The 70,533-nt window shown below is 42.2% G+C and overlaps 1 long non-coding RNA gene across 5 annotated transcripts; it reads left to right on the forward strand.

Moving 5' to 3' along the window:
- The first annotated feature begins 2,831 nt into the window (after window positions 1–2,831).
- Window positions 2,832–42,255, forward strand: LOC125782258 (uncharacterized). Of its 5 annotated transcripts, XR_007424873.1 has the most exons (6): window positions 2,832–4,068; window positions 28,698–28,892; window positions 29,219–29,327; window positions 40,351–40,773; window positions 41,845–41,898; window positions 42,008–42,255. It is a non-coding gene; the product is annotated as an uncharacterized LOC125782258 (long non-coding RNA). The 5 variants fall into 5 exon arrangements; XR_007424874.1 differs by lacking the exons at window positions 2,832–4,068; window positions 28,698–28,892; window positions 29,219–29,327; window positions 40,351–40,773 and adding exons at window positions 16,923–17,172; window positions 28,045–28,633 and having other exon boundaries at window positions 41,683–41,898; XR_007424876.1 differs by lacking the exons at window positions 2,832–4,068; window positions 28,698–28,892; window positions 29,219–29,327; window positions 40,351–40,773 and adding exons at window positions 25,530–25,586; window positions 40,048–40,146 and having other exon boundaries at window positions 41,683–41,898.
- The last annotated feature ends 28,278 nt before the right edge of the window (window positions 42,256–70,533 follow it).

Genomic DNA, 70,533 nt, shown 5'->3' on the forward strand with positions numbered 1-70,533 from the left:
GCTAGGCAGTTGCTAACGTTTTCCAGGTGGTTGCTAAGGTGTTGCTAAGTGGTTGCTAGGCAGTTGCTAACGTTTTCCAGGTGGTAGCTAAGGTGGTTGCTAAGCAGTTATTAGGTGGTTGCTAAGCCCTGGCTGGGGTGCCGGGGTGTCCAAACTTTTGACTGATAGCTGCTCCATACAGCAGCTCCTCCATACACTCACAGTACTGGAGGAGCAGGGGAGAGAAGGGGTTCCGTGCGCAGAGCTGCTCGTGTGTGAGATGGAACTCTGGGCCCCCCATTCATTTCTATGGGAAAACTTCGTACGACATTTGTACGAAAACCGTACGACGTATCGTCGAAACGTTAAAATTTTCGGAAAGAACGCGGTAAGTTCTATAGACCGTCCGATTTTTGTCTTTGTATGTCAAAAATTGTTACCTACACAAACGTTCAAAGTTGTCCCCCATTCATTTCCTATGGGAAAAAAAAGTGTACGTTTACGAAGTTTTTACGAAAACCGTACGATGTATCGCTTAAAAAAGCACAAGCAACCTAATCGGGTATAGGTCCTACGATACTGCAAAATTTCGTGATTCTACGTCAAAAGCCCTAGGAGGAGATGCGTATAGAAATTTGAGCGCGGAATAATAATAATAACTAGAAAAGGCAAAGTTCGTGAACAAACTTTAAGTTGGCTTGGAAAAGAACGCTAATAATGTTAAAAAGTTAAAATGGTTGCTAAGCTGTTTCTGTCTGAAGAGTGTGAAGAGTCGTTGATATGCTGTTAACTTTTGGCTAAACTCTAAATGCCAAAAACGCTGAAATCTAAAAACGTTTGGTTAAACGCTGAAATCTAAAAACGTTTGGTTAAACGCTGAAATCTAAAAACGTTTGGTTAAACGCTGAAATTTAAAAACGTTTGGTTAAACGCTGAAATCTAAAAACGTTTAGTTAAACGCTGAAATCTAAAAACGTTTGTTTAAATGCTGAAATCGTAAAACTTTTGGTTAATCTTTTGATTGCCAATTTGTTGGTAGGCAGTTGCTATCATTTCTGAAGTGGTTGCTAAGCTGTTGCTAGGCAGTTGCTAATGTTTTCCAGGTGGTTGCTAAGCTGATGCTAACTGGTTGCTAGGCAGTTGCTAACATATTCCAGGTGGTTGCTAAGGTGTTGCTAGGTGGTTGCTAGGTTGTTGCTAGGGTGTTGCTATGGTATGCGGGGTGGTTGCTAAGATGTTGCTATGTGGTTGCTAGGTGGTTCATAACTTGTTGCTAGGTGGTTGCTAAGGTGTTGCTATGGTATCCGGGGTGGTTGCTAAGGTGTTGCTAGGTGGTTGATAGGTGGTTGCTAGTGTGTTGCTAGGTGGTTGCTAAGGTGTTGCTATGGTATCCGGGGTGGTTGCTAAGGTGTTGCTAGGTGGTTGCTAGGCAGTTGCTATCATTTCTAAAGTGGTTGCTAAGTGGTTGCTAGGCGGTTGCTAACGTTTTCCTAGTGGTTGTTAAGGTGTTGCTAAGTGGTTGCTAGGCAGTTGCTATTGTTTCTAAAGTGGTGGCTAAGTGGTTGCTAGGCAGTTGCTAACGTTTTCCAGGTGGTTGCTAAGTGGTTGCTAGGCAGTTGCTATAATTTCTAAAGTGGTTGCTAAGTGGTTGCTAGGCAGTTGCTAACGTTTTCCTAGTGGTTGCTATGGTATTGTTAAGTGGTTGCTAGGCAGTTGCTATCATTTCTAAAGTGGTTGCTAAGTGGTTGCTATGCAGTTGCTAACGTTTTAATAGTGGTTGCTAAGGTGTTGCTAGGCAGTTGCTATCATTTCTAAAGTGGTCCCTAAGTGGTTGCTAGGCAGTTGCTATCGTTTTCCTAGTGGTTGTTAAGGTGTTGCTAAGTGGTTGCTAGGCAGTTGCTATCATTTCTAAAGTGGTTGCTAAGTGGTTGCTAGGCAGTTGCTAACGTATTCCAGGTGGTTGCTAGGCAGTTTCTAAGTGGTTGCTAGGCAGTTGCTAACGTTTTCCAGGTGGTTGCTAAGTGGTTGGTAGGCAGTTGCTAACGTTTTCCAGGTGGTTGCTAAGTGGTTGCTAGGCAGTTGCTAACGTTTTCCAGGTGGTTGCTAGGCAGTTGCTAAGTGGTTGCTAGGCAGTTGCTAACGTTTTCCAAGTGGTTGCTAGGCAGTTGCTAAGTGGTTGCTAGGCAGTTGCTAACATTTTCCAGGTGGTTGCTAAGTGGTTGCTAGGTAGTTGCTAACATATTCCAGGTGGTTGCTAGGCAGTTGCTAAGTGGTTGCTAGGCAGTTGCTAACGTTTTCCAGGTGGTTGCTAAGTGGTTGCTAGGCAGTTGCTAACGTTTTCCAGGTGGTTGCTAGGCAGTTGCTAAGTGGTTGCTAGGCAGTTGCTAACGTTTTCCAAGTGGTTGCTAGGCAGTTGCTAAGTGGTTGCTAGGCAGTTGCTAACGTTTTCCAGGTGGTTGCTAAGTGGTTGCTAGGCAGTTGCTAACGTTTTCCAGGTGGTTGCTAGGCAGTTGCTAAGTTGTTGCTAGGCAGTTGCTAACGTTTTCCAGGTGGTTGCTAAGTGGTTGCTATGCAGTTGCTAACGTATTCCATGTGGTTGCTAGGCAGTTGCTAAGTGGTTGCTAGGCAGTTGCTAACGTTTTCCAGGTGGTTGCTCAGTGGTTGCTAGGCAGTTGCTAACGTTTTCCAGGTGGTTGCTAAGTGGTTGCTAGGCAGTTGCTAACGTATTCCAGGTGGTTGCTAGGCAGTTGCTAAGTGGTTGCTAGGCAGTTGCTAACGTTTTCCAAGTGGTTGCTAGGCAGTTGCTAAGTGGTTGCTAGGCAGTTGCTAACGTTTTCCAGGTGGTTGCTAAGGTGGTTGCTAAGGTGTTGATAAGTGGTTGCTAAGCCCTGGCTGGGGTGCTGGGGTGTCCAAACTTTTGACTGATAGCTGCTTTATACAGCAGTTCCTCCATAAACACACAGTACTGGAGGAGCAGGGGAGAGAAAGGGTTCCGTGCGCAGAGCTGCTGGTGAGCGAGATCCAGCACTGGGCCCCCCATTCATTCCTATGGGGAAACTTCGTACGACAATTGTACGAAAACCGTACGTCGAATCGTTAAAACGTTGAAATTTTCTGAAAGAACTCCATAAGTTCTATAGACCGTCCAATTTTCGTCTTCATATCTCAAAAATTGTGACCCACGTGGACGTTCAAAGTTGTCCCCTATTCATTTCCTATGGGAAAAAAAAGCGCACGTTTACGAAGTTTTTACGAAAACCGTACGATAAATCGCTTAAAAAAGCACAAGCAACCTAATCGGGTATAGGTCCTACGATACTGCAAAATTTCGTGATTCTACGTCAAAAGCCCTAGGAGGAGATGCGTATAGAAATTTGAGCGCGGAATAATAATAATAACTAGAAAAGGTAAAGTTCGTGAACGAACTTTAAGTTGGCTTGGAAAAGAACACTAATAACATTAAAAAGTTAAAATGGTTGCTAAGCTTTTTCCGTCTGAAGAGTGTGAAGAGTCATTGATATGCTGTTAACGTTTGGCTAAATGCTAAATGCCAAAAACGCTAAAATCTAAAAACGTTTGGTTAAACGCTAAAATCTAAAAACATTTGGTTAAACGCTGAAATCTAAAAACGTTTGATTAAACGCTGAAATCTAAAAACATTTGATTAAACGTTGAAATCTAAAAACGTTTGGTTAAACGCTGAAATCTAAAAACATTTGGTTAAACGCTGAAATCTATAAACGTTTGATTAAACGCTGAAATCTAAAAATGTTTGGTTAAACGCTGAAATCTAAAAACGCTTGTTTAAATGCTGAAATCGTAAAACGTTTGGTTAAACGTTTGATTGCTAATGTGTTGCTAGGCGGTTGCTATCATTTCTGAAGTGGTTGCTAAGCTGTTGCTAGGCAGTTGCTAATGTTTTCCAGGTGGTTGCTAAGCTGTTGCTAACTGGTTGCTAGGCAATTGCTAACATATACCAGGTGGATGCTAGGTGGTTGCTATGGTGTTGCTAGGTTGTTGCTAAGATGTTGCTATGGTATCCGGGGTGGTTGCTAAGATGTTGCTAGGTGGTTGCTAATGTGTTGCTAGGTGGTTGCTAAGGTGTTGCTATGGTATCCAGGGTGGTTGCTAATGTATTGCTAGGTGGTTGCTAGGGTCTTGCTAGGTGGTTGCTAAGGTGTTGCTATGGTATCTGGGGTGGTTGCTAAGGTGTTGCTAGTTGGTTGCTAGGTGATTGCTAAGGTGTTGCTATGCGGTTGCTAAGGTGTTGCTATGGTATCCGGGGTGGTTGCTAAGGTGTTGCTAGGTGGTTGCTAGGTGGTTGCTAAGGTGTTGCTATGCGGTTGCTAAGGTGTTGCTATGGTATCCAGGGTGGTTGCTAAGGTGTTGCTAGGTGGTTGCTAGGGTGTTGCTATGGTATCCAGGGTGGTTGCTAAGGTGTTGCTAGGTGGTTGCTAGGTGGTTGCTAAGGTGTTGCTATTGTATCTGGGGTGGTTGCTAAGGTGTTGATAGGTGGTTGCTATGCGGTTGCTAAGGTGTTTCTAAAGTGGTTGCTAGGCAGTTGCTAACGTTTTCCATGTGGTTGCTAAGTGGTTGCTTAGTGGTTGCTAGGCAGTTTCTATAATTTCTAAAGTGGTTGCTAGGCAGTTGCTAACATATTCCACGTGGTTACTAAGTGGTTGCTAGGCAGTTGCTGTCATTTCTAAAGTGGTTGCTAAGCTGTTGCTAGGCAGTTGCTAACGTTTTCCAGTTGGTTGCTAAGGTGTTGCTAAGTGGTTGCTACGCACTTACTATCATTTCTAAATTGGTTGCTAAGTGGTTGCTAGGCAGTTGCTAACATATTCCACATGATTGCTAAGTGGTTGCTAGGCAGTTGCTAACTTTTTTCAGGTGGTTGCTAAGCTGTTGCTATTTGGTTGCTAGGCAGTTGCTATCATTTCTAGAGTGGTTGCTAAGTGGTTGCTATGCAGTTGATAACGTTTTCCAGGTGGTTGCTAAGGTGTAGCAAACTGGTTGCTAGGCAGTTGCTAACGTATTCCAGGTGGTTGCTAAGTGGTTGCTAGGCAGTTGCTATAAGTTCTAAAGTGGTTGCTAAGCAGTTGCTAATGTTTTCCTAGTGGTTGTTAAGGTGTTGCTAAGTGGTTGCTAGGCAGTTGCTATCGTTTTTAACGTGGTTGCTAAGTGGTTGCTAAGTGGTTGCTAGGCAGTTGCTTTCATTTCTAAAGTGGTTGCTAAGCTGTTGCTAGGCAGTTTCTAACGTTTTCCTAGTGGTTGCTAAGGTGTTGCTAACTGGTTGCTAGGCAGTTGCTAACGTTTTCCAGGTGGTTGCTAAGTTGTTGCTAAGTGGTTGCTAGGCAGTTGCTAACGTTTTCCAGGTGGTTGCTAAGGTGGTTGCTAAGCAGTTAATAGGTGGTTGCAAAGCCCTGGCTGGGGTGCCGGGGTGTCCAAACTTTTGACTGATAGCTGCTCCATACAGCAGCTCCTCCATACACTCACAGTACTGGAGGAGCAGGGGAGAGAAGGGGTTCCGTGCGCAGAGCTGCTCGTGTGCGAGATGGAACTCTGGGCCCCCCATTCATTTCTATGGGGAAACTTCGTACGATAATTGTACGAAAACCGTACGACATATCGTTTCGTAAAGCATATTTTCGGAAAGAACTCACTAAGTTCTATAGACCATCCGAATTTCGTCTTCGTACCTCAAAAATTGTGACGTTCACAGCCATTCAAAATTCTTCTAGTTCATTGTCTATGGAAAAAAGGGCGTACGTTTACGAAGTTTTTACGAAAACCGTACGATATATCGCTCCAAAAAGCACAAGCAACGTAATTCACTATAGGTCCCACGATCCCTGAAAGTTTCGTGATTCTACGTTAAAAGCCCTAGGAGGAGTAGCGTTTAACAAAAGTGAGGAAGAATAATAATAATAATAAGAAGATTACGAAGAACAGTAAGTTGGCTTTTCCAAGCCAACTTAACTAGAAAAGGTAAAGTTCGTGAACGAACTTTAAGTTGGCTTGGAAAAGAACGCTAATAACGTTAAAAAGTTAAAATGGTTGCTAAACGCTAAATGCCAAAAACACGGAAATCTAAAAATGTTTGGTTAAACGTTGAAATCTAAAAATGTTTGGTTAAACGCTGAAAACTAAAAATGTTTGGTTAAACCCTGAAATCTAAAAACATTTGGATAAATGCTAAAATCTTGAAAGTGGTTGCTAGGCAGTTGCTAACGTCTTACAGGTGGTTGCTAAGCTGTTGCTAAGCGGTTGCTAGTTATTTGCTAATGTATTACACATGGTTGCTAAGTGGTTGCAAGGCGGTTGCTAAACAGTTGCTTACGTTTTCCAGGTTGTGGCTAAAATGTAGCTAACTGGTTGCTAGGCAGTTGCTAAGTGGTTGCTAGGCAGTTGATAACGTTTTCCAGGTGGTTGCTAAGTGGTTCCTAGGCAGTTGCTAATGTTTTCCAAGTGGTTGCTAAGTGGTTGCTAGGCAGTTGCTAACATATTCCAGGTGGTTGCTAGGCAGTTGCTAAGTGGTTGCTAGGCAGTTGCTAACGTTTTCCAAGTGGTTGCTAGGCAGTTGCTAAGTGGTTGCTAGGCAGTTGCTAACGTTTTCCAGGTGGTTGCTAAGTGGTTGCTAGGCAGTTGCTAACATATTCCAGGTGGTTGCTAGGCAGTTGCTAAGTGGTTGCTAGGCAGTTGCTAACGTTTTCCAGGTGGTTGCTAAGTGGTTGCTAGGCAGTTGCTAACGTATTCCAGGTGGTTGCTAGGCAGTTGCTAAGTGGTTGCTAGGCAGTTGCTAACGTTTTCCAGGTGGTTGCTAAGTGGTTGGTAGGCAGTTGCTAACGTTTTCCAGGTGGTTGCTAAGTGGTTGCTAGGCAGTTGCTAACGTATTCCAGGTGGTTGCTAGGCAGTTGCTAAGTGGTTGCTAGGCAGTTGCTAACGTTTTCCAGGTGGTTGCTAGGCAGTTGCTAAGTGGTTGCTAGGCAGTTGCTAACATTTTCCAGGTGGTTGCTAGGCAGTTGCTAAGTGGTTGCTAGGCAGTTGCTAACATTTTCCAAGTGGTTGCTAGGCAGTTGCTAACGTTTTCCAGGTGGTTGCTAAGGTGTTGCTAAGTGGTTGCTAGGCAGTTGCTAACGTTTTCCAGGTGGTTGCTAAGCAGTTAATAGGTGGTTGCTAAAACCTGGCTGGGGTGCCGGGGTGTCCAAACTTTTGACTGATAGCTGCTCCATACAGCAGCTCCTCCATACACTCACAGTACTGGAGGAGCAGGGGAGAGAAGGGGTTCCGTGCGCAGAGCTGCTCGTGTGTGAGATGGAACTCTGGGCCCCCCATTCATTTCTATGGGAAAACTTCGTACGACAATTGTACGAAAACCGTACGACGTATCGTCGAAACGTTAAAATTTTCGGAAAGAACTCGGTAAGTTCTATAGACCGTCCGATTTTTGTCTTTGTATGTCAAAAATTGTTACCTACACAAACGTTCAAAGTTGTCCCCCATTCATTTCCTATGGGAAAAAAAAGCGTACGTTTACGAAGTTTTTACGAAAACCGTACGATGTATCGCTTAAAAAAGCACAAGCAACCTATTCGGGTATAGGTCCTACGATACTGCAAAGTTTCGTGGTTCTACGTCAAAAGCCCTAGGAGGAGATAGTGATTAAATTTTGAGCGCGGAATAATAATAATAATAACTAGAAAAGGTAAAGTTCGTGAACGAACTTTAAGTTGGCTTGGAAAAGAACGCTAATAACGTTAAAAAGTTAAAATGGTTGCTAAGCTTTTTCTGTCTGAAGAGTGTGAAGAGTCATTGATATGCTGTTAACGCTAAATGCTAAAAACGCTGACATCTAAAAACATTTGGTTAAACGCTGAAATCTAAAAACATTTGGTTAAACGCTGAAATCTAAAAATGTTTGATTAAACGCTGAAATCTAAAAACGTTTGGTTTAACGATGAAATCTAAAAACATTTGGTTAAACGCTGAAATCTAAAAACGTTTGATTAAACGCTGACATCTAAAAACGTTTGGTTAAACGCTGAAATCTAAAAACATTTGGTTAAACGCTGACATCTAAAAACGTTTGGTTAAACGCTGAAATCTAAAAACGCTTGTTTAAATGCTGAAATCGTAAAACTTTTGGTTAAACTTTTGATTGCTAATGTGTTGCTAGGCGGTTGCTATCATTTCTGAAAAGGTTGCTAAGCTGTTGCTAGGCAATTGCTAATGTTTTCCAGGTGGTTGCTAAGCCGTTGCTAACTGGTTGCTAGGCAATTGCTAACATATAACAGGTGGTTGCTAAGGTGTTGCTAGGTGGTTGCTAGGGTGTTGCTAGGTTGTTGCTATCATTTCTAAAGTGGTTGCTAAGTGGTTGCTAGGCAGTTGCTATCGTTTTCCTAGTGGTTGTTAAGGTGTTGCTAAGTGGTTGCTAGGCAGTTGCTATCATTTCTAAAGTGGTTGCTAAGTGGTTGCTAGGCAGTTGCTATCGTTTTCCTAGTGGTTGTTAAGGTGTTGCTAAGTGGTTGCTAGGCAGTTGCTATCATTTCTAAAGTGGTTGCTAGGCAGTTGCTAACGTTTTCCCAATGGTTGTTAAGGTGTTGCTAAGTGGTTGCTAGGCAGTTGCTTTCGTTTCTAAAGTGGTTGCTAAGTGGTTGCTAGGCAGTTGCTAACGTTTTCCAGGTGGTTGCTAAGTGGTTGCTAGGCAGTTGCTAACGTTTTCCAGGTGGTTGCTAGGCAGTTGCTAAGTGGTTGCTAGGCAGTTGCTAACGTTTTCCAAGTGGTTGCTAGGCAGTTGCTAAGTGGTTGCTAGGCAGTTGCTAACATTTTCCAGGTGGTTGCTAAGTGGTTGCTAGGTAGTTGCTAACATATTCCAGGTGGTTGCTAGGCAGCTGCTAAGTGGTTGCTAGGCAGTTGCTAACGTTTTCCAGGTGGTTACTAAGTGGTTGCTAGGCAGTTGCTAACGTTTTCCAGGTGGTTGCTAGGCAGTTGCTAAGTGGTTGCTAGGCAGTTGCTAACGTTTTCCAAGTGGTTGCTAGGCAGTTGCTAAGTGGTTGCTAGGCAGTTGCTAACGTTTTCCAGGTGGTTGCTAAGTGGTTGCTAGGCAGTTGCTAACGTTTTCCAGGTGGTTGCTAGGCAGTTGCTAAGTTGTTGCTAGGCAGTTGCTAACGTTTTCCAGGTGGTTGCTAAGTGGTTGCTAGGCAGTTGCTAACGTATTCCAGGTGGTTGCTAGGTAGTTGCTAAGTGGTTGCTAGGCAGTTGCTAACGTTTTCCAGGTGGTTGCTCAGTGGTTGCTAGGCAGTTGCTAACGTTTTCCAGGTGGTTGCTAAGTGGTTGCTATTCAGTTGCTAACGTATTCCAGGTGGTTGCTAGGCAGTTGCTAAGTGGTTGCTAGGCAGTTGCTAACGTTTTCCAAGTGGTTGCTAGGCAGTTGCTAAGTGGTTGCTAGGCAGTTGCTAACGTTTTCCAGGTGGTTGCTAAGTGGTTGCTAGGCAGTTGCTAACGTTTTCCAGGTGGTTGCTAGGCAGTTGCTAAGCGGTTGCTAGGCAGTTGCTAACGTTTTCCAAGTGGTTGCTAGGCAGTTGCTAAGTGGTTGCTAGGCAGTTGCTAACGTTTTCCAGGTGGTTGCTAAGTGGTTGCTAGGCAGTTGCTAACATTTTCCAGGTGGTTGCTAGGCAGTTGCTAAGTTGTTGCTAGGCAGTTGCTAACGTTTTCCAGGTGGTTGCTAAGTGGTTGCTAGGCAGTTGCTAACGTATTCCAGGTGGTTGCTAGGCAGTTGCTAAGTGGTTGCTAGGCAGTTGCTAACGTTTTCCAGGTGGTTGCTCAGTGGTTGCTAGGCAGTTGCTAACATTTTCCAGGTGGTTGCCAAGGTGTTGCTAAGTGGTTGCTAGGCAGTTGCTAACGTTTTCCAGGTGGTTGCTAAGGTGGTTGCTAAGCAGTTATTAGGTGGTTGCTAAGCCCTGGCTGGGGTGCCGGGGTGTCCAAACTTTTGACTGATAGCTGCTCCATACAGCAGCTCCTCCATACACTCACAGTACTGGAGGAGCAGGGGAGAGAAGGGGTTCCGTGCGCAGAGCTGCTCGTGTGTGAGATGGAACTCTGGGCCCCCCATTCATTTCTATGGGAAAACTTCGTACGAGATTTGTACGAAAACCGTACGACGTATCGTCGAAACGTTAAAATTTTCGGAAAGAACGCGGTAAGTTCTATAGACCGTCCGATTTTTGTCTTTGTATGTCAAAAATTGTTACCTACACAGTCGTTCAAAGTTGTCCCCCATTCATTTCCTATGGGAAAAAAAAGCGTACGTTTACGAAGTTTTTACGAAAACCGTACGATGTATCGCTTAAAAAAGCACAAGCAACCTATTCGGGTATAGGTCCTACGATACTGCAAAATTTCGTGGTTCTACGTCAAAAGCCCTAGGAGGAGATAGTGATTAAATTTTGAGCGCGGAATAATAATAATAACTAGAAAAGGCAAAGTTCGTGAACGAACTTTAAGTTGGCTTGGAAAAGAACGCTAATAACGTTAAAAAGTTAAAATGGTTGCTAAGCTTTTTCCGTCTGAAGAGTGTGAAGAGTCATTGATTTGCTGTTAACGCTAAATACTAAAAACGCTGAAATCTAAAAACATTTGGTTAAACGCTGAAATCTAAAAATGTTTGATTAAACGCTGAAATCTAAAAACATTTGGTGAAACGCTGCAATCTAAAAACATTTGGTTAAACGCTGAAATCTAAAAACATTTGGTTAAATGCTGAAATCTAAAAACGTTTGATTAAACGCTGAAATCTAAAAACGTTTGGTTAAACGCTGAAATCTAAAAACACTTGTTTAAATGCTGAAATCGTAAAACTTTTGGTTAAACTTTTGATTGCTAATGTGTTGCTAGGCGGTTGCTATTATTTCTGAAAAGGTTGCTAAGCTGTTGCTAGGCAATTGCTAATGTTTTCCAGGTGGTTGCTAAGCTGTTGCTAACTGGTTGCTAGGCAATTGCTAACATATAACAGGTGGTTGCTAGGCAGTTGCTAAGTGGTTGCTAGGCAGTTGCTAACGTTTTCCAAGTGGTTGCTAGGCAGTTGCTTAGTGGTTGCTAGGCAGTTGCTAACGTTTTCCAGGTGGTTGCTAAGTGGTTGCTAGGCAGTTGCTAACATATTCCAGGTGGTTGCTAGGCAGTTGCTAAGTGGTTGCTAGGCAGTTGCTAACGTTTTCCAGGTGGTTGCTAAGTGGTTGCTAGGCAGTTGCTAACGTATTCCAGGTGGTTGCTAGGCAGTTGCTAAGTGGTTGCTAGGCAGTTGCTAACGTTTTCCAGGTGGTTGCTAAGTGGTTGGTAGGCAGTTGCTAACGTTTTCCAGGTGGTTGCTAAGTGGTTGCTAGGCAGTTGCTAACGTTTTCCAGGTGGTTGCTAGGCAGTTGCTAAGTGGTTGCTAGGCAGTTGCTAATGTTTTCCAAGTGGTTGCCAGGCAGTTGCTAAGTGGTTGCTAGGCAGTTGCTAACATTTTCCAGGTGGTTGCTAAGTGGTTGCTAGGTAGTTGCTAACATATTCCAGGTGGTTGCTAGGCAGCTGCTAAGTGGTTGATAGGCAGTTGCTAACGTTTTCCAGGTGGATGCTAAGTGGTTGCTAGGCAGTTGCTAACGTTTTTCAGGTGGTTGCTAGGCAGTTGCTAAGTGGTTGCTAGGCAGTTGCTAACGTTTTCCAGGTGGTTGCTAAGTGGTTGCTAGGCAGTTGCTAACGTTTTCCAGGTGGTTGCTAGGCAGTTGCTCAGTTGTTGCTAGGCAGTTGCTAACGTTTTCCAGGTGGTTGCTAAGTGGTTGCTAGGCAGTTGCTAACGTATTCCAGGTGGTTGCTAGGCAGTTGCTAAGTGGTTGCTAGGCAGTTGCTAACATTTTCCAGGTGGTTGCTAAGTGGTTGCTAGGTAGTTGCTAACATATTCCAGGTGGTTGCTAGGCAGCTGCTAAGTGGTTGCTAGGCAGTTGCTAACGTTTTCCAGGAGGTTGCTAAGTGGTTGCTAGGCAGTTGCTAACGTTTTCCAGGTGGTTGCTAAGTGGTTGCTAGGCAGTTGCTAACGTTTTCCAGGTGGTTGCTAAGGTGTTGCTAAGTGGTTGCTAGGCAGTTGCTAACGTTTTCCAGGTGGTTGCTAAGCAGTTAATAGGTGGTTGCTAAAACCTGGCTGGGGTGCCGGGGTGTCCAAACTTTTGACTGATAGCTGCTCCATACAGCAGCTCCTCCATACACTCACAGTACTGGAGGAGCAGGGGAGAGAAGGGGTTCCGTGCGCAGAGCTGCTCGTGTGTGAGATGGAACTCTGGGCCCCCCATTCATTTCTATGGGAAAACTTCGTACGACAATTGTACGAAAACCGTACGTCGTATCACTTCGCAACCTACTATTAGTTTAAAGATCTCGATAAGATCTATAAGCTCGCCGAATTTGGTGTTCGTATCTCAAAAATTGTGGCAGTTACGGACGTTTAAAATTTGGCCCCATTCATTCCTATGGGAAAAAAATGCGTACGTTTACGAAGTTTTTACGAAAACCGTACGATGTATCGCTTAAAAAAGCACAAGCAACCTATTCGGGTATAGGTCCTACGATACTGCAAAATTTCGTGGTTCTACGTCAAAAGCCCTAGGAGGAGATAGTGATTAAATTTTGCGAATAGAATAATAATAATAATAATAAGTAGAATAAGATTACGAAGAACAGTAAGTTGGCTTTTCCAAGCCAACTTAATAATAAGATTACGAAGAACAGTAAGTTGGCTTTTCCAAGCCAACTTAATAAGAAGAAGATTACGAAGAACAGTAAGTTGGCTTTTCCAAGCCAACTTAACTAGAAAAGGCAAAGTTCGTGAACGAACTTTAAGTTGGCTTGGAAAAGAGCGCTAATAACGTTGAAAAGTTAAAATGGTTGACAGAAACTTAAAAAGCTGTTTCTGTCTGAAGAGTGTGAAGAGTCGTTGCTATGCTGTTAACTTTTGGCTAAAAGCTAAATACCAAAAACGCTGTAATCTAAAAACGTTTGGTTAAACGCTTAAATCTAAAAACATTTGGTTAAACGCTGAAATCTAAAAACCTTTGGTTAATTGCTTACATCTAGAAATGTTTTGTAAGATGCTGAAATCCAAAAACTTTTGGTTAAACACTGAAATCTTAAAACGTTTGTTTAACAGCTGAAATCTAAAAACTTTTGGTTAAACGCTGAAATCTTAAAACGTTTGTTTTCATGTTGAAATCTCGAAACTTTTGGTTAAATGCTGAAATCTAAAAACTTTTGGTTAAATGTTGAAATCTAAAAAATTTTGGTTAAGTGCTGAAATCTAAAACTTTTGGTTACATGCTGAAATCTAAAAACTTTCCAGGTGGTTGCTAAGGTGTTGCTATAGTATCTGGGGTGGTTGCTGAGGTGTTGCTAGGTGGTTGCTAAGGTGTTGCTATGGTATCCAGGGTGGTTGCTAAGGAGTTGCTAGGTGGTTGCTAAGGTGTTGCTATGGTATCCAGGGTGGTTGCTAAGGTGTTGCTATGGTATCCAGGGTGGTTGCTAAGGTGTTGCTAGGCAGTTGCTAAGTGGTTGCTAGGCAGTTGCTAACGTTTTCCAAGTGGTTGCTAGGCAGTTGCTAAGTGGTTGCTAGGCAGTTGCTAACATTTTCCAGGTGGTTGCTAAGTGGTTGCTAGGTAGTTGCTAACATATTCCAGGTGGTTGCTAGGCAGCTGCTAAGTGGTTGCTAGGCAGTTGCTAACGTTTTCCAGGTGGTTGCTAAGTGGTTGCTAGGCAGTTGCTAACGTTTTCCAGGTGGTTGCTAGGCAGTTGCTAAGTGGTTGCTAGGCAGTTGCTAAGTGGTTGCTAGGCAGTTGCTAACGTTTTCCAAGTGGTTGCTAGGCAGTTGCTAAGTGGTTGCTAGGCAGTTGCTAACGTTTTCCAGGTGGTTGCTAAGTGGTTGCTAACTGGTTGCTAGGCAGTTGCTATCATTTCTAAAGTGGTTGCTAAGTGGTTACTAGGCAGTTGCTAACGTTTTCCTAGTGGTTGCTAAGTGGTTGCTAGGTAGTTGCTAACATATTCCAGGTGGTTGCTAGGCAGCTGCTAAGTGGTTGCTAGGCAGTTGCTAACGTTTTCCAGGTGGTTGCTAAGTGGTTGCTTGGCAATTGCTAACGTTTTCCAGGTGGTTGCTAGGCAGTTGCTAAGTGGTTGCTAGGCAGTTGCTAACGTTTTCCAAGTGGTTGCTAGGCAGTTGCTAAGTGGTTGCTAGGCAGTTGCTAACGTTTTCCAGGTGGTTGCTAAGTGGTTGCTAGGCAGTTGCTAACGTTTTCCAGGTGGTTGTTAGGCAGTTGCTAAGTGGTTGCTAGGCAGTTGCTAACGTTTTCCAGGTGGTTGCTCAGTGGTTGCTAGGCAGTTGCTAACGTTTTCCAGGTGGTTGCTAAGTGGTTGCTAGGCAGTTGCTAACCTATTCCAGGTGGTTGCTAGGCAGTTGCTAAGTGGTTGCTAGGCAGTTGCTAACGTTTTCCAAGTGGTTGCTAGGCAGTTGCTAAGTGGTTGCTAGGCAGTTGCTAACGTTTTCCAGGTGGTTGCTAAGTGGTTGCTAGGCAGTTGCTAACGTTTTCCAGGTGGTTGCTAGGCAGTTGCTAAGTGGTTGCTAGGCAGTTGCTAACGTTTTCCAAGTGGTTGCTAGGCAGTTGCTAAGTGGTTGCTAGGCAGTTGCTAACGTTTTCCAGGTGGTTGCTAAGTGGTTGCTAGGCAGTTGCTAACGTTTTCCAGGTGGTTGCTCAGTGGTTGCTAGGCAGTTGCTAACATTTTCCAGGTGGTTGCTAAGTGGTTGCTAGGCAGTTGCTAACGTATTCCAGGTGGTTGCTAGGCAGTTGCTAAGTGGTTGCTAGGCAGTTGCTAACGTTTTCCAGGTGGTTGCTCAGTGGTTGCTAGGCAGTTGCTAACATTTTCCAGGTGGTTGCTAAGTGGTTGCTAGGCAGTTGCTAACGTATTCCAGGTGGTTGCTAGGCAGTTGCTAACGTTTTCCAAGTGGTTGCTAGGCAGTTGCTAAGTGGTTGCTAGGCAGTTGCTAACGTTTTCCAGGTGGTTGCTAAGGTGTTGCTAAGTGGTTGCTAGGCAGTTGCTAACGTTTTCCAGGTGGTTGCTAAGGTGGTTGCTAAGCAGTTATTAGGTGGTTGCTAAGCCCTGGCTGGGGTGCCGGGGTGTCCAAACTTTTGACTGATAGCTGCTCCATACAGCAGGTGGTTGCTAAGTGGTTGCTAGGTAGTTGCTAACATATTCCAGGTGGTTGCTAGGCAGCTGCTAAGTGGTTGCTAGGCAGTTGCTAACGTTTTCCAGGTGGTTGCTAAGTGGTTGCTAGGCAGTTGCTAACGTTTTCCAGGTGGTTGCTAGGCAGTTGCTAAGTGGTTGCTAGGCAGTTGCTAAGTGGTTGCTAGGCAGTTGCTAACGTTTTCCAAGTGGTTGCTAGGCAGTTGCTAAGTGGTTGCTAGGCAGTTGCTAACGTTTTCCAGGTGGTTGCTAAGTGGTTGCTAACTGGTTGCTAGGCAGTTGCTATCATTTCTAAAGTGGTTGCTAAGTGGTTGCTAGGCAGTTGCTAACGTTTTCCTAGTGGTTGCTAAGTGGTTGCTAGGTAGTTGCTAACATATTCCAGGTGGTTGCTAGGCAGCTGCTAAGTGGTTGCTAGGCAGTTGCTAACGTTTTCCAGGTGGTTGCTAAGTGGTTGCTTGGCAATTGCTAACGTTTTCCAGGTGGTTGCTAGGCAGTTGCTAAGTGGTTGCTAGGCAGTTGCTAACGTTTTCCAAGTGGTTGCTAGGCAGTTGCTAAGTGGTTGCTAGGCAGTTGCTAACGTTTTCCAGGTGGTTGCTAAGTGGTTGCTAGGCAGTTGCTAACGTTTTCCAGGTGGTTGTTAGGCAGTTGCTCAGTGGTTGCTAGGCAGTTGCTAACGTTTTCCAGGTGGTTGCTAAGTGGTTGCTAGGCAGTTGCTAACCTATTCCAGGTGGTTGCTAGGCAGTTGCTAAGTGGTTGCTAGGCAGTTGCTAACGTTTTCCAAGTGGTTGCTAGGCAGTTGCTAAGTGGTTGCTAGGCAGTTGCTAACGTTTTCCAGGTGGTTGCTAAGTGGTTGCTAGGCAGTTGCTAACGTTTTCCAGGTGGTTGCTAGGCAGTTGCTAAGTGGTTGCTAGGCAGTTGCTAACGTTTTCCAAGTGGTTGCTAGGCAGTTGCTAAGTGGTTGCTAGGCAGTTGCTAACGTTTTCCAGGTGGTTGCTAAGTGGTTGCTAGGCAGTTGCTAACATTTTCCAGGTGGTTGCTAGGCAGTTGCTAAGTTGTTGCTAGGCAGTTGCTAACGTTTTCCAGGTGGTTGCTAAGTGGTTGCTAGGCAGTTGCTAAGTGGTTGCTAGGCAGTTGCTAACGTTTTCCAGGTGGTTGCTCAGTGGTTGCTAGGCAGTTGCTAACATTTTCCAGGTGGTTGCTAAGTGGTTGCTAGGCAGTTGCTAACGTATTCCAGGTGGTTGCTAGGCAGTTGCTAACGTTTTCCAAGTGGTTGCTAGGCAGTTGCTAAGTGGTTGCTAGGCAGTTGCTAACGTTTTCCAGGTGGTTGCTAAGGTGTTGCTAAGTGGTTGCTAGGCAGTTGCTAACGTTTTCCAGGTGGTTGCTAAGGTGGTTGCTAAGCAGTTATTAGGTGGTTGCTAAGCCCTGGCTGGGGTGCCGGGGTGTCCAAACTTTTGACTGATAGCTGCTCCATACAGCAGCTCCTCCATACACTCACAGTACTGGAGGAGCAGGGGAGAGAAGGGGTTCCGTGCGCAGAGCTGCTCGTGTGTGAGATGGAACTCTGGGCCCCCCATTCATTTCTATGGGAAAACTTCGTACGACATTTGTACGAAAACCGTACGACGTATCGTCGAAACGTTAAAATTTTCGGAAAGAACGCGGTAAGTTCTATAGACCGTCCGATTTTTGTCTTTGTATGTCAAAAATTGTTACCTACACAAACGTTCAAAGTTGTCCCCCATTCATTTCCTATGGGAAAAAAAAGCGTACGTTTACGAAGTTTTTACGAAAACCGTACGATGTATCGCTTAAAAAAGCACAAGCAACCTAATCGGGTATAGGTCCTACGATACTGCAAAATTTCGTGATTCTACGTCAAAAGCCCTAGGAGGAGATGCGTATAGAAATTTGAGCGCGGAATAATAATAATAACTAGAAAAGGTAAAGTTCGTGAACGAACTTTAAGTTGGCTTGGAAAAGAACGCTAATAACGTTAAAAAGTTAAAATGGTTGCTAAACGCTAAATGCCAAAAACACAGAAATCTAAAAATGTTTGGTTAAACGTTGAAAACTAAAAATGTTTGGTTAAACTCTGAAAACTAAAAATGTTTGGTTAAACCCTGAAATCTAAAAACATTTGGATAAATGCTAAAATCTTGAAAGTGGTTGCTAGGCAGTTGCTAACGTCTTACAGGTGGTTGCTAAGCGGTTGCTAGTTATTTGCTAATGTATTACACATGGTTGCTAAGTGGTTGCAAGGCGGTTGCTAAACAGTTGCTTACGTTTTCCAGGTGGTGGATAAAATGTAGCTAACTGGTTGCTAGGCAGTTGCTAAGTGGTTGCTAGGCAGTTGCTAACGTTTTCCAGGTGGTTGCTAAGTGGTTCCTAGGCAGTTGCTAATGTTTTCCAGGTGGTTGCTAAGTGGTTGCTAGGCAGTTGCTAACGTTTTCCAGGTGGTTGCTAGGCAGTTGCTAAGTGGTTGCTAGGCAGTTGCTAACGTTTTCCAAGTGGTTGCTAGGCAGTTGCTTAGTGGTTGCTAGGCAGTTGCTAACGTTTTCCAGGTGGTTGCTAAGTGGTTGCTAGGCAGTTGCTAACATATTCCAGGTGGTTGCTAGGCAGTTGCTAAGTGGTTGCTAGGCAGTTGCTAACGTTTTCCAGGTGGTTGCTAAGTGGTTGCTAGGCAGTTGCTAACGTATTCCAGGTGGTTGCTAGGCAGTTGCTAAGTGGTTGCTAGGCAGTTGCTAACGTTTTCCAGGTGGTTGCTAAGTGGTTGGTAGGCAGTTGCTAACGTTTTCCAGGTGGTTGCTAAGTGGATGCTAGGCAGTTGCTAACGTTTTCCAGGTGGTTGCTAGGCAGTTGCTAAGTGGTTGCTAGGCAGTTGCTAACGTTTTCCAAGTGGTTGCTAGGCAGTTGCTAAGTGGTTGCTAGGCAGTTGCTAACATTTTCCAGGTGGTTGCTAAGTGGTTGCTAGGTAGTTGCTAACATATTCCAGGTGGTTGCTAGGCAGCTGCTAAGTGGTTGCTAGGCAGTTGCTAACGTTTTCCAGGTGGTTGCTAAGTGGTTGCTAGGCAGTTGCTAACGTTTTCCAGGTGGTTGCTAGGCAGTTGCTAAGTGGTTGCTAGGCAGTTGCTAACGTTTTCCAGGTGGTTGCTCAGTGGTTGCTAGGCAGTTGCTAACGTTTTCCAGGTGGTTGCTAAGTGGTTGCTAGGCAGTTGCTAACGTATTCCAGGTGGTTGCTAGGCAGTTGCTAAGTGGTTGCTAGGCAGTTGCTAACGTATTCCAGGTGGTTGCTAGGCAGTTGCTAAGTGGTTGCTAGGCAGTTGCTAACGTTTTCCAAGTGGTTGCTAGGCAGTTGCTAAGTGGTTGCTAGGCAGTTGCTAACGTTTTCCAGGTGGTTGCTAAGGTGGTTGCTAAGGTGTTGATAAGTGGTTGCTAAGCCCTGGCTGGGGTGCTGGGGTGTCCAAACTTTTGACTGATAGCTGCTTTATACAGCAGTTCCTCCATAAACACACAGTACTGGAGGAGCAGGGGAGAGAAAGGGTTCCGTGCGCAGAGCTGCTGGTGAGCGAGATCCAGCACTGGGCCCCCCATTCATTCCTATGGGGAAACTTCGTACGACAATTGTACGAAAACCGTACGTCGAATCGTTAAAACGTTGAAATTTTCTGAAAGAACTCCATAAGTTCTATAGACCGTCCGATTTTCGTCTTCATATCTCAAAAATTGTGACGTTCACGGCCGTTCAAAATTCTCCCCCATTCATTCCTATGGGAAAAAAAAGCGTACGTTTACGAAGTTTTTACGAAAACCGTACGATATATCGCTTCAAAAAGCACAAGCAACCTAATCGGGCATAGGTCCGACGATCCTGTAAAGTTTCGAGTTTCTACGTTAAAAGCCCTAGGAGGAGATAGTGATTAAATTTTGCGAAGAGAATAATAATAATAACTAGAAAAGGTAAAGTTCGTGAACGAACTTTAAGTTGGCTTGGAAAAGAACGCTAATAACGTTAAAAAGTTAAAATGGTTGCTAAGCTTTTTCCGTCTGAAGAGTGTGAAGAGTCATTGATATGCTGTTAACTTTTGGCTAAACGCTAAATGCTAAAAACGTTGAAATCTAAAAACATTTGGTTAAACGCTGAAATCTAAAAACATTTGGTTAAATGCTGAAATCTAAAAACGTTTGATTAAACGCTGAAATCTAAAAACGTTTGGTTAAACGCTGAAATCTAAAAACATTTAGTTAAACGCTGAAATCTAAAAACGTTTGATTAAACGCTGAAATCTAAAAACGTTTGGTTAAACGCTGAAATCTAAAAACGTTTGATTAAACACTGAAATCTAAAAACGCTTGTTTAAATGCTGAAATCGTAAAACTTTTGGTTAAACTTTTGATTGCTAATGTGTTGCTAGGCAGTTGCTATCATTTCTGAAAAGGTTGCTAAGCTGTTGCTAGGCAGTTGCTAATGTTTTCCAGGTGGTTGTTAAGCTATTGCTAACTGGTTGCAAGGCAATTGCTAACATATACCAGGTAGTTGCTAAGGTGTTGCTAGGTGGTTGCTAGGGTGTTGCTAGGTTGTTGCTAAGGTGTTGCTATGGTATCTGGGGTGGTTGCTAAGGTGTTTCTAGGTGGTTGCTAGGTGGTTGCTAAGGTGTTGCTATGGTATCCTGGGTGGTTGCTAAGATGTTGCTAGGTGGTTGCTAAGGTGTTGCTATGCGGTTGCTAAGGTGTTGCTATGGTATCTGGGGTGGTTTCTACGGTGTTGCTAGGCAGTTGCTAACGTTTTCCAGGTGGTTGCTAAGGTGTTGCTAAGTGGTTGCTAGGCAGTTGCTAACGTTTTCCAGGTGGTTGCTAAGGTGTTGCTAAGTGGTTGCTAGGCAGTTGCTATCGTTTCTAAAGTGGTTGCTAGGCAGTTGCTAACGTTTTCCATGTGGTTGCTAAGTGGTTGCTAGGCAGTTGCTATCATTTCTAAAGTGGTTGCTAAGTGGTTGCTAGGCAGTTGCTAACGTTTTCCTAGTGGTTGTTAAGGTGTTGCTAAGTGGTTGCTAGGCAGTTGCTATCATTTCTAAAGCGGTTGCTAGGCAGTTGCTAACGTTTTCCATGTGGTTGCTAAGTGGTTGCTAGGCAGTTGCTATCATTTTTAAAGTGGTTGCTAAGTGTTTGCTTGGCAGTTGCTAACGTTTTCCAAGTGGTTGCTAGGCAGTTGCTAAGTGGTTGCTAGGCAGTTGCTAACATTTTCCAGGTGGTTGCTAAGTGGTTGCTAGGTAGTTGCTAACATATTCCAGGTGGTTGCTAGGCAGCTGCTAAGTGGTTGCTAGGCAGTTGCTAACGTTTTCCAGGTGGTTGCTAAGTGGTTGCTAGGCAGTTGCTAACGTTTTCCAGGTGGTTGCTAGGCAGTTGCTAACGTTTTCCAAGTGGTTGCTAGGCAGTTGCTAAGTGGTTGCTAGGCAGTTGCTAACGTTTTCCAGGTGGTTGCTAAGTGGTTGCTAGGCAGTTGCTAACGTTTTCCAGGTGGTTGCTAGGCAGTTGCTAAGTGGTTGCTAGGCAGTTGCTAACGTTTTCCAGGTGTTTGCTAAGTGGTTGCTAGGCAGTTGCTAACGTTTTCCAGGTGGTTGCTAGGCAGTTGCTAAGTGGTTGCTAGGCAGTTGGTAACGTTTTCCAGGTGGTTGCTAAGTGTTTGCTAGGCAGTTGCTAACGTTTTCCAAGTGGTTGCTAGGCAGTTGCTAAGTGGTTGCTAGGCAGTTGCTAACATTTTCCAGGTGGTTGCTAAGTGGTTGCTAGGTAGTTGCTAACATATTCCAGGTGGTTGCTAGGCAGCTGCTAAGTGGTTGCTAGGCAGTTGCTAACGTTTTCCAGGTGGTTGCTAAGTGGTTGCTAGGCAGTTGCTAACGTTTTCCAGGTGGTTGCTAGGCAGTTGCTAACGTTTTCCAAGTGGTTGCTAGGCAGTTGCTAAGTGGTTGCTAGGCAGTTGCTAACGTTTTCCAGGTGGTTGCTAAGTGGTTGCTAGGCAGTTGCTAACGTTTTCCAGGTGGTTGCTAGGCAGTTGCTAAGTGGTTGCTAGGCAGTTGCTAACGTTTTCCAGGTGGTTGCTAAGTGGTTGCTAGGCAGTTGCTAACGTTTTCCAGGTGGTTGCTAGGCAGTTGCTAAGTGGTTGCTAGGCAGTTGCTAACGTTTTCCAGGTGGTTGCTAAGTGGTTGCTAGGCAGTTGCTAACATATTCCAGGTGGTTGCTAGGCAGTTGCTAAGTGGTTGCTAGGCAGTTGCTAACGTTTTCCAAGTGGTTGCTAGGCAGTTGCTAAGTGGTTGCTAGGCAGTTGCTAACGTTTTCCAGGTGGTTGCTAGGCAGTTGCTAACGTTTTCCAGGTGGTTGCTAGGCAGTTGCTAAGTGGTTGCTAGGCAGTTGCTAACGTTTTCCAAGTGGTTGCTAGGCAGTTGCTAAGTGGTTGCTAGGCAGTTGCTAACGTTTTCCAGGTGGTTGCTAAGGTGTTGCTAAGTGGTTGCTAGGCAGTTGCTAACGTTTTCCAGGTGGTTGCTAAGGTGGTTGCTAAGCAGTTATTAGGTGGTTGCTAAGCCCTGGCTGGGGTGCCGGGGTGTCCAAACTTTTGACTGATAGCTGCTCCATACAGCAGCTCCTCCATACACTCACAGTACTGGAGGAGCAGGGGAGAGAAGGGGTTCCGTGCGCAGAGCTGCTCGTGTGTGAGATGGAACTCTGGGCCCCCCATTCATTTTAATGGGAAAACTTCGTACGACATTTGTACGAAAACCGTACGACGTATCGTCGAAACGTTAAAATTTTCGGAAAGAACGCGGTAAGGTCTATAGACCGTCCGATTTTTGTATTTGTATGTCAAAAATTGTGGCGGTTACGGACGTTTAAAATTTCGCCCCATTCATTCCTATGGGAAAAAAATGCGTACGTTTACGAAGTTTTTACGAAAACCGTACGATGTATCGCTTAAAAAAGCACAAGCAACCTATTCGGGTATAGGTCCTACGATACTGCAAAATTTCGTGGTTCTACGTTAAAAGCCCTAGGAGGAGATAGTGATTAAATTTTGCGAATAGAATAATAATAATAATAATAAGTAGAATAAGATTACGAAGAACAATAAGTTGGCTTTTCCAAGCCAACTTAACTAGAAAAGGTAAAGTTCGTGAACGAACTTTAAGTTGGCTTGGAAAAGAACGCTAATAACGTTAAAAAGTTAAAATGGTTGCTAAGCTTTTTCTGTCTGAAGAGTGTGAAGAGTCATTGATATGCTGTTAACGCTAAATGCTAAAAACGCTGACATCTAAAAACATTTGGTTAAACGCTGAAATCTAAAAACATTTGGTTAAACGCTGAAATCTAAAAATGTTTGATTAAACGCTGAAATCTAAAAACGTTTGGTTTAACGATGAAATCTAAAAACATTTGGTTAAACGCTGAAATCTAAAAACGTTTGATTAAACGCTGACATCTAAAAACGTTTGGTTAAACGCTGAAATCTAAAAACATTTGGTTAAACGCTGACATCTAAAAACGTTTGGTTAAACGCTGAAATCTAAAAACGCTTGTTTAAATGCTGAAATCGTAAAACTTTTGGTTAAACTTTTGATTGCTAATGTGTTGCTAGGCGGTTGCTATCATTTCTGAAAAGGTTGCTAAGCTGTTGCTAGGCAATTGCTAATGTTTTCCAGGTGGTTGCTAAGCCGTTGCTAACTGGTTGCTAGGCAATTGCTAACATATAACAGGTGGTTGCTAAGGTGTTGCTAGGTGGTTGCTAGGGTGTTGCTAGGTTGTTGCTATCATTTCTAAAGTGGTTGCTAAGTGGTTGCTAGGCAGTTGCTATCGTTTTCCTAGTGGTTGTTAAGGTGTTGCTAAGTGGTTGCTAGGCAGTTGCTATCATTTCTAAAGTGGTTGCTAAGTGGTTGCTAGGCAGTTGCTATCGTTTTCCTAGTGGTTGTTAAGGTGTTGCTAAGTGGTTGCTAGGCAGTTGCTATCATTTCTAAAGTGGTTGCTAGGCAGTTGCTAACGTTTTCCCAATGGTTGTTAAGGTGTTGCTAAGTGGTTGCTAGGCAGTTGCTTTCGTTTCTAAAGTGGTTGCTAAGTGGTTGCTAGGCAGTTGCTAACGTTTTCCAGGTGGTTGCTAAGTGGTTGCTAGGCAGTTGCTAACGTTTTCCAGGTGGTTGCTAGGCAGTTGCTAAGTGGTTGCTAGGCAGTTGCTAACGTTTTCCAAGTGGTTGCTAGGCAGTTGCTAAGTGGTTGCTAGGCAGTTGCTAACATTTTCCAGGTGGTTGCTAAGTGGTTGCTAGGTAGTTGCTAACATATTCCAGGTGGTTGCTAGGCAGCTGCTAAGTGGTTGCTAGGCAGTTGCTAACGTTTTCCAGGTGGTTACTAAGTGGTTGCTAGGCAGTTGCTAACGTTTTCCAGGTGGTTGCTAGGCAGTTGCTAAGTGGTTGCTAGGCAGTTGCTAACGTTTTCCAAGTGGTTGCTAGGCAGTTGCTAAGTGGTTGCTAGGCAGTTGCTAACGTTTTCCAGGTGGTTGCTAAGTGGTTGCTAGGCAGTTGCTAACGTTTTCCAGGTGGTTGCTAGGCAGTTGCTAAGTTGTTGCTAGGCAGTTGCTAACGTTTTCCAGGTGGTTGCTAAGTGGTTGCTAGGCAGTTGCTAACGTATTCCAGGTGGTTGCTAGGTAGTTGCTAAGTGGTTGCTAGGCAGTTGCTAACGTTTTCCAGGTGGTTGCTCAGTGGTTGCTAGGCAGTTGCTAACGTTTTCCAGGTGGTTGCTAAGTGGTTGCTATTCAGTTGCTAACGTATTCCAGGTGGTTGCTAGGCAGTTGCTAAGTGGTTGCTAGGCAGTTGCTAACGTTTTCCAAGTGGTTGCTAGGCAGTTGCTAAGTGGTTGCTAGGCAGTTGCTAACGTTTTCCAGGTGGTTGCTAAGTGGTTGCTAGGCAGTTGCTAACGTTTTCCAGGTGGTTGCTAGGCAGTTGCTAAGCGGTTGCTAGGCAGTTGCTAACGTTTTCCAAGTGGTTGCTAGGCAGTTGCTAAGTGGTTGCTAGGCAGTTGCTAACGTTTTCCAGGTGGTTGCTAAGTGGTTGCTAGGCAGTTGCTAACATTTTCCAGGTGGTTGCTAGGCAGTTGCTAAGTTGTTGCTAGGCAGTTGCTAACGTTTTCCAGGTGGTTGCTAAGTGGTTGCTAGGCAGTTGCTAACGTATTCCAGGTGGTTGCTAGGCAGTTGCTAAGTGGTTGCTAGGCAGTTGCTAACGTTTTCCAGGTGGTTGCTCAGTGGTTGCTAGGCAGTTGCTAACATTTTCCAGGTGGTTGCCAAGGTGTTGCTAAGTGGTTGCTAGGCAGTTGCTAACGTTTTCCAGGTGGTTGCTAAGGTGGTTGCTAAGCAGTTATTAGGTGGTTGCTAAGCCCTGGCTGGGGTGCCGGGGTGTCCAAACTTTTGACTGATAGCTGCTCCATACAGCAGCTCCTCCATACACTCACAGTACTGGAGGAGCAGGGGAGAGAAGGGGTTCCGTGCGCAGAGCTGCTCGTGTGTGAGATGGAACTCTGGGCCCCCCATTCATTTCTATGGGAAAACTTCGTACGAGATTTGTACGAAAACCGTACGACGTATCGTCGAAACGTTAAAATTTTCGGAAAGAACGCGGTAAGTTCTATAGACCGTCCGATTTTTGTCTTTGTATGTCAAAAATTGTTACCTACACAGTCGTTCAAAGTTGTCCCCCATTCATTTCCTATGGGAAAAAAAAGCGTACGTTTACGAAGTTTTTACGAAAACCGTACGATGTATCGCTTAAAAAAGCACAAGCAACCTATTCGGGTATAGGTCCTACGATACTGCAAAATTTCGTGGTTCTACGTCAAAAGCCCTAGGAGGAGATAGTGATTAAATTTTGAGCGCGGAATAATAATAATAACTAGAAAAGGCAAAGTTCGTGAACGAACTTTAAGTTGGCTTGGAAAAGAACGCTAATAACGTTAAAAAGTTAAAATGGTTGCTAAGCTGTTTCTGTCTGAAGAGTGTGAAGAGTCGTGGATATGCTGTTAACTTTTGGCTAAACGCTAAATGTCAAAAACGCCGAAATCTAAAAATGTTTGGTTAAACGCTGAAATCTAAAAACGTTTGGTTAAACGCTGAAATCTAAAAACGCTTGGTTAAACGCTGAAATCTAAAAACGTTTGGTTAAACGCTGAAATCTAAAAACGTTTAGTTAAACGCTGAAATCTAAAAACGTTTGTTTAAATGCTGAAATCGTAAAACTTCTGGTTAATCTTTTGATTGCCAATTTGATGCTAGGCAGTTGCTATCATTTCTGAAGTGGTTGCTAAGCTGTTGCTAGGCAGTTGCTAATGTTTTCCAGGTGGTTGCTAAGCTGTTGCTAACTGGTTGCTAGGCAGTTGCTAACATATTACAGGTGGTTCCTAAGGTGTTGCTAGGTGGTTGCTAGGTTGTTGCTAGGGTGTTGCTATGGTATGCGGGGTGGTTGCTAAGATGTTGCTAGGTGGTTGCTAGGTGGTTGATAACTTGTTGCTAGGTGGTTGCTAAGGTGTTGCTATGGTATCCGGGGTGGTTGCTAAGGTGTTGCTAGGTGGTTGCTAGGCAGTTGCTATCATTTCTAAAGTGGTTGCTAAGTGGTTGCTAGGCAGTTGCTAACGTTTTCCTAGTGGTTGTTAAGGTGTTGCTAAGTGGTTGCTAGGCAGTTGCTAACGTTTTCCAGGTGGTTGATAAGTGGTTGCTAGGCAGTTGCTAACGTTTTCCAGGTGGTTGCTAGGCAGTTGCTAAGTGGTTGCTAGGCAGTTGCTAACGTTTTCCAAGTGGTTGCTAGGCAGTTGCTAAGTGGTTGCTAGGCAGTTGCTAACGTTTTCCAGGTAGTTGCTAAGTGGTTGCTAGGCAGTTGCTAACGTTTTCCAGGTGGTTGCTAGGCAGTTGCTAAGTTGTTGCTAGGCAGTTGCTAACGTTTTCCAGGTGGTTGCTAAGTGGTTGCTAGGCAGTTGCTAACGTATTCCAGGTGGTTGCTAGGCAGTTGCTAAGTGGTTGCTAGGCAGTTGCTAACGTTTTCCAGGTGGTTGCTCAGTGGTTGCTAGGCAGTTGCTAACGTTTTCCAGGTGGTTGCTAAGTGGTTGCTAGGCAGTTGCTAACGTATTCCAGGTGGTTGCTAGGCAGATGCTAACGTTTTCCAGGTGGTTGCTAAGTGGTTGCTAGGCAGTTGCTAACGTTTTCCAGGTGGTTGCTAAGTGGTTGCTAGGCAGTTGCTAACATTTTCCAGGTGGTTGCTAGGCAGTTGCTAAGTTGTTGCTAGGCAGTTGCTAACATTTTCCAGGTGGTTGCTAAGTGGTTGCTAGGCAGTTGCTAACGTATTCCAGGTGGTTGCTAGGCAGTTGCTAAGTGGTTGCTAGGCAGTTGCTCACGTTCTCCAGGTGGTTGCCCAGTGGTTGCTAGGCAGTTGCTAACGTTTTCCAGGTGGTTGCTAAGTGGTTGCTAGGCAGTTGCTAATGTATTCCAGGTGGTTGCTAGGCAGTTGCTAAGTGGTTGCTAGGCAGTTGCTAACGTTTTCCAAGTGGTTGCTAGGCAGTTACTAAGTGGTTGCTAGGCAGTTGCTAACGTTTTCCAGGTGGTTGCTAAGTGGTTGCTAGGCAGTTGCTAACGTTTTCCAGGTGGTTGCTAGGCAGTTGCTAAGTGGTTGCTAGGCAGTTGCTAACGTTTTCCAAGTGGTTGCTAGGCAGTTGCTAACGTTTTCCAGGTGGTTGCCCAGTGGTTGCTAGGCAGTTGCTAACGTTTTCCAGGTGGTTGCTAAGTGGTTGCTAGGCAGTTGCTAATGTATTCCAGGTGGTTGCTAGGCAGTTGCTAAGTGGTTGCTAGGCAGTTGCTAACGTTTTCCAAGTGGTTGCTAGGCAGTTGCTAAGTGGTTGCTAGGCAGTTGCTAACGTTTTCCAGGTGGTTGCTAAGTGGTTGCTAGGCAGTTGCTAACATTTTCCAGGTGGTTGCTAGGCAGTTGCTAAGTTGTTGCTAGGCTGTTGCTAACGTTTTCCAGGTGGTTGCTAAGGTGTAGCAAACTGGTTGCTAGGCAGTTGCTAACGTATTCCAGGTGGTTGCTAAGGTGTTGCTAAGTGGTTGCTAGGCAGTTGCTAACGTTTTCCAGGTGGTTGCTAAGGTGGTTGCTAAGCAGTTAATAGGTGGTTGCAAAGCCCTGGCTGGGGTGCCGGGGTGTCCAAACTTTTGACTGATAGCTGCTCCATACAGCAGCTCCTCCATACACTCACAGTACTGGAGGAGCAGGGGAGAGAAGGGGTTCCGTGCGCAGAGCTGCTCGTGTGTGAGATGGAACTCTGGGCCCCCCATTCATTTCTATGGGGCAACTTCGTACGACATTTGTACGAAATCCGTACGACGTATCGTTTCGTAAAGCATATTTTCGGAAAGAACTCACTAAGTTCTATAGACCATCCGAATTTCGTCTTCATATCTCAAAAATTGTGACGTTCACAGCCGTTCAAAAATCTTCTAGTTCATTGTCTATGGAAAAAATGACGTACGTTTACGAAGTTTTTACGAAAACCGTACGATATATCGCTCCAAAAAGCACAAGCAACGTAATTCACTATAGGTCCCACGATCCCTGAAAATTTCGTGATTCTACGTTGAAAGCCCTAGGAGGAGATGCGTTTAACAAAAGTGGGGAAGAATAATAATAATAATAAGAAGATTACGAAGAACAATAAGTTGGCTTTTCCAAGCCAACTTAATAATAATAAGATTACGAAGAACAGTAAGTTGGCTTTTCCAAGCCAACTTAATAATAATAAGTAGAACTAGAAAAGGCAAAGTTCGTGAACGAACTTTAAGTTGGCTTGGAAAAGAACGCTAATAACGTTAAAAAGTTAAAATGGTTGCTAAGCTTTTTCTGTCTGAAGAGTGTGAAGAGTCATTGATATGCTGTTAACGCTAAATGCTAAAAACGCTGAAATCTAAAAACATTTGGTTAAACGCTGAAATCTAAAAACATTTGGTTAAACGCTGAAATCTAAAAATGTTTGATTAAACGCTGAAATCTAAAAACGTTTGGTTAAACGCTGAAATCTAAAAACATTTGGTTAAACGCTGAAATCTAAAAACGTTTGATTAAACGCTGAAATCTAAAAACGTTTGGTTAAACGCTGAAATCTAAAAACGCTTGTTTAAATGCTGAAATCGTAAAACTTTTGGTTAAACTTTTGATTGCTAATGTGTTGCTAGGCGGTTGCTATCATTTCTGAAAAGGTTGCTAAGCTGTTGCTAGGCAATTGCTAATGTTTTCCAGGTGGTTGCTAAGCTGTTGCTAACTGGTTGCTAGCTAATTGCTAACATATAACAGGTGGTTGCTAAGGTGTTGCTAGGTGGTTGCTATGGTGTTGCTAGGTTGTTGCTAAGGTGTTGCTATGGTATCCGGGTTGGTTGCTAAGATGTTGCTAGGTGGTTGCTAACGTGTTGCTAGGTGGTTGCTAAGGTGTTGCTATGGTATCCGGGGTGGTTGCTAAGGTGTTGCTAGGTGGTTGCTAGGTGGTTGCTAGGGTGTTGCTAGGTGGTTGCTAAGGTGTTGCTATGGTATCTGCGGTGGTTGCTAAGGTGTTGCTAGGTGGTTGCTAGGGTGTTGCTATGATATCTGGGGTGGTTGCTAAGGTGTTGCTAGGTGGTTGCTAGGATGTTGCTAGGTGGTTGCTAAGGTGTTGCTATGGTATCTGGGGTGGTTGCTAAGGTGTTGCTAGGTGGTTGCTAGGGTGTTGCAAGGTGGTTGCTAGGTGGTTGCTAAGGTGTTGCTATGCGGTTGCTAAGGTGTTGCTATGGTATCCTGGGTGGTTGCTAAGGTGTTGCTAGGTGGTTGCTAGGGTGTTGCTAGGTGGTTGCTAAGGTGTTGCCATGGTATCTGGGGTGGTTGCTAAGGTGTTGCTAGGTGGTTGCTAGGGTGTTGCTATGGTATCTGGGGTGGTTGCTAAGGTGTTGCTAGGTGGTTGCTAGGTGGTTGCTAGGGTGTTGCTAGGTGGTTGCTAAGGTGTTGCTATGGTATCTGGGGTGGTTGCTAAGGTGTTGCTAGGTGGTTGCTAGGGTGTTGCTAGTTGGTTGCTAGGTGGTTGCTAAGGTGTTGCTATGCAGTTGCTAAGGTGTTGCTATGGTATCCAGGGTGGTTGCTAAGGTGTTGCTATGGTATCTGGGGTGGTTGCTAAGGTGTTGCTAGGTGGTTGCTAAGGTGTTGCTAGGTGGTTGCTAGGGTGTTGCTATGGTATCCAGGGTGGTTGCTAAGGTGTTGCTAGGTGGTTTCTAAGGTGTTGCTATGGTATCTGGGGTGGTTGCTAAGGTGTTGCTAGGTGGTTGCTAGGTGGATGCTAAGGTGTTGCTAGGTGGTTGCTAAGGTGTTGCTATGGTATCTGAGGTGGTTGCTAAGGTGTTGCTAGGTGGTTGCTAGCCAGTTGCTATCATTTCTAAAGTGGTTGCTAAGTGGTTGCTAAGCAGTTGCTAACGTTTTCCTAATGGTTGCTAAGGTGTTGGTAAGTGGTTGCTAGGCTGTTGCTATCATTTCTAAAGTGGTTGCTAGGCAGTTGCTATCGTTTCTAAGGTGGTTGCTAAGTGGTTGCTAACGTTTTCCTAGTGGTTGTTAAGGTGTTGCTAAGTGGTTGCTAGGCAGTTGCTAACGTTTTCCAGGTGTTTGCTAAGTGGTTGCTAACTGGTTGCTAGGCAGTTGCTATAATTTCTAAAGTGGTTGCTAAGTTGTTGCTAAGTGGTTGCTAGGCAGTTGCTAACGTTTTCCAGGTGGTTGCTAAGGTGTTGCTAAGTGGTTGCTAGGCAGTTGCTAACGTTTTCCAGGTGGTTGCTAAGCAGTTAATAGGTGGTTGCTAAAACCTGGCTGGGGTGCCGGGGTGTCCAAACTTTTGACTGATAGCTGCTCCATACAGCAGCTCCTCCATACACTCACAGTACTGGAGGAGCAGGGGAGAGAAGGGGTTCCGTGCGCAGAGCTGCTCGTGTGTGAGATGGAACTCTGGGCCCCCCATTCATTTCTATGGGAAAACTTCGTACGACAATTGTACGAAAACCGTACGTCGTATCACTTCGCAACCTACTATTAGTTTAAAGATCTCGATAAGATCTATAAGCTCGCCGAATTTGGTGTTCGTATCTCAAAAATTGTGGCAGTTACGGACGTTTAAAATTTGGCCCCATTCATTCCTATGGGAAAAAAATGCGTACGTTTACGAAGTTTTTACGAAAACCGTACGATGTATCGCTTAAAAAAGCACAAGCAACCTATTCGGGTATAGGTCCTACGATACTGCAAAATTTCGTGGTTCTACGTCAAAAGCCCTAGGAGGAGATAGTGATTAAATTTTGCGAATAGAATAATAATAATAACTAGAAAAGGCAAAGTTCGTGAACGAACTTTAAGTTGGCTTGGAAAAGAGCGCTAATAACGTTGAAAAGTTAAAATGGTTGACAGAAACTTAAAAAGCTGTTTCTGTCTGAAGAGTGTGAAGAGTCGTTGCTATGCTGTTAACTTTTGGCTAAAAGCTAAATACCAAAAACGCTGTAATCTAAAAACGTTTGGTTAAATGCTGAAATCTAAAACCTTTGGTTAATTGCTTACATCTAGAAATGTTTTGTAAGATGCTGAAATCCAAAAACTTTTGGTTAAACACTGAAATCTTAAAACGTTTGTTTAACAGCTGAAATCTAAAAACTTTTGGTTAAACGCTGAAATCTTAAAACGTTTGTTTTTATGTTGAAATCTCGAAACTTTTGGTTAAATGCTGAAATCTAAAAACTTTTGGTTAAATGTTGAAATCTAAAAAATTTTGGTTAAGTGCTGAAATCTAAAACTTTTGGTTACATGCTGAAATCTAAAAACTTTCCAGGTGGTTGCTAAGGTGTTGCTATAGTATCTGGGGTGGTTGCTGAGGTGTTGCTAGGTGGTTGCTAAGGTGTTGCTATGGTATCCAGGGTGGTTGCTAAGGAGTTGCTAGGTGGTTGCTAAGGTGTTGCTATGGTATCCAGGGTGGTTGCTAAGGTGTTGCTATGGTATCCAGGGTGGTTGCTAAGGTGTTGCTAGGCAGTTGCTAAGTGGTTGCTAGGCAGTTGCTAACATTTTCCAGGTGGTTGCTAAGTGGTTGCTAGGTAGTTGCTAACATATTCCAGGTGGTTGCTAGGCAGCTGCTAAGTGGTTGCTAGGCAGTTGCTAACGTTTTCCAGGTGGTTGCTAAGTGGTTGCTAGGCAGTTGCTAACGTTTTCCAGGTGGTTGTTAAGGTGTTGCTGAGTGGTTGCTAGGCAGTTGCTAACGTTTCCCAGGTGGTTGCTAAGTGGTTGCTATGCAGTTGCTAACGTTTTCCAGGTGGTTGCTAGGCAGTTGCTAAGTGGTTGCTAGGCAGTTGCTAACGTTTTCCAAGTGGTTGCTAGGCAGTTGCCAAGTGGTTGCTAGGCAGTTGCTAACGTTTTCCAGGTGGTTGCTAAGTGGTTGCTAGGCAGTTGCTAACGTTTTCCAGGTGGTTGCTAGGCAGTTGCTAAGTGGTTGCTAGGCAGTTGCTAACGTTTTCCAAGTGGTTGCTAGGCAGTTGCCAAGTGGTTGCTAGGCAGTTGCTAACGTTTTCCAGGTGGTTGCTAAGTGGTTGCTAGGCAGTTGCTAACGTTTTCCAGGTGGTTGCTAGGCAGTTGCTAAGTTGTTGCTAGGCAGTTGCTAACGTTTTCCAGGTGGTTGCTAAGTGGTTGCTAGGCAGTTGCTAACGTATTCCAGGTGGTTGCTAGGCAGTTGCTAAGTGGTTGCTAGGCAGTTGCTAACGTTTTCCAGGTGGTTGCTCAGTGGTTGCTAGGCAGTTGCTAACGTTTTCCAGGTGGTTGCTAAGTGGTTGCTAGGCAATTGCTAACGTATTCCAGGTGGTTGCTAGGCAGTTGCTAAGTGGTTGCTAGGCAGTTGCTAACGTTTTCCAAGTGGTTGCTAGGCAGTTGCTAAGTGGTTGCTAGGCAGTTGCTAACGTTTTCCAGGTGGTTGCTAAGTGGTTGCTAGGCAGTTGCTAACGTTTTCCAAGTGGTTGCTAGGCAGTTGCTAAGTGGTTGCTAGGCAGTTGCTAACGTTTTCCAGGTGGTTGCTAAGTGGTTGCTAGGCAGTTGCTAACATTTTCCAGGTGGTTGCAAGGCAGTTGCTAAGTTGTTGCTAGGCAGTTGCTAACGTTTTCCAGGTGGTTGCTAAGTGGTTGCTAGGCAGTTGCTAACGTATTCCAGGTGGTTGCTAGGCAGTTGCTAAGTGGTTGCTAGGCAGTTGCTAACGTTTTCCAGGTGGTTGCTCAGTGGTTGCTAGGCAGTTGCTAACGATTTCCAGGTGGTTGCTAAGTGGTTGCTAGGCAGTTGCTAACGTATTCCAGGTGGTTGCTAGGCAGTTGCTAAGTGGTTGCTAGGCAGTTGCTAACGTTTTCCAAGTGGTTGCTAGGCAGTTGCTAAGCGGTTGCTAGGCAGTTGCTAACGTTATCCAGGTGGTTGCTAAGTGGTTGCTAGGCAGTTGCTAACGTTTTCCAGGTGGTTGCTAGGCAGTTGCTAAGTGGTTGCTAGGCAGTTGCTAACGTTTTCCAAGTGGTTGCTAGGCAGTTGCTAAGTGGTTGCTAGGCAGTTGCTAACGTTTTCCAGGTGGTTGCTAAGTGGTTGCTAGGCAGTTGCTAACGTTTTCCAGGTGGTTGCTAGGCAGTTGCTAAGTGGTTGCTAGGCAGTTGCTAATGTTTTCCAGGTGGTTGCTCAGTGGTTGCTAGGCAGTTGCTAACGTTTTCCAGGTGGTTGCTAAGTGGTTGCTAGGCAGTTGCTAACGTTTTCCAGGTGGTTGCTAGGCATTTGCTAAGTGGTTGCTAGGCAGTTGCTAACGTTTTCCAAGTGGTTGCTAGGCAGTTGCTAAGTGGTTGCTAGGCAGTTGCTAACGTTTTCCCGGTGGTTGCTAAGTGGTTGCTAGGCAGTTGCTAACGTTTTCCAGGTGGTTGCTAGGCAGTTGCTAAGTGGTTGCTAGGCAGTTGCTAACGTTTTCCAAGTGGTTGCTAGGCAGTTGCTAAGTGGTTGCTAGGCAGTTGCTAACGTTTTCCAGGTGGTTGCTAAGGTGTTGCTAAGTGGTTGCTAGGCAGTTGCTAAGGTTTTCCAGGTGGTTGCTAAGGTGGTTGCTAAGCAGTTATTAGGTGGTTGCTAAGCCCTGGCTGTGGTGCCGGGGTGTCCAAACTTTTGACTGATAACTGCTCCATACAGCAGCTCCTCCATACACTCACAGTACTGGAGGAGCAGGGGAGAGAAGGGGTTCCGTGCGCAGAGCTGCTCGTGTGTGAGATGGAACTCTGGGCCCCCCATTCATTTCAATGGGAAAACTTCGTACGACATTTGTACGAAAACCGTACGACATATCGTCGAAACGTTAAAATTTTCGGAAAGAACGCGGTAAGTTCTATAGACCGTCCGATTTTTGTCTTTGTATGTCAAAAATTGTTACCTACACAAACGTTCAAAGTTGTCCCCCATTCATTTCCTATGGGAAAAAAAAGCGTACGTTTACGAAGTTTTTACGAAAACCGTACGATGTATCGCTTAAAAAAGCACAAGCAACCTATTCGGGTATAGGTCCTACGATACTGCAAAATTTCGTGATTCTACGTCAAAAGCCCTAGGAGGAGATGCGTATAGAAATTTGAGCGCGGAATAATAATAATAATAATAATAATAATAAGAAGATTACGAAGAACAGTAAGTTGGCTTTTCCAAGCCAACTTAACTAGAAAAGGTAAAGTTCGTGAACGAACTTTAAGTTGGCTTGGAAAAGAACACTAATAACATTAAAAAGTTAAAATGGTTGCTAAGCTTTTTCCGTCTGAAGAGTGTGAAGAGTCATTGATATGCTGTTAACGTTTGGCTAAATGCTAAATGCCAAAAACGCTAAAATCTAAAAACGTTTGGTTAAACGCTAAAATCTAAAAACATTTGGTTAAACGCTGAAATCTAAAAACGTTTGATTAAACGCTGAAATCTAAAAACATTTGATTAAACGTTGAAATCTAAAAACGTTTGGTTAAACGCTGAAATCTAAAAACATTTGGTTAAACGCTGAAATCTATAAACGTTTGATTAAACGCTGAAATCTAAAAATGTTTGGTTAAACGCTGAAATCTAAAAACGCTTGTTTAAATGCTGAAATCGTAAAACGTTTGGTTAAACGTTTGATTGCTAATGTGTTGCTAGGCGGTTGCTATCATTTCTGAAGTGGTTGCTAAGCTGTTGCTAGGCAGTTGCTAATGTTTTCCAGGTGGTTGCTAAGCTGTTGCTAACTGGTTGCTAGGCAATTGCTAACATATACCAGGTGGATGCTAGGTGGTTGCTATGGTGTTGCTAGGTTGTTGCTAAGATGTTGCTATGGTATCCGGGGTGGTTGCTAAGATGTTGCTAGGTGGTTGCTAATGTGTTGCTAGGTGGTTGCTAAGGTGTTGCTATGGTATCCAGGGTGGTTGCTAATGTATTGCTAGGTGGTTGCTAGGGTCTTGCTAGGTGGTTGCTAAGGTGTTGCTATGGTATCTGGGGTGGTTGCTAAGGTGTTGCTAGTTGGTTGCTAGGTGATTGCTAAGGTGTTGCTATGCGGTTGCTAAGGTGTTGCTATGGTATCCGGGGTGGTTGCTAAGGTGTTGCTAGGTGGTTGCTAGGTGGTTGCTAAGGTGTTGCTATGCGGTTGCTAAGGTGTTGCTATGGTATCCAGGGTGGTTGCTAAGGTGTTGCTAGGTGGTTGCTAGGGTGTTGCTATGGTATCCAGGGTGGTTGCTAAGGTGTTGCTAGGTGGTTGCTAGGTGGTTGCTAAGGTGTTGCTATTGTATCTGGGGTGGTTGCTAAGGTGTTGATAGGTGGTTGCTATGCGGTTGCTAAGGTGTTTCTAAAGTGGTTGCTAGGCAGTTGCTAACGTTTTCCATGTGGTTGCTAAGTGGTTGCTTAGTGGTTGCTAGGCAGTTTCTATAATTTCTAAAGTGGTTGCTAGGCAGTTGCTAACATATTCCACGTGGTTACTAAGTGGTTGCTAGGCAGTTGCTGTCATTTCTAAAGTGGTTGCTAAGCTGTTGCTAGGCAGTTGCTAACGTTTTCCAGTTGGTTGCTAAGGTGTTGCTAAGTGGTTGCTACGCACTTACTATCATTTCTAAATTGGTTGCTAAGTGGTTGCTAGGCAGTTGCTAACATATTCCACATGATTGCTAAGTGGTTGCTAGGCAGTTGCTAACTTTTTTCAGGTGGTTGCTAAGCTGTTGCTATTTGGTTGCTAGGCAGTTGCTATCATTTCTAGAGTGGTTGCTAAGTGGTTGCTATGCAGTTGATAACGTTTTCCAGGTGGTTGCTAAGGTGTAGCAAACTGGTTGCTAGGCAGTTGCTAACGTATTCCAGGTGGTTGCTAAGTGGTTGCTAGGCAGTTGCTATAAGTTCTAAAGTGGTTGCTAAGCAGTTGCTAATGTTTTCCTAGTGGTTGTTAAGGTGTTGCTAAGTGGTTGCTAGGCAGTTGCTATCGTTTTTAACGTGGTTGCTAAGTGGTTGCTAAGTGGTTGCTAGGCAGTTGCTTTCATTTCTAAAGTGGTTGCTAAGCTGTTGCTAGGCAGTTTCTAACGTTTTCCTAGTGGTTGCTAAGGTGTTGCTAACTGGTTGCTAGGCAGTTGCTAACGTTTTCCAGGTGGTTGCTAAGTTGTTGCTAAGTGGTTGCTAGGCAGTTGCTAACGTTTTCCAGGTGGTTGCTAAGGTGGTTGCTAAGCAGTTAATAGGTGGTTGCAAAGCCCTGGCTGGGGTGCCGGGGTGTCCAAACTTTTGACTGATAGCTGCTCCATACAGCAGCTCCTCCATACACTCACAGTACTGGAGGAGCAGGGGAGAGAAGGGGTTCCGTGCGCAGAGCTGCTCGTGTGCGAGATGGAACTCTGGGCCCCCCATTCATTTCTATGGGGAAACTTCGTACGATAATTGTACGAAAACCGTACGACATATCGTTTCGTAAAGCATATTTTCGGAAAGAACTCACTAAGTTCTATAGACCATCCGAATTTCGTCTTCGTACCTCAAAAATTGTGACGTTCACAGCCATTCAAAATTCTTCTAGTTCATTGTCTATGGAAAAAAGGGCGTACGTTTACGAAGTTTTTACGAAAACCGTACGATATATCGCTCCAAAAAGCACAAGCAACGTAATTCACTATAGGTCCCACGATCCCTGAAAGTTTCGTGATTCTACGTTAAAAGCCCTAGGAGGAGTAGCGTTTAACAAAAGTGAGGAAGAATAATAATAATAACTAGAAAAGGCAAAGTTCGTGAACGAACTTTAAGTTGGCTTGGAAAAGAACGCTAATAACGTTAAAAAGTTAAAATGGTTGCTAAGCTGTTTCTGTCTGAAGAGTGTGAAGAGTCGTGGATATGCTGTTAACTTTTGGCTAAACGCTAAATGCCAAAAACGCCGAAATCTAAAAATGTTTGGTTAAACTCTGAAATCTAAAAACGTTTGGTTAAACGCTGAAATCTAAAAACGCTTGGTTAAACGCTGAAATCTAAAAACGTTTGGTTAAACGCTGAAATCTAAAAACGTTTAGTTAAACGCTGAAATCTAAAAACGTTTGTTTAAATGCTGAAATCGTAAAACTTCTGGTTAATCTTTTGATTGCCAATTTGATGCTAGGCAGTTGCTATCATTTCTGAAGTGGTTGCTAAGCTGTTGCTAGGCAGTTGCTAATGTTTTCCAGGTGGTTGCTAAGCTGTTGCTAACTGGTTGCTAGGCAGTTGCTAACATATTACAGGTGGTTCCTAAGGTGTTGCTAGGTGGTTGCTAGGTTGTTGCTAGGGTGTTGCTATGGTATGCGGGGTGGTTGCTAAGATGTTGCTAGGTGGTTGCTAGGTGGTTGATAACTTGTTGCTAGGTGGTTGCTAAGGTGTTGCTATGGTATCCGGGGTGGTTGCTAAGGTGTTGCTAGGTGGTTGCTAGGCAGTTGCTATCATTTCTAAAGTGGTTGCTAAGTGGTTGCTAGGCAGTTGCTAACGTTTTCCTAGTGGTTGTTAAGGTGTTGCTAAGTGGTTGCTAGGCAGTTGCTAACGTTTTCCAGGTGGTTGATAAGTGGTTGCTAGGCAGTTGCTAACGTTTTCCAGGTGGTTGCTAGGCAGTTGCTAAGTGGTTGCTAGGCAGTTGCTAACGTTTTCCAAGTGGTTGCTAGGCAGTTGCTAAGTGGTTGCTAGGCAGTTGCTAACGTTTTCCAGGTAGTTGCTAAGTGGTTGCTAGGCAGTTGCTAACGTTTTCCAGGTGGTTGCTAGGCAGTTGCTAAGTTGTTGCTAGGCAGTTGCTAACGTTTTCCAGGTGGTTGCTAAGTGGTTGCTAGGCAGTTGCTAACGTATTCCAGGTGGTTGCTAGGCAGTTGCTAAGTGGTTGCTAGGCAGTTGCTAACGTTTTCCAGGTGGTTGCTCAGTGGTTGCTAGGCAGTTGCTAACGTTTTCCAGGTGGTTGCTAAGTGGTTGCTAGGCAGTTGCTAACGTATTCCAGGTGGTTGCTAGGCAGTTGCTAAGTGGTTGCTAGGCAGTTGCTAACGTTTTCCAAGTGGTTGCTAGGCAGTTGCTAAGTGGTTGCTAGGCAGTTGCTAACGTTTTCCAGGTGGTTGCTAAGTGGTTGCTAGGCAGTTGCTAACGTTTTCCAGGTGGTTGCTAAGTGGTTGCTAGGCAGTTGCTAACATTTTCCAGGTGGTTGCTAGGCAGTTGCTAAGTTGTTGCTAGGCAGTTGCTAACATTTTCCAGGTGGTTGCTAAGTGGTTGCTAGGCAGTTGCTAACGTATTCCAGGTGGTTGCTAGGCAGTTGCTAAGTGGTTGCTAGGCAGTTGCTCACGTTCTCCAGGTGGTTGCCCAGTGGTTGCTAGGCAGTTGCTAACGTTTTCCAGGTGGTTGCTAAGTGGTTGCTAGGCAGTTGCTAATGTATTCCAGGTGGTTGCTAGGCAGTTGCTAAGTGGTTGCTAGGCAGTTGCTAACGTTTTCCAAGTGGTTGCTAGGCAGTTACTAAGTGGTTGCTAGGCAGTTGCTAACGTTTTCCAGGTGGTTGCTAAGTGGTTGCTAGGCAGTTGCTAACGTTTTCCAGGTGGTTGCTAGGCAGTTGCTAAGTGGTTGCTAGGCAGTTGCTAACGTTTTCCAAGTGGTTGCTAGGCAGTTGCTAACGTTTTCCAGGTGGTTGCCCAGTGGTTGCTAGGCAGTTGCTAATGTTTTCCAGGTGGTTGCTAAGTGGTTGCTAGGCAGTTGCTAATGTATTCCAGGTGGTTGCTAGGCAGTTGCTAAGTGGTTGCTAGGCAGTTGCTAACGTTTTCCAAGTGGTTGCTAGGCAGTTGCTAAGTGGTTGCTAGGCAGTTGCTAACGTTTTCCAGGTGGTTGCTAAGTGGTTGCTAGGCAGTTGCTAACATTTTCCAGGTGGTTGCTAGGCAGTTGCTAAGTTGTTGCTAGGCTGTTGCTAACGTTTTCCAGGTGGTTGCTAAGGTGTAGCAAACTGGTTGCTAGGCAGTTGCTAACGTATTCCAGGTGGTTGCTAAGGTGTTGCTAAGGTGTTGCTAGGCAGTTGCTAACGTTTTCCAGGTGGTTGCTAAGGTGGTTGCTAAGCAGTTAATAGGTGGTTGCAAAGCCCTGGCTGGGGTGCCGGGGTGTCCAAACTTTTGACTGATAGCTGCTCCATACAGCAGCTCCTCCATACACTCACAGTACTGGAGGAGCAGGGGAGAGAAGGGGTTCCGTGCGCAGAGCTGCTCGTGTGTGAGATGGAACTCTGGGCCCCCCATTCATTTCTATGGGGCAACTTCGTACGACATTTGTACGAAATCCGTACGACGTATCGTTTCGTAAAGCATATTTTCGGAAAGAACTCACTAAGTTCTATAGACCATCCGAATTTCGTCTTCATATCTCAAAAATTGTGACGTTCACAGCCGTTCAAAAATCTTCTAGTTCATTGTCTATGGAAAAAATGACGTACGTTTACGAAGTTTTTACGAAAACCGTACGATATATCGCTCCAAAAAGCACAAGCAACGTAATTCACTATAGGTCCCACGATCCCTGAAAATTTCGTGATTCTACGTTGAAAGCCCTAGGAGGAGATGCGTTTAACAAAAGTGGGGAAGAATAATAATAATAACTAGAAAAAGTAAAGTTCGTGAACGAACTTTAAGTTGGCTTGGAAAAGAACGCTAATAACGTTAAAAAGTTAAAATGGTTGCTAAGCTTTTTCCGTCTGAAGAGTGTGAAGAGTCATTGATATGCTGTTAACTTTTGGCTAAACGCTAAATGCTAAAAACGCTGAAATCTAAAAACATTTGGTTAAACGCTGAAATCTAAAAACATTTGGTTAAACGCTGAAATCTAAAAACATTTGATTAAACGCTGAAATCTAAAAACGTTTGGTTAAACGCTGAAATCTAAAAACGTTTGGTTAAACGCTGAAATCTAAAAACGTCTGATTAAACGCTGAAATCTAAAAACGTTTGATTAAACGCTGACATCTAAAAACGTTTGGTTAAACGCTGAAATCTAAAAACGTTTGGTTAAACGCTGAAATCTAAAAACGTTTGATTAAACGCTGAAATCTAAAAATGTTTGATTAAACGCTGAAATGTAAAAACGTCTGGTTAAACACTGAAATCTAAAAACATTTGATTAAACGCTGAAATCTAAAAACGCTTGATTAAACGCTGAAATCTAAAAACGTTTGATTAAACGCTGAAATCTAAAAACGCTTGTTTAAATGCTGAAATCGTAAAACTTTTGGTTAAACTTTTGATTGCTAATGTGTTGCTAGGCGGTTGCTAATGTTTTCCAGGTGGTTGCTAAGCTGTTGCTAACTGGTTGCTAGGCAATTGCTAACATATACCAGGTGGTTGCTAGGTGGTTGCTAGGGTGTTGCTAGGTTGTTGCTAAGGTGTTGCTATGGTATCCGGGTTGGTTGCTAAGATGTTGCTAGGTGGTTGCTAACGTGTTCCTAGGTGGTTGCTAAGATGTTGCTATGGTATCCAGGGTGGTTGCTAAGGTGTTGCTAGGTGGTTGCTAGGTTGTTGCTAGGTGTTGCTAGGTGGTTGCTAAGGTGTTGCTATGGTATCTGGGGTGGTTGCTAAGGTGTTGCTAGGTGGTTGCTAAGGTGTTGCTATGCGGTTGCTAAGGTGTTGCTATGGTATCCGGGGTGGTTGCTAAGGTGTTGCTAGGTGGTTGCTAGGTGGTTGCTAAGGTGTTGCTATGCGGTTGCTAAGGTGTTCCTATGGTACCTGGGGTGGTTGCTAAGGTGTTGCTAGGTGGTTGCTAGGGTGTTGCTATGGTATCCAGGTTGGTTGCTAAGTGGTTGCTAGGTGGTTGCTAAGGTGTTGCTAGGAGGTTGCTAAGGTGTTGCTATGGTATCCGGGGTGGTTGCTAAGGTGTTGCTAGGTGGTTGCTAAGGTGTGGCTATGGTATCCGGGGTGGTTGCTAGGTGTTGCTAGGTGGTTGCTAAGGTGTTGCTATGGTATCCGGGGTGGTTGCTAAGGTGTTGCTAGGTGGTTGCTAGGTGGTTGCTAAGGTGTTGCTAGGTGGTTGCTAAGGTGTTGCTATGGTATCCGGGGTGGTTGCTAAGGTGTTGCTAGGTGGTTGCTAGGTGGTTGCTAAGGTGTTGCTAGGTGGTTGCTAAGGTGTTGCTATGGTATCTGGGATGGTTGCTAAGGTGTTGCTAGGTGGTTGCTAAGTGGTTGCTAGGTGGTTGCTAAGGTATTGCTAGGTGGTTGCTAAGGTGTTGCTATGGTAACCGGGGTGGTTGCTAAGGTGTTGCTAGGTGGTTGCTAGGTGGTTGCTAAGGTGTTGCTAGGTGGTTGCTAAGGTGTTGCTATGGTATCTGGGGTGGTTGCTAAGGTGTTGCTAGGTGGTTGCTAGGCAGTTGCTATCATTTCTAAAGTGGTTGCTAAGTGGTTGCTAGGCAGTTGCTAACGTTTTCCTAATGGTTGCTAAGGTGTTGGTAAGTGGTTGCTAGGCTGTTGCTATCATTTCTAAGGTGGTTGCTAAGTGGTTGCTAACGTTTTCCTAGTGGTTGTTAAGCTGTTGCTAAGTGGTTGCTAGGCAGTTGCTAACGTTTTCCAGGTGTTTGCTAAGTGGTTGCTAACTGGTTGCTAGGCAGTTGCTATAATTTCTAAAGTGGTTGCTAAGTTGTTGCTAAGTGGTTGCTAGGACGTTGCTAACGTTTTCCAGGTGGTTGCTAAGTTGTTGCTAAGTGGTTGCTAGGCAGTTGCTAACGTTTTCCAGGTGGTTGCTAAGGTGGTTGCTAAGCAGTTAATAGGTGGTTGCAAAGCCCTGGCTGGGGTGCCGGGGTGTCCAAACTTTTGACTGATAGCTGCTCCATACAGCAGCTCCTCCATACACTCACAGTACTGGAGGAGCAGGGGAGAGAAGGGGTTCCGTGCGCAGAGCTGCTCGTGTGCAAGATATAGATCTTGCTAAGGTGTTGCTATGGTATCCGGGGTGGTTGCTAAGATGTTGCTAGGTGGTTGCTAAGGTGTTGCTATGCGGTTGCTAAGGTGTTGCTATGGTATCTGGGGTGGTTGCTACGGTGTTGCTAGGTGGTTGCTAAGGTGTTGCTATGGTATCCGGGGTGGTTGCTAAGGTGTTGCTAGGTGGTTGCTAAGGTGTTGCTATGGTATCTGGGGTGGTTGCTAAGGTGTTGCTAGGTGGTTGCTAGGTGGTTGCTAAGTGGTTGCTAGGTGGTTGCTAAGGTATTGCTAGGTGGTTGCTAAGGTGTTGCTATGGTAACCGGGGTGGTTGCTAAGGTGTTGCTAGGTGGTTGCTAGGTGGTTGCTAAGGTGTTGCTAGGTGGTTGCTAAGGTGTTGCTATGGTATCTGGGCTGGTTGCTAAGGTGTTGCTAGGTGGTTGCTAGGCAGTTGCTATCATTTCTAAAGTGGTTGCTAAGTGGTTGCTAGGCAGTTGCTAACGTTTTCCTAATGGTTGCTAAGGTGTTGGTAAGTGGTTGCTAGGCTGTTGCTATCATTTCTAAAGTGGTTGCTAGGCAGTTGCTATCGTTTCTAAGGTGGTTGCTAAGTGGTTGCTAACGTTTTCCTAGTGGTTGTTAAGGTGTTGCTAAGTGGTTGCTAGGCAGTTGCTAACGTTTTCCAGGTGTTTGCTAAGTGGTTGCTAACTGGTTGCTAGGCAGTTGCTATAATTTCTAAAGTGGTTGCTAAGTTGTTGCTAAGTGGTTGCTAGGCAGTTGCTATCATTTCTAGAGTGGTTGCTAAGTGGTTGCTATGCAGTTGATAACGTTTTACAGGTGGTTGCTAAGGTGTAGCTAACTGGTTACTAGGCAGTTGCTAACGTATTCCAGGTGGTTGCTAAGTGGTTGCTAGGCAGTTGCTATCATTTCTAAAGTGGTTGCTAAGTGGTTGCTCAGCAGTTGCTAACGTTTTCCTAGTGGCTGTTAAGGTGTTGCTAAGTGGTTGCTAGGCAGTTGCTATCGTTTTTAACGTGCTTGCTAAGTGGTTGCTAGGCAGTTGCTTTCATTTCTAAAGTGGTTTCTAAGCTGTTGCTAGGCAGTTTCTAACGTTTTCCTGGTGGTTGCTAAGGTGTTGCTAACTGGTTGCTAGGCAGTTGCTAACGTTTTCCAGGTGGTTGCTAAGATGTTGCTAAGTGGTTGCTAGGCAGTTGCTAACGTTTTCCAGGTGGTTGCTAAGGTGGTTGCTAAGCAGTTAATAGGTGGTTGCTAAACCCTGGCTGAGGTGCCGGGGTGTCCAAACTTTTGACTGATAGCTGCTCCATACAGCAGCTCCTCCATACACTCACAGTACTGGAGGAGCAGGGGAGAGAAGGGGTTCCGTGCGCAGAGCTGCTCGTGTGCGAGATGGAACTCTGGGCCCCCCATTCATTCCTATGGGGAAACTTCGTACGATAATTGTACGAAAACCGTACGACATATCGTTTCGTAAAGCATATTTTCGGAAAGAACTCACTAAGTTCTATAGACCATCCGAATTTCGTCTTCGTATCTCAAAAATTGTGACGTTCACAGCCATTCAAAATTCTTCTAGTTCATTGTCTATGGAAAAAAGGGCGTACGTTTACGAAGTTTTTACGAAAACCGTACGATATATCGCTCCAAAAAGCACAAGCAACGTAATTCACTATAGGTCCCACGATCCCTGAAAGTTTCGTGATTCTACGTTAAAAGCCCTAGGAGGAGTAGCGTTTAACAGAAGTGAGGAAGAATAATAATAATAATAAGAAGATTACGAAGAACAGTAAGTTGGCTTTTCCAAGCCAACTTAATAAGAAGATTACGAAGAACAATAAGTTGGCTTTTCCAAGCCAACTTAACTAGAAAAGGTAAAGTTCGTGAACGAACTTTAAGTTGGCTTGGAAAAGAACACTAATAACATTAAAAAGTTAAAATGGTTGCTAAGCTTTTTCCGTCTGAAGAGTGTGAAGAGTCATTGATATGCTGTTAACGTTTGGCTAAATGCTAAATGCCAAAAACGCTAAAATCTAAAAACGTTTGGTTAAACGCTAAAATCTAAAAACATTTGGTTAAACGCTGAAATCTAAAAACGTTTGATTAAACGCTGAAATCTAAAAACATTTGATTAAACGTTGAAATCTAAAAACGTTTGGTTAAACGCTGAAATCTAAAAACATTTGGTTAAACGCTGAAATCTATAAACGTTTGATTAAACGCTGAAATCTAAAAATGTTTGGTTAAACGCTGAAATCTAAAAACGCTTGTTTAAATGCTGAAATCGTAAAACGTTTGGTTAAACGTTTGATTGCTAATGTGTTGCTAGGCGGTTGCTATCATTTCTGAAGTGGTTGCTAAGCTGTTGCTAGGCAGTTGCTAATGTTTTCCAGGTGGTTGCTAAGCTGTTGCTAACTGGTTGCTAGGCAATTGCTAACATATACCAGGTGGATGCTAGGTGGTTGCTATGGTGTTGCTAGGTTGTTGCTAAGATGTTGCTATGGTATCCGGGGTGGTTGCTAAGATGTTGCTAGGTGGTTGCTAATGTGTTGCTAGGTGGTTGCTAAGGTGTTGCTATGGTATCCAGGGTGGTTGCTAATGTATTGCTAGGTGGTTGCTAGGGTCTTGCTAGGTGGTTGCTAAGGTGTTGCTATGGTATCTGGGGTGGTTGCTAAGGTGTTGCTAGTTGGTTGCTAGGTGATTGCTAAGGTGTTGCTATGCGGTTGCTAAGGTGTTGCTATGGTATCCGGGGTGGTTGCTAAGGTGTTGCTAGGTGGTTGCTAGGTGGTTGCTAAGGTGTTGCTATGCGGTTGCTAAGGTGTTGCTATGGTATCCAGGGTGGTTGCTAAGGTGTTGCTAGGTGGTTGCTAGGGTGTTGCTATGGTATCCAGGGTGGTTGCTAAGGTGTTGCTAGGTGGTTGCTAGGTGGTTGCTAAGGTGTTGCTATTGTATCTGGGGTGGTTGCTAAGGTGTTGATAGGTGGTTGCTATGCGGTTGCTAAGGTGTTTCTAAAGTGGTTGCTAGGCAGTTGCTAACGTTTTCCATGTGGTTGCTAAGTGGTTGCTTAGTGGTTGCTAGGCAGTTTCTATAATTTCTAAAGTGGTTGCTAGGCAGTTGCTAACATATTCCACGTGGTTACTAAGTGGTTGCTAGGCAGTTGCTGTCATTTCTAAAGTGGTTGCTAAGCTGTTGCTAGGCAGTTGCTAACGTTTTCCAGTTGGTTGCTAAGGTGTTGCTAAGTGGTTGCTACGCACTTACTATCATTTCTAAATTGGTTGCTAAGTGGTTGCTAGGCAGTTGCTAACATATTCCACATGATTGCTAAGTGGTTGCTAGGCAGTTGCTAACTTTTTTCAGGTGGTTGCTAAGCTGTTGCTATTTGGTTGCTAGGCAGTTGCTATCATTTCTAGAGTGGTTGCTAAGTGGTTGCTATGCAGTTGATAACGTTTTCCAGGTGGTTGCTAAGGTGTAGCAAACTGGTTGCTAGGCAGTTGCTAACGTATTCCAGGTGGTTGCTAAGTGGTTGCTAGGCAGTTGCTATAAGTTCTAAAGTGGTTGCTAAGCAGTTGCTAATGTTTTCCTAGTGGTTGTTAAGGTGTTGCTAAGTGGTTGCTAGGCAGTTGCTATCGTTTTTAACGTGGTTGCTAAGTGGTTGCTAAGTGGTTGCTAGGCAGTTGCTTTCATTTCTAAAGTGGTTGCTAAGCTGTTGCTAGGCAGTTTCTAACGTTTTCCTAGTGGTTGCTAAGGTGTTGCTAACTGGTTGCTAGGCAGTTGCTAACGTTTTCCAGGTGGTTGCTAAGTTGTTGCTAAGTGGTTGCTAGGCAGTTGCTAACGTTTTCCAGGTGGTTGCTAAGGTGGTTGCTAAGCAGTTAATAGGTGGTTGCAAAGCCCTGGCTGGGGTGCCGGGGTGTCCAAACTTTTGACTGATAGCTGCTCCATACAGCAGCTCCTCCATACACTCACAGTACTGGAGGAGCAGGGGAGAGAAGGGGTTCCGTGCGCAGAGCTGCTCGTGTGCGAGATGGAACTCTGGGCCCCCCATTCATTTCTATGGGGAAACTTCGTACGATAATTGTACGAAAACCGTACGACATATCGTTTCGTAAAGCATATTTTCGGAAAGAACTCACTAAGTTCTATAGACCATCCGAATTTCGTCTTCGTACCTCAAAAATTGTGACGTTCACAGCCATTCAAAATTCTTCTAGTTCATTGTCTATGGAAAAAAGGGCGTACGTTTACGAAGTTTTTACGAAAACCGTACGATATATCGCTCCAAAAAGCACAAGCAACGTAATTCACTATAGGTCCCACGATCCCTGAAAGTTTCGTGATTCTACGTTAAAAGCCCTAGGAGGAGTAGCGTTTAACAAAAGTGAGGAAGAATAATAATAATAATAAGAAGATTACGAAGAACAGTAAGTTGGCTTTTCCAAGCCAACTTAATAAGAAGATTACGAAGAACAGTAAGTTGGCTTTTCCAAGCCAACTTAATAATAATAAGTAGAATAAGATTACGAAGAACAGTAAGTTGGCTTTTCCAAGCCAACTTAATAAGAAGATTACGAAGAACAATAAGTTGGCTTTTCCAAGCCAACTTAATAATAATAAGAAGATTACGAAGAACAGTAAGTTGGCTTTTCCAAGCCAACTTAATAATAATAAGAAGATTACGAAGAACAGTAAGTTGGCTTTTCCAAGCCAACTTAATTAAAACGAGACGAAATTAACTGACATTTCCGTCAAGTGCTACTCTTTTTTTATTAGTTTTTTAATAAAATGTAAAAGAAAATGAATTAAACTCAAGATATGAGTAGAAAAATTGTTTAGTTTCAAATTTACAAATGAAGCAATGTTTATTAGCCCTTGGCCAAACATACTGTATGTAATATAAATGTGTGTGTGTGGGGGGGGGGGGGGGGGGGGGGGGTGTACAGTGTGTGTTTATCGAAAATGTGTTTTGATATATGTTTTTCACAAAAAATGAGCCAATGCCAATGAGTTTGAGTTAGAAAAAATATTTTTTTAGTATCATTGGATGAAAAATGAACACCCACAGACCCGAACACCACACAAGGGTTAAATATATTTTAGTTAATAATTCAAGGGAACTGATGAAAAAGCATTTTCATTTACACCCTTTACATTTTAGTCGACTATATTCTCATGATATTTAGTCGGCTAAAACCAAACTAAAACTAAACACATTTTAGATGACTAAATTACGACTAAAACTAAATGCTATTTTCGTCACAAGACTATGACTAAAACTAAATCAAAATTTGTTGTCAAAATTAACACTGATACTCATACATTTTTTTTATGAAAGATGTTCCGTATTGAGAGCTGAGGATCAGACAGAACATTATTCTACCCTGGAAGTTCCAGTCGATGTCCTGAAGAACATGAAGAACAGTGAAAAAATTAGTTTCCTGAATATTAAAGCATTTTTTGCTTTTGCTGATCTTCAGTGTGACGAATGTGTTTGGAAGATGTTTATAAAGCTTTTTTTATGGACTGTAAGAAAGCAGAACAGGCCGCACTACTCTTTCCCCAGAGGCTCGGCGTACAGCTTCTTCTGCTCTGTGTCCTGACTCTGTGCCTGAGCGACTGAAGCCACTGGTTCCAGGAACAGGTTTTTGGCAGCGCCGGCACGGCCTGGCCGGTCCCTCCTCGGCCTGTGAACGTCAGCGATGGCTCAGCACTCATGTCAGATGACTGTTTCTCTCTTAGGAAAATAAAAATGTATCAACAGCGGTTCGCCACTACAACCCCTCAGCCTTCGAACAGCCAGCCGCCACCACAGTCAACAAATGAGCCCAGACGTCAAAGAGAAACCACCAGGCAGAATGTAATTTATAGGTCCTAAAGGCAGGGCTTCTATCCAACACATATCCCACTCTTTCTTAGTCCCACTTTAGTCTGTCTAACAATTAGGCAAAGTCTAAAGCCCTAGAAATGGTTGCGATCATTTTAAGGCTGTATTAACCCTCTGATATAATGATTATACAATGCCATAATGCATTTAAACACTTCAATTAACATTTAATCAATACTAATACAGTTCTGAAAAAAAGAGACCACTTAAAAACGGTGAGTTATTTTGATTTTACCAAATTGAAAACATCTGGAATATAATCAGGAGGAAGATGGGTGATCACAAGCCATCTAACCAAACTGAACTGCTTGAAATTTTTCACCAGGAGTGAGAAGTATAAAGTTATCCAAAAGCAGTGTGAAAAACTGCTGGAGGAGAACATAATGCCAAGATGCATGAAATCAATATTCCAAATACTGATTACTGAACTCTTAAAACTTTATGAGTATAAACTTGTTTTCTTTGCTTTATTTGAGATCTGACCCTTTTTAGCCATTTCTCATTTTCTGCTGAATATACACAATAGGCAATGTTGAGGTCAGCTAAAAATATTAGCTTGTTTTGTGATCTGCGTTTGTGCATCACAGAGCCATTTATGTTTTCTTTTTTTATTATTTTGCATTAGTAACTAGGTTCACTGCAATACTCCCTAGTGGTCTCTGAAAAAGTTCTACCAGGAGACTCTACTATAATACTAGGTTACCTTTGTGTCACCCATAGACTGTGTATAGCTGGAGAGAGCATCGTCTCTCAAAAGTGAAGCCACCACAGGTCGGGCGCCCCCTGCTGTTCGGTTTCAGAAAGCTGTGTAACTCCACCCATCCCCATAGGTTTCAATGGCAAAACAGAACAATTTTTAATCACGTTTTTTTCTAATATACTGTAATTCTACCTCCGTTATTCAAATGCAGCAGCTAGTGTAACCTCTGATTATATCGTCACATTTTTATATCCCCACAGAATTAGTTTTTTAAAACGTTATTCAGCTCTATTCAAAATAGGTGTGGTTATTGTAAAAGGGCTGGTTATGGGCGGGACCAATAACAGAACGTCTGCTCAGCTCCGCTCCGCTCTGCAGTCTGTGACCTCGAGGCAGTCCTCAGGGGCGGGGTTATTTAAATGAGTAGGCTGTCTCTCCACGGTCTTTCTCCCTCCTCTGGTCTCTACTGCGCAGACTGACTCGGGTTTCAGGATCGCCAACATGGCGGAAGATTTTGGCTTCATTTTCATTGAATGAAAATTTTTACACTCTCTGGTGTGGCCTGATTTCAGACACTTTTTATTTACACTATTTACACACCTGTTTTGCTGCTTTCAAATGCTACTGTTTTAACTTTTTCCTCTGTCCTCACCACCACCACCAGATTAGTCCCATCGAATTGCCTGGGGGGTTAGTGCCACCTCTGCTACAAAATGTAGGTTGATGATAGGGCCTAGGAACTAAGGTTAAGTAAAGTTATTGAGTATAGATACTAGAGTTTAAAATACTTCTGTAGAAGTTGAAGTATCAACTCAAGCTTTTTACTCTTTAGGTAAAAGTGTAACATTTCTGGTTTCAAAACTACTTAAATTATAAAAGTAAAAGCAATATAAGGGGGAAAAAATAAATACATTAAGAACTAAAGCTTAGGCCACGCCCACAGAGTCCTATAGTGCACAATCCCCCCTCCCCTCCCTAAAACACATTTTTCTAAAAGCCATAATGACTGTAATGTTAAAAGATTAAAATGTTAATGTTGATAATATAATTTGGGATGCATTAGGCTGTTCCCTGTTTCAGCTGCATAGCTGCATATATGCTCATTGTAAATGAATGTATTTTAATAGAATGTAAATATATTAAGGAAGCTTATTTGGACTAGAGTTTGTCTGGAGTTCTCTTGAGTCTCTGCACGGATCATCTTCATACTAGACTACATACGTCTGCTATGTTCTTGCTGGAGTGTGTTGGGAGGGGGGGGGGGGGGGGGTGGGGGGCATGTGCAGGTGTGATGGATCACAGTATAAACCAATAGGGAGTCGGAATGGTATATGTTTATACTTCTCTGCATCCAATTACGATCAGATTCTCTCAGATATGCTCTATCTGGATGGAGAGATTAATCTGGATAGTGGTTTTGTTGAACGATGAGAAGCCGGAATGAAAACAAGCTGAAACGAGGCTATTTTTAAAACGTAAGGAGTAGAAATTTCAGTTAATTGTGTAAAAAATGGAAAAGTGTAGATAACCAACATTTCTACTTAAGTAATGTAATCTCTGCTCAGTAGTGCCAAGATATTTCGCCTGGTGCCTTTATGGTTCTGAGTTTCGGTTCCACTGTTTCAATTCCAGTCGTGCAACCAGCAGTATTAGAGCACTACACTCCAATCCAAGGCATGTGTCAAAAGTTCTTGGAACTACAGATAGGGTCCTAAATCAGAAGCACTTGGTGGAGAAGAAGAAGAAACTATTCAAACCATCATGGGGAAAAACATTCCTCAACATGGAATTAAGTGAAACTGAGACAGAAGCAGACAGTTCCATACCTCACGTCTACAAACTAACACACTGTGACGACAGTGACATTTCAGCTGCTGAGTGGAAACAGTCGGTGGCGTGGAGGCAGGTGGCCCTTCAGGCTCTCCAGCATCGCTAAAGATCCAGAGCTGCTGGCCCCGACTCTACGGGTCGAATAAAAATGTAAAAATGTCTCTTTCCACCTCGGGGGGGGGGGGTTTGGTATGGGAAAGAACCTTTTCCCAGAGCTCTGACCAGTAGGACTGGGAGGAGACAGGGAGGAGACAGGGAGGAGAAGCTCCACCACCCAAGGAGTTCTAGTAAAAACCCACGACCCGTCCATTCTAAACGCCTGATAAAAATATCACACAGACAGCGAGGGCCAGACTGAGTGACATTTGTGTTGGCAGAAGCACTGAGTGACGAAAAACAGAGGAATATTACCCAAGATGAGAAAAATCAGAGAAATCGCGGGAACGGGGTGATGAAGTTTCCCTGCTGACGACAATTATGATCAGCCTTGAAAGCAGTGAAGTCATCCATGTGATAAAACTGGGCTTTTCCCATGAGTCACTGATATTAGAGATATGGGCATGAAGTAGTCTTCTGCTTAGTAATTTTCTAATGCCTGACCAACATTACATAGCACATTACATTTTCCCATTTCAGTTTAAATATCTGAAAATGTTGGATTTATTTATTTTTTATTTTCTAAAGCCCTATCCAGACAGGATTAGTTTCTCAGGGGGTCCTGGGCAGTGATGTTATAGTTACTTTGAAAAAGTAATCCGATTACTGATTACTCCTTTAAAAAGTAACTTAGTTACTTTTTGGATTACTTGAATTTAAAAGTAACTAAGTTACTTTACAAAGTACTTTATAAGTTACTTTCAGCAGCTGCAGACACCACCTCCCGCCGCCTTAACATATTGGAAAATGCATTTTTAATAGCAACAATGTATCTCTTGACATTTAAAGTTGAACTATTTAAAAAAAAAATATATATATGGTCTTTCTTGATTTCACTTAACATAAATACTTGTCTTTCTTGACATATTTAACACTTTAAAACTGAACATTGAACCTGTTGTTCTCAGCAGGGCAGCAAGGAGTGGTTTTATAAAACAAAACCGTGTATATGACCTAGGCTGACATCGTGTGTACTTTTGGAGTGGGGTGAGTAAACCAATGGTCGTGCCTCATTAACAGAAGCTTCTCAATCCTCTTGTCAAAAAGTCCATTTCTTCTAGCCACTTTGTCAGCACAGAGTATACAGCGAACCCTGATATTGGAACCTTTACGTCCTCTGAGAAAATTACAGGCTGAATTATCTACTGTTTTTCTTCTGAACTCCGTGGTCCTCTGGTAATTTTAGTCCCCTCCGGACCCACAACTCTGAGTTTAATCACCCCATGTTTAATAAAACTACTATTTGTTCACTGCCGCGCACCGTAATTACGTAATTACACTTTGGGTGAGTGTTTCCACGGAGATCCACGAAAACACACCAGCGAGTGGAAATGGAGGAGCTACTAAAACAATTTCTAAGTGTAGTAAATGTAAATTCATCTCCAGATAACTGGGAGGACGAAATTAGTGTCTCTTCTTTGCTTCAGTGTCTTTTAGAGCGCTTAGACACTGCCATCGTGCTCCATGTGCAAATCCTTATATCATGCGACAACTAGATGTCATGTGACTGAGAAAGCCAAAAACGATTGTCCCACCCATTCAACTGCTACTTAGCTGTATACCCCCCCCCCATCACTAGTGATGCTCAAACATCAGGAGGGTGAAGACTAGCACATGCCTCCTCTGACACATGTGAAGTCAGACTCCACCTCTTTTTGAACTGCTGCTGATGCAGCATTGCCGAGTATCATCACAGCACTAACACTCGGTTCTGATACATCAGCTCACAGACGCAGCCTTGTGCTGATCCACATCACCCTAGGAGTGATGAAGGGATAGAGCGCCATCTACTGTACTGTACCCACCCAGAGAGAGCATGACAAACTGTGCTTTCTCTCAGCTGATAGCAAGCTACATGACAAGAATACGAAGCACAAATCTCCCAATCATTGCGGCAGCGCTTTAGACCACTACACCACTCTGCGCCTTGCTGTGAGGATTTGATTGTATTTACTATTCAGCAATCAGAGTGTTAGTGAGGTCAGGATGCTGTAGGATTTTCCACAACCTTATCCACAAGTACTGGATGGAACACCATCATTCCAGATCTCCCAGAGCTCATTGCTGAATGGGGGGCTTTACACCCCCCTAGACAGCCATTAACAGCAGCGCAGACGGGAATTTATTCCTTTATGATTTCTCAAGAAAACAACAGCAGAATTGTGAATAATGAGGTGAGGATTATGGTAGAGTCGCTCAGATGCGAAGCTGATTTACAGCACAATGGCAGAGTGAGGGGACGTATAAGTGAGCAGATGGTCTGGCCTGCATTAGCAGCCCATCTTCAGTTTTTCTTACATCTGAAACTGCAGCATTAGCGCCACTGAATGATTCACTCACTCATGCTGGAAATGGGTTTTTAATGGGGGCTTAATCCATGGAAGAGTACTAGTGATTTATCTTTCCAAGAAAAAAACTTTTACTTTTACTTTTTTTTCACTTTAACTTGTTGGATATTATTGGGTTGGGGGTGCTGGTGAGGGAAGTACATGACATGCTAAATACTAGGACAGCAGAAAAGGCAATTTTCCAGTTAAAACTTTGATTAAATATCACTCATATTCTATTAGTACCCCAAATTAGAATTGGGACAGAATGGAAAATGCCAATTAAAAAAAAATCACATTTACTTTTACTTGTATTTCATTTCATTCATGTCATTTAGTAATGTACATCCAGTTATGGCATAGTTACTTTGAAAACGTGATCTGCTTACTGATTCATTATTTAAAGAGTAACATAGTTACTTATAAAATCAAGTAATCCATAAAGTAACTATAAGTTAGATTACACACGTGTGTGTGTATATGTGTGTGTGTCAGGTGGAGAGAGAGGGGGGGCTCCCTAGGAGGGCTAAACTTTTTTTTACTTTATTTTAATCATCTCAGCTTGGTTATAAGGATTTCTGAATTAGATCTTAATTAGCTGAGTATAAAAAAGTGTTTTTTACACCTGTAGTTTATAGAAAGATTATATGATCCAGATCAGTGGATGAGTTTCTCTATTTGGAGCATTTCTCCCTCTGTTTGGTTTGGTTTCACACAGAAATAAACCTAAATGCTCCAAAATGCTCACCAATAAACCACACAAGCACGTAGTCTCCTCTGATTGGTCTGTGTTCCAGCGCATATATCTGTGCAGTGTGAAGAGCTTTCAATGGAACGTGCAGCACAGATGTATTTAACAGAGTGAACGCTGCACAGACTGTGCTCAGAGTGTAAACACCATGAAGCAGCAGAGACCAAGAGGTAACATTCTGGAATTACTGACTAAACAAAAAGTGTAAAACAAATCAGAATATGTTTTATATTTTTAGATTCGAAAGTAGCATTTTCTCAGTCGGCTTTATGAGGTAGAGTCACCTATAATTCAGGCTTTCAGTTAACAGCTGTGCTGAACTCATCAAGAGTTAATTAAACTTGAATTTCTTGTCTCTTAATAAAATGTTTGAGAGCATCAGTTAGTGCAGAGGTAGAGTTACAGGTATACAGTGAATAGTGAATATTTAAATAATGTTCTAATCCAGATTATGTGAAGCAACAACTACTCAACTAAGCAAAGAAAATGAAATTAATAGTAAATCAACTTTGAGAATAGTATTGTCAAGTGCAGATGCAAAGATTTTACAAACATTGTGATGAAACTGGCACTCATCAGGACCACGAGTTTACAATACAGATAAGAGCACCTAAATGCTTCTTCACAGAGTATTTTGGTTTGTTTAGCACTTTTTTTTTGTATTAGTTTATTTTGATTTTCCATGGTGATACATACATACAGTCTATATAATAACCAATAACCACAATGCCTTTTTTTTTTTTTACAATAACACCGGACTGAAAAACATGTCAAACCAAAATGCCCAATTTAAAATGAATAAACTAATAAAATAAAATAAAGTAATATAAAATAAAATGGTAACACTTTACTTGGATGGTCCATTTGATGATGCTCAACTGACATGCAACTAACATTCAAGTGTATGTCTATTAAATGCAAATGAACTGAAAAGTGAAAGTAAATGATTCTCTATTGAATGTAAACCTTCATCCAAATCTAACCCAACCTTTAATCTTAACATTTTAGCATTGGGTTTAGAATTAGATTTAAAGTTTAGTTAGGGTTGATTAAGGGTTAAGGTTAGGGTTAGGTGTAGGGTTAGATTTTATTTTGAATCATTTATATTCATCACATGGTTAAATAAGAGTTAATAGACATTCAGTTGAATGTTAGTTGCATATTAGTTGAGCATCAACAAGGCCATCAAATGGACCAAGTAAAGTGTTACTAATAAAAAAAAAATAAAAAAAAATAAATAATAGGATTAGTCTAGTGTACAATGAAGTCCCAGATAGAATATTTTAGCCACAGTTCTAACAAAAAAAAAAAAAAGACGTTTAGACCATCATAGTGGTTCTAGGCAGAGCACATTTTTTACATAATCCAGAAAAGGGTCCCAAATTCTATGAAATTTTGTATTAGATCCTGCAGCACCAAGAACATCTTTAATCCACAAAGTATGAGAGGGTGGGTATCGAGATTTCCATTTCAGTAAGATCAACCTTCGAGCCAGAAGAGTGACCAAAGAAATGAACCCTGCTTTCAAAACTGACAAAGTAACAGATGAGGGAAGCACTCCAAATATGGCTGTAAGAGTATTAGGCTCAATAGTCTTCCCTAGTGTTTCTGATAAGGTTTTAAATATCTCGGACCAGTATAAGTTCAAAGAAGGACAGGACCAAAACATATGCACATGATTGGCAGGTGCCATTGTTTAGCACTTTTAAGTTACTACATGATTCCTTGTTTGAAATTTTATTGGGGGAAGCTTGTGAAAAGGAACTTTTTTTACAGTGTATATAAGAGGAAACAGCTGCGATGCTGGAAGAGGCGAGGTGGAAGGCTGAGCAGTGGAAGATGCAGGATTTGCAGCTGATAAACAGCATACCTGCTGGAGCTGGGTTTGGAAGCGTGCTATGAGGGGCTGCTGGAGCGAGTCCGAGCTCGGAGCTGCAGGACGCTGATTTATCAGGCGGGGTAATCCTGCACATATTGTACTCTGCGTGACAGTAGCCCTTTCCCAGGATTTCACACGGCACCACCGTACTGCTGCAGATAGCCACGTTACATAACCTGAAGGAAACACATCAGGGTATGAACCTGGAGGACATGTGGAAAATATTAGCCAATTCAATCAGGCTGATGACACGGGTGATAGTGGAGCATGAGGATTTATGAGCAGTGGCTTTATTGCCTTCGGGAGTGATAAATAACAATAAATAACTAAAAAAGAAATACTGTAATTTACAGATACGTATTTCCAGTTTGACAGGGTTATCTTTGTACAGATATAAAGATATGAACTGGAACCAGGTCTGTATGGACAGAGGGCTTGTTGAAATTGGAGATATTTATTGCTGTTTTAATAGGAACTATAATTTACTTCAAAATGTTTCACAATTTATTTTATTAATTTTGTAATAGTAGAGTGAATTAAAGATGATTGGGACACTAAAATTGATGATTTGGAGCATTTATATGTAGAAAAGTTCATATTCATAAAGTTCAGAAGAGTTCAGAAATCAATATTTGGTGGAATAACCCTGGGGGTTTTTAATCACAATTTTCATGCATCTTGGCATCATGTTCTCCTCCACCAGTCTTACACACTGCTTTTGGATAACTTCCATCTTCCTCTTGATTATTTTCCAGAGGTTTTCAATTTGGTAAAATCAAAGAAACTCTCATTTTTAGGTGATCTTTTCATTTTTCCAGAGCTGTATTTTGTCTATTTTCTCTATTTTTCTTGTCTATGTTTTTCTTAGTAGTGTGGATTGAGTGTCATCAACTTGGCAACCAATGCGAGCTTCACATCTGGAGAAGAGGGAGGGTAGGGCAATCAACTCTCTTCACTGTTCTGAAATTGGACACAATTGTGGGCATCTTTAAGAAGTGTGAGGTACATTTGTGTTCTTTGAGGATCTTAAAAGATACAGTCGTATGAAAAAGTTTGGGCACCCCTATTAATCTTAATCATTTTTAGTTGTAAATATTTGGGTGTTTGTAACAGCCATTTCAGTTTGATATATCTAATAACTGATGGACACAGTAATATTTCAGGATTGAAATGAGGTTTATTGTACTAACAGAAAATGTGCAATATGCATTAAACCAAAATTTGACCGGTGCAAAAGTATGGGCACCCTTATCATTTTATTGATTTGAATACTCCTAACTACTTTTTACTGACTTACTGAAGCACAACATTGGTAGCGCACCTCAGGCGACTCTGTTTGTGGCGTTCTTGCAGAAATGGCTTCTTTCTCATCACTCTCCCATACAGCTTCTCCTTGTGTAAAGTGCGCTGTATTGTTGACCGATGCACAGTGACACCATCTGCAGCAAGATGATGCTGCAGCTCTTTGGAGGTGGTCTGTGGATTGTCCTTGACTGTTCTCACCATTCTTCTTCTCTGCCTTTCTGATATTTTTCTTGGCCTGCCACTTCTGGGCTTAACAAGAACTGTCCCTGTGGTCTTCCATTTCCTTACTGTGTTCCTCACAGTGGAAACTGACAGGTTAAATCTCTGAGAAAACTTTTTCTATCCTTCCCCTGAACAACTATGTTGAACAATCTTTGTTTTTAGATCATTTGAGAGTTGTTTTGATGAGCCCATGATGCCACTCTTTAGAGGAGATTCAAATAGGAGAACAACTTGCAATTGGCCACCTTAAATACCTTTTCTCATGATTGGATACACCTGGCTATGAAGTTCAAAGCTCAATGAGGTTACCAAACCAATTTTGTGCTTCAGTAAGTCAGTAAAAAGTAGTTAGGAGTATTCAAATCAATAAAATGATAAGGGTGCCCATACTTTTGCACCGGTCAAATTTTGGTTTAATGCATATTGCACATTTTCTGTTAGTACAATAAACCTCATTTCAATCCTAGAATATTACTGTGTCCATCAGTTATTAGATATATCAAACTGAAGTGACTGTTGCAAACACCCAAATATTTACAACTAAAAATGATTAAGATTAATAGGGCTGCCCAAACTTTTTCATATGACTGTAATAAACAGCTTTGTGAATCAAACAGGTGTGTAATTGTTTTTGTATCAGAGCAGTTTGTTGCTTTTGTCATCATTGTAATCCTTCATCTATTGTTAGGGGGCATTTGTATAACAAAGTATAACAGGAACAACAGTGGATTCTTATGTTTCTGGTATTGTGGTGGACATGGTGGAAAGAGGGTCATTATTCACCAGAACAGCGTTCCTCTTTAACAGCTGCCTGTAGAGGCTGGCGCCATCCCAGCTCCATCCCAGCCCCTGCTCCAGCTCTCTCAGGTCACTTCTGTTTAAACACACAATAACGCTGCAGAGCTTTGTTTATCCAGTCGCTTCTCCTCGCTGCCTCTCTGCTCCAACTACATCATCTCAAGAGCTCTGACGTTCTTCAGCCTGAGCATACGCTGTAGAACCTATAAACCATGCGTTTTATCCCAGTGGAAAAGTAACGTCTGTGGCCCTGAAGCGTCCGTTGTGTGCTGGGCAAAAAGCACAAAATTACTGTATCTCAGATAGTTACAAAGGTAAGTACTCTTTATCATGTTTTACTACACCCAAGGTCAATTTTACACCAGAGTTCTCCTTAAAGGGCTCTGTCACTTTTATGCAAATAAGCTTTTGCTGTCTTATAAATTCAATAAATAGTCAAAAAGACCTTTTTGTAAAGTTTTGAGGGCTAAGAGCACAATACACTGATATTGACCCCTCTATGAACACGTGATGGTCCTCAGCCCTGACCTCAGTAAGGAGCTGACCGAGCTGTCGCCCTGTTTAGGCTGCACTGTTGGGTGGTGTCAGACTGGTGGCACGGTAGCATGAAGGTACGGCGGTAAAGCAGACGCATTTCTAAACACAGCTAAAGCCTCTAGAAGCTCTGCACAACAGAAGAGGCTCCTGAGGACCTTCCTGAGATCTGACCACAGAACCCTGCAGGACATATGGCAGCAATAAAAGAGCCGCCATCCATCACACAGAACCTCAAAACAACACGTCAAAGCGTTAAGCAGCCACATACATCTTTGAAGTTTACCCTCCGAGAGTTAACCCTGTGTATTCCGACGATTTCTGGACTTCAGGTATTCATAATTCAATCCAACACAATATATCAAAAACATATATACAAAATCATTTAATGGAAGCAACCTATCCACTTTTGCTACAAACATAAATTTTGTTTCCTATTGTTGTGCCTATTGTTTCTGGATTTTTTTTTTTTTACATATTCAGAAGATTTAGGCAAAATAATTCATTTCCATAAAAAAAAAATACATTCTGTGGTATTCCAATATGCAATTACACTAATGTAACAAGTTACGCTACTCAAAAATGCAAAAAAAAAATTACAAAAAGAAAAAATAGAAAAAGTTGCAAAATGTGGAATTCTACATACATTATCAAAATATATTTGCAGGATCAATAAAGCATCCATCCATCCATCCATTCATACATACATCCATACATCCATACATCCATTACATCCATTACATCCATCCATCCATAGATACATCCATACATACATACATCCATCCATACATACATCCACCCATACATACATCCATACATCCATAGAAACATCCATACATACATCCATCCATACATACTTGCATAAATGAAACAAGTTGTGGTGGTAATTACACCAACGTAGAAAGGTGTGAAACATGGTGAAAGGGTATTAACACATGGATTTTTTTAGGTGTTTGAAGACACTTGCTGCATGCTCATTAATGAATAATATTAATTTAAAATATATATTTCATACTAAAAGCTTAGTAAGCTTAGTGAAGTATAAGCTGGCCACCCTGTCGCAGTAAAATATCACAGTAATCTGTTGTTCCAGTATTGCAGAACATTAATTCTGTGGTATTCTAAAATAAACTTAAGTGAAACAAATGAAAAAAATGTGGATTTAAATATGAAATCATAAAAATTACACGAATTAACCCTGGTATTCCAGTAAATATTTCCACAAATGTAAAAGTTATTCCGATTTTTTGTTCTGTAAAGCGGCTTTGTGACAACAGCAGCTGTAAAAAGTGCTAAATAAATAAATTTGATTTGATTTGATGATAAAGTTGCAAAATGTGGAATTCCAGTATGACAAAGTCTGGTGCTTAATTCCACAAAATAACAACTAAAGAAACACCGGTCATTTTAGTGTGGGAGGATTTATTGCTAAATTGGAGCAGCCTGGTGGCCAGTCTTCATTAATTGCACATTGCACCAGTAAGAGCAGAGTGTGAAGGTTCAATTAGCAGGGTAAGAGCACAGTTCTGCTCTAAATATTGCAATGCACACTATAACATTATGGGTGACACACCAGAGTTCAAAAGAGGACAAATTGTTGGTGCACGTCTTGCTGACGCATCTGTGACCAAGACAGCAAGACAGTCTTTGTGATGCATCAAGAGCCACGGTATCCAGGGTAATGTCAGCATACCACCAAGAAGAACCAACCACATCCAACAGGATTAACTGTGGACGCTGTAAGAGGAAGCTGTCTGAAAGGGATGTTCGGGTGCTAACCCGGATTTTATCAAAAAAACATAAAACCACGACTGATCAAATCACGCAGAATTCAATGTGCACCTCAACTCTCCTGTTTCCACCAGAACTGTCCGTCACCACAATCAATTATTGTGCTCTAAAACCAGGTGTTTCAGTTCCATTTTTCAACACCTGTTATTGCACAAATGTAACAAGAATTTATATTCTATCTTGCCAAGTCCATTAGAGAAACACTGTCAGTAGAAACAACGGTACACTATTTATTATACAGCAGGTATATTAGGAATGTACTAAGAATTGATGTTAAATATATATGTGATATATTTACATTTCAAATATACAAATATACTTCTTGTTCCTGTATTTTGTAAGTAGCACACTTCTAGTATATACTTAGTTGGGAATAAAAAATATATCTTAATATACTGTACTACAATTTTTTGTGGTTTACAAGTTTACTTTATTTTTTTTTTTATTTAGTAGAAATAATTTAATTTACTTTCTAAAAAGTTAAATGATACATTGTACTTTAAGTGAACTACTGTAACAACTCCTTTAACACACTTTGCTAAAAATGTAAAAAAGTATATGTATTTTAGAACTATACATATTAGAAATATGTATTTTAGAACTATATTGAATTACATTAAACTAAAAGTGTACTCCATAATTAGTCTAATTAAAAAAATACACTATTTTGTACTTTTTAAAAAGTATGATCAAAGTTTACTTTCAAACATTTCATGAAAGCATAATATTAAATGTAGTTTTAATATATTTTATCTTATATATATATATATATATATATATATATATATATATATATATATTTATTTTATATTTTATGAATTTATATTCTATCTTGCTTAGTCCAAATAGAGAAACACTGCCAGTAGAATAGGACTCTCTTGGGGTTAAGAAGAGATGATTGTTGCTGAATGCAATCAAATCCTCACACAGCAATGGTCTGACCTTGATTGCACAAGAACCAGTTAACGAGCAGGTGTCCCAATACTTTTGTCCATGTGCTGTAGAGTTGAGTGGACACAACATGTTTCCAGATGCTCAGACTGTTACAGTACTTCACTTATTCCTCAAACCAAGCATCTACACGTTCAGCAGGCTGTGCAGTAACCCATCCATCTTCACCGCACTTCTTCATCAGCGGCGGACCTGGCGTTCGTTCAACAACAACAATAGCGTTTTGTGCTCCTTCAGCTCGCTGCCCTCAGGGCAAACAGAATTCCAACCTCCTGAAACACTGAGCTGCAGATGCTGAACAGAGACTGCAGCAGGGTCCACCTCCTGGGGTCTCACATTCTGTTCAGCAACAGCGTTTAACACACTGATTTACACACTGTCTTCTGCTCTATGTAACATTTTCTTTGAATCACGACTCTGAAGACGATAGGTTCCATCAACAGGTTTAATGATGTTTGAAGTTGTGAAACTATAAATAGAACAGATTCAAGTCACTTATTATTGAGGTTTACATATACAAGTAGCTGCCAGACTAAAATAAGAGCTGGCCTACAAAGCATACAAAGTTTAACTATGTCTAACTAAGCAATATTACCTATATTAGCTACATTATCAACAAATATGCAAGTATAAGCAAAGATACACCTTGTAATAAGATATATATACATACAGACGATGCCACGTTAAACAGATGGAGGTAGATGAAGATGGATGGAGAAGTCCATCAGCATGAGATCTGGAGCCTGAACATACTTCCTTGAACTATACAACTTCCTGAGTAGTGACATCACATCCTGTATGCTAGCAACAATAAAGAATAGGTGGCAGGAAAATGCTATGCCATAGGCTGTAACAGCACACACTGATCTATATTATTTTTATTATACTAATCTCATCTCAGACTGGACTTAATCACAGGACCCAGTTGTTCAAAAAATGTAATCCGGATCAAAATCATCCAGATTTGGTCTAGATTCTATTTTTTGCCATCCAGGATCAGGTGATCTGTCTTACTTTTAAGCCAGTTTTTCAAAGCAATATTGAATTAGATCACACCTGATCCAGATACACAGTTTTCAGGATTACCTAATCCGGATTACCAGCTATGTAAAGAACAGGTAGAAGAACCAACATGGGTTCGTGACTCCTTTTCTTCCAGTAACAACGCCTGTGCAGGCACGCTTCTATACTGCTCATTGAGTTCTGAAGAGATGCTTTGCAGCATGCAACATAACACTCGTATGTATTGTCCTGCACAACGTTGCTACCAGACGCAATGTCCTTCTCTGTGACGTTTATGATGCACTGTGACATTAAAATACAGTGATGAAAGACAGTGACGTAGATGAAAAAAATGAATATATATTATTTTTGTTTGTAATTGAAATCTTTTTGGGGGGTTTATTTCATGGGGTCAAGATTGTTTTTATTTTTACTTTACTATAGTGAAAGGCTTAATTGGTAGTCTACTTTATCACTGTAACGGTTAAACAGGTCAAGTGCAAAATAGAAATAAAAGTATATACACTAAATCAGGGGTGTCCAAACTATGGCCCGCGGGCCATTTGCGGCTCGTTTTCTTTTTTAGAGCGGCCCGCGAGGTATTTTAGAAATAGAATGAAAGTTGGCCCGCTGTTAAGCAGGTTTTTATAATATGAGATTCAAAGTTTGAAAGCTAGGTGTCAGAAACGGGCCAAAGAGTCTAAAAGCGGAGAGAGTGCGCATTTCTAGTGCAGAAAAACGGGCAAAAGAGTCTAAAAATGGAGAGAGTGGGCATTTCTAGTGCAGAAAAACGGGGCAAAAGAGTCTAAAAGCGTAGAGGGGGCACATTTCTAGCTCTGAAAAACAGGGCAAAGAGTCTAAAAGCGGAGAGAGTGTGCATTTCTAGCTCTGAAAAACAGGGCAAAGAGTCTAAAAGCGGAGAGAGTGCGCATTTCTAGCGCTGAAAAACAGGGCAAAGAGTCTAAAAGCGGAGAGAGTGCGCATTTCTAGCGCTGAAAAACAGGGCAAAGAGTCTAAAAGCGGAGAGAGTGCGCATTTCTAGCGCAGAATTACGGGACAAAAGAGTCTAAAAGTTGCCGTAATTAAAGAGTTTAATATTAAGAGACATCATGAAATTAAACATCAATTTGAAAAATCTTAGTTTACACAACACTGTCAAAGATAAAGATAGTAAGTCAAGTAAAATGGCGTGTAAAATGAAATCAGGAAAATGTAGTGGTATATTTCATTGTTTATTTTATTACAGAGTCTGTGGCCCGTGACTTCAAATATATTTCTCCTTCTGGCCCCCAACAAAAAAAGTTTGGACACCCCTGCACTAAATTGTACAAATGTAATTTTATTTTCTTTAAAATGTTGATTTTAAAGTTGTACTACATTTTCTTCCTAAAATCCACCTTGAAATCTTACCCCTTGTTGGGATCAGGCTAATCCTGTTTTTTTGGATCAAAATTATCCAAATCCTACTGAAAGGTTTTGAACAACAGAAACTTAAGGTTTAATCCATTTACAAACTAGGATTGGATTACATGATCTGATCCGATTTCAGAATGCTTCTTTCTCTTTTGAACAACCCATTTTCCAGATTTGATCCAATCCGATGACCAAAATCCGATCAGATTACCTTGGAACAACTGGCCCAGGGTTACAGCTGATCTAAAACTCTGTAGTTCGTCTTTCAACAAGAACAACTAGATCAACTAGTTGAGAACTGCGAGTGGGATTGCAGCTCAGCAGTGCTGACCTTAGTGAAAAAAAAAAAGTAGATTAGTACTACAATACACCTCATGGTGCAACCTGGACACATCTTCAGTGATGTGCCCGGGGTCATGGGGTGTTTCAGGTCTCACATCAGACACCCTGATCAGGCCCGACTTGTGTCCAGGTAGCGCACTACGCCACACATCCCCCCTCTTCAACCAGAGCCAACGAGAAGCTTTCTCTTCAGCCTCCATGATTTTTTTTATGGCTCTTTTCCTATGCAGTCCACAGATCCCTAGGAGTCCGAGGACCCGATGTACAGGCTGGCCTGCGAAGCCCCTGCAGCCCACTTCTATCGGCTCGCAGCGGGCTTTCCACCCATTAGTTTAACACTCTGCCGGATTGTTGTTGTTCCAATGATGTCTGGGAACCTCAACTGTATTCCAAGGTCGACCAGTAGTTGCCAGTCCCTGGCTGTTGCAAGCAGGCCGCCCTGGGTCTTCTTCGGGGGCTGAGGCTTCTCACCTGCTCGAACGAAGTTGATGGTTCTTTTGGAGGGGCATTGGGACTTGCTGTTCTTGATGCCTGTGCAAATGGTGTCTGATACTGACTGCAGAACCTGGTCGTGTCGCCACCGGTAACAACTGTCTCCCAAAGCTTTTGAGCAGCAGCTGAGGATGTGTTCTAAAGATCCCCTTTTCTGGCAGAGTTGGCACACCGGTGAGTCCACCAGGCCCCAGGTGACTTGATAATAAAACACAGTGGATCAACACCAGCAGATGACATGACTCTCCAAACCATCACTGATCATCAGTAAATTTTACATTTCATTTGTAAATGAAGGGAGCAGAGTCTGGAGGAAGAGTGGAGAGACACACAGTCCAAACTGCTCGAGGTCTAGTGTGTAGTTTCCACCAATCAGTGATGGTTTGGAGAGACATGTCATCTGCTGGTTTGTATCAGTCGAGGCATAGGGAGTTGTGTTAAACACAGACGAATGACTAACTGTACAAAAATACGTAACATGTCTGAAATGAAATAAGTATCCTTGATCCTAAATACCATCTAAAAGAACATCATCTCTGAAATTTGCTAGAGCTACCACATAGTGGTAGGATGTGGTAGACAGTAGGATGTATTTAATGTTTAATCATGGCCTCTGGGATTCTCAAGTCTGGACTGGAAAAGGTCACGCACTAATATTTCGTTGAACCGCCTTCATCTTTGATTGCAGCACACAATGACTGCAGAATTGTTTCAATAATCTTCTGCAATGTCACAAGATTTCATATTTCAATCCAGTGTTACTGGATTAATTTTTCACCAAGATCTTGCAGCAGCATTGATGATGGTAGAGTCTGACCACTGCACAAAGCCTCTCTTCTCCATCCAGCACATCCCAAAGATTCTCAATGAGGTTAAGATCTGGACTCTGTGGTGAACTCTCTCAATCCATGTGTGAAAATGATAAATGATGATCTCATGCTCCCTGAACCCTGAACTCTTTCACAATTCCAGCCCCATGAATCCTGACATTGTAATCTTGGGATATGTGTTCATCAGGGAAGAAATATAGAATTTATTGATGGAATAATCTGGTCTATATTCAGTATATTAAGGTAGTCAGCTGACCTCATTCTTTCAGACCTGACCAACTGCAGCATCAACCGCAGATCATTTACTTACTTAAGTATATATATATATATATATATGTATTTTTTTTTCCCCAAACCAAACCAGGTGACTTTTGTGTAGCGTTACATTCCCTTCTACTATAAACAAGACTTGCTCTGATATTGGAAAAATCAATAAATATATTCACTGCCCTGCAGACGCTGTTGTTCAGTACTGCTAGTCTGAATTTATGAGCATTGTTCTTCTTCAGTGTTTTTTTTTTATTGTTTGTTCAAAACCATCATCTGTACATCGTTTAGTTCTCCCATGAGATGTTATTATACTAAAAACAGGCCGACTCTGATTTCTGATTTCTGTCGTGAGCTGACACGAAGATCGTATGATTTGTATGATTATTGTTTCGTTGTGTGGCAGCAGAGAAAAAAAGCCTTTGTTTGTGCATTCGTCTAATTAGCCTCCATCACAGAGCATGATGATCTCAGGAGAGTTCAAGTCATGTTCGGTTTACTGCAGCTTTCATCTAGACGAGGAAGCCTTTGAGCTACATTCAGAGAAACGATGAGTTATCTATTTATGCCCGACTGTAATAAACATAATAAACATAATAAACATGTTTTGAGTGTTTGGTTGCAATGGTTTCAGGCTGTTATTGAAGTGGGATTAGGATGCATTTCAAATTCTCTCTCTTACAGTAATCAGAGCCATATTGCTGGATGTTAAGAGCTTTGACCTGCCATATGTCATTACTGGTGGGACTGGGTGAGCTGGCCTGTATTTCACTGGCCGGTGGCTATGCACACGGTCATGTTTATGTAGTGGCCTCCTAATGGCGTTCCCAGACCGCGGCTGATTTATTGCTGCCGCTCTCGTAGCGCTGGTTTCTGAGGAGGTAGCATCCATTTCCTCTGCTCTTGTTATTGGACGGCCCTCCAGACCTTCACGACCCCTCACCTCTGACCCCTAATCGGCATCACTGTAGCGCCAAAAAGGTTAAAAGAGGTGTTTGGACAACTTGTTCGTAGGGTTTTTTACAATTCTATAAAATTTGAAGACTTGAAGGCTCAGTCCCATTTCTCTCTTTTGTACCCTACCCCTTGTTTTCGAGAAATGAAGAGACCACTTCAGTTTCTGAATCAGTTTCTCTGATTTTGCTATTTATAGGTTCATGTTTGAGTAAAATTATATTAATATCATTTATTCTATAAACTACAGACAACATTCTCCCAAATTCTAGATAAAAATATCGTCATTTAGAGCATTTATTTGCAAAAAATAAGAAATGGCTGAAATAACAAAAAAGATGCAGAGCTTTCAGATCTCAAATAATGCAAAGAAAACAAGTTCATGTTCATACAGTTTTAAGAGTTCATAAATCAATATTTGGTGGAATAACCCTGTTTTTTTTATCACAGTTTTCATGCATCTTGGCATCATGTTCTCCTCCACCAGTCTTACACACTGCTTTTGGATAGCTTTATGCTGCTTTACTCCTGGTGCAAAAATTCAAGCAGTTCAGCTTGGTTTGATGGCTTGTGATCATCCATCTTCCTCTTGATTATATTCCAGAGGTTTTCAATTAGGTAAAATCAAAGAAACTCATCATTTAGTGGTCTCTTATTTTTATTGTTGAGACATTAAACTTACAGGCTAGCTATCAAAAAATCTGCTCTTTTTTGGTCCTCTAGACTGTGCTGTAAACTCAACAAAGGCAGTATGAGACATGAGTATGAGGCTTGATCTGGGATAAATAGGCAGGTCTCCTGAATAAGTAGGTGGTTGCAACACATGAAAACATGGCGGATATTTGTGGCTAAATTTCTATAGAACGGAAGGGAACGGAACCACAGTTCCGTTAATGTTATATAATGTTAATGTTATATTCCGTTAATGTTAATATAACATTAATGTTATATAACTGTTAATTGTGGGTGGTAATGGCTTCTATGAGGTATTTCCATGATAAATCCCATGTAAATCGAGGTATTTGTAATTCGCATTGCCTTGCCATGAGCATGATGACTAGTGTTCAACATCGCTTACAAAATAGCACCTCACAACTTACACAGGCGTGTGTGTGTGTTTACGAGCCGTCTTTCTTTTTTCTTTCTACCTTTTTTAATTTATTTTAATTTATTTTATTACTAGTTTTACTTTTAGCCTTTATCTTTTAATTAATTTATTTCATTTTTAACTTTTTTTTACTGATAATTATTATTTATTTTAGTTCCATCATTTACTTTTTTATAATTGTGGTGATATTTTAGTGCTCTATTTTTTATTTTATATATATATATATATATATATATATCTTTTTTTTTTTTTTTTCTAATTATTTCTTATCTCTTTGTTTTATTGCTCTACATTTTAGCCTGTCTGCTTATCATTTTATTTCTTCTAAATTAAATCTTATATTATTTGCTTGTATTTATAATTTATTTATTTATATGTATTACTGAGTGGAAATAAATGTTGATTGATTGATTGCTCTCCTGGTGCAACACTTGAAGAGCACAGTGAAGTGTATACAATGTACAGTAGACTGGTTATGACGTCCAAACATGTTCTATTATACAGTATGACGCACTGAGTTACACTGTCTGTGACGTGGTGAGTGGTCTAGCCGGAGTCTCAGAGTGACTCAGTGGGTGTAAGAAGGTGCACTGAACCTCCATTAACCCGCACACTCCTCCACTAGCAGCTTACACACCAACCTCCACCTTCCTCAGCCCTGTTCCACCTCCACACAAACACACACTCCTCTTTCCGTTACCTTCCCACTGAATCCAAAATTCATTCCTTCATTAAATCCCACACACTCCCCCACAACAGGACCCCCACAACTCCCCCTAAATACGCTCCTAAAGGTGCTCCAACTGGAAAAACAGCAAGTTCAAAACTTACGTAACCTCAATCCAATCTATCACTTTAATTTATCTCAGAGTTCTGGAGTATTTTGGTATCAGCGCCGCGGTTCCTCCCACCAACACGTGTCCGAGAGGCGCATTCGTTTACTTTATTTTACTTCTAAATTCTAAATTTCCCAGTCCAGAAATCCTCACAACCTCAACACAGCTCCCTCCCAGATTCAATCCCAGTGATAACTCAGTAATCTCCCACTCCCAGTCCAGCAGCTTGCTCGTGTCGTCTCCTAGCTTTCAGGATACACGTTTCCCCTCATGCAGCAAGTCAATTTTTATGGGTATTAATCATGCAGCCCACTGCTGACATCCCATAATTTACTGCAAAGCTGGGAAGTAGCCTGATGCACCACTTAATGCTCTGCACATTTGGAATGGCTTTGGTTTCTGATTAAAAACTGTAGACTATATAAGTTTCTCTGATTTTGCTATTTATAGGTTTATGTTTGAGTAAAATGAACATTGTTGTTTTATTCTATAAACTACAGACAATATTTCTCCCAAATTCCAAATAAAAATATTGTCATTTAGAGCATTTATTTACAGAAAATGCAGAGAAACGGCTGAAATAACAAAAAAGATGCAGAGCTTTCAGACTTTCTCAAATAATGCAAAGAAAACAAGTTCATATTCATGAAGTGTTAAGAGTTCAGAAATCAATATTTGGTGGAATAACCCTGGTGTTTTTTAATCACATTTTTTTTTCATGCATCTTGGCATCATGTTCTCCTCCACCAGTCTTACACGCTGCTTTTGGATAACTTTATGCTGCTTTACTCCTGGTGCAAAAATTCAAGCAGTTCAGTTTGGTGGTTTGATGGCTTGTGATCATCCATCTTCCTCTTGATTATATTCCAGAAGTTTTCAATTTGATAAAATTATTTTTTTCCAGAACTGTATATACATAAATAAATGTCTCTCAAAACAAATAGTGCCATCTCAGCTCTAGCGCCTGTGATGGCTGGTTGCAGTATGATGTGTAGCTCTATCCATCACCATATTCCATCCACTGTTTTCCAACTTCCAGTGTCTCAACATTTACAACAGTTAGTTTTCCCTGTGCTGAAATGATTGGAAATGGATTTTAGTTTGATATTTGTATGAAATTTGCAGAAACTGTTTATAGAATTCAAAGAAAATGTTAATTTTACTCAAGCACATGCCTATACATAGAAAAAACTGAGAAACTTATCATTTGAATTGGCCCACTTCAGTTTCTGAAATCAGTTTCTCTGATTTTGCTATTTATAGATTTATGTTTGAGTAAAATAAATATTGCTGTTTTTAATTCAATAAACTACGGACAACATTTCTCCCAAATTCCAAATAAAAATATTCTCATTTAGAGCATTTATTCACAGAAAATGAGAAAACGTTTATTTCACTCAAGCACGTGCCTATATATATATATATATATATATATATATAGAAAAATTCTGAGAAATACATCATTTGAATAGGCCTGGTGGTCGGTCAATTAGGCTACAAGAATGATGTCTGATGATGATGAATGACTTTCCTCTAATCTAATTCAACATGATTTAAGAATAGAAAACAAATTCTAAACAAACACATGTTTTAAACTGAGCTTATTGTCTATATGCAAAAAAAAAAAACAGTAATAAGGCTAATCACTGCACTGAGCAGCAAGTCAAGTGCGTAATATGGACAGGTTGAGTGTGCACTTTGTTTAAACACAGTTTGATTGGTTAGTTTGCTATATTGTGATTTTCTTGAAAAATAGCAAAAAAATAGCGTAAAAAAAAAAAAACAGGCGACTACAGCACAGATTATTTTCTTGAGCCCAAAGAAAGTGGTGGGAAATGTCGGCCAAATTCGGGTCGGGCCTTGGGTTTGGGCACCAAATCAAACTCTAATAATCACCATTGCATGCTTTGCGTCGTCCTAACGTCAAAGTCAAAGTCAAAGTGGTTTTTATTGTCATTTCAGCTATATACAGAGTACACAGTGAAACGAAACAACGTTCCTCCAGGGACCATGGTGCACATAAACACAGTGTAGACAGAACAATAGTGCAACAGTACAAAAGTGCAGACAGACAATACAACACCATACAGACAAAGAATAATAAATAACAAGACAGTGTGCAAATTTTGCAGTGTGCAAAAAAGACCAGTGAGGTAGTAATTACTCTATTACACAGTGTGCAATAGAGTCCAGTGAGGTAGTAGGGTTTTTGGTGCTTTCCATTTTCTGGGGTAAGTGGGGTAAGAGTGTGTGTGCATGTACAGAAAAAACATCAGTTCAGTCTCTGCAGTTGAGGAGTCTGATGGCTTGGGGGTAGAAGCTGTTGCAGAATCTGGTCGTGCTGGACCGGACGCTGCGGTACCTTCTTCCCGAAGGCAGGAGGGAGAACAGTTTGTGTGAGGGATGGGTGGGGTCATTCACAATGCTGGTTGCTTTGCGGATGCTGCGGGTGGTGTAAATGTCCGTGATGGAGGGGAGAGAGACGCCGAT

The sequence above is a fragment of the Astyanax mexicanus genome, chromosome 16, assembly GCF_023375975.1.
Source record: "Astyanax mexicanus isolate ESR-SI-001 chromosome 16, AstMex3_surface, whole genome shotgun sequence".
NCBI lineage: Eukaryota > Metazoa > Chordata > Actinopteri > Characiformes > Acestrorhamphidae > Astyanax > Astyanax mexicanus.